The 66,330-nt window shown below is 55.5% G+C and overlaps 5 protein-coding genes across 14 annotated transcripts in view; 1 reads left to right on the top strand and 4 right to left on the bottom strand.

The window, feature by feature from the left end:
• GREP1 (glycine rich extracellular protein 1) overlaps positions 1-4,070 on the bottom strand; it is an 11,068-nt gene extending 6,998 nt beyond the window's left edge. The window contains exons 1-9 of the mRNA XM_061209847.1: positions 4,007-4,070; positions 3,767-3,799; positions 2,881-2,910; positions 2,229-2,264; positions 1,912-1,922; positions 1,744-1,815; positions 1,262-1,315; positions 496-552; positions 236-295 (exon numbers count right to left, since the gene is read on the bottom strand). Coding sequence (XP_061065830.1) covers positions 236-295; positions 496-552; positions 1,262-1,315; positions 1,744-1,815; positions 1,912-1,922; positions 2,229-2,264; positions 2,881-2,910; positions 3,767-3,799; positions 4,007-4,070 — 417 coding nt within the window. The remainder of the gene's footprint in view (positions 1-235; positions 296-495; positions 553-1,261; positions 1,316-1,743; positions 1,816-1,911; positions 1,923-2,228; positions 2,265-2,880; positions 2,911-3,766; positions 3,800-4,006) is intronic.
• A 12,589-nt stretch (positions 4,071-16,659) lies between these two features.
• Positions 16,660-21,006, top strand: PKMYT1 (protein kinase, membrane associated tyrosine/threonine 1). Its single transcript, XM_061208398.1, has 7 exons — positions 16,660-17,019; positions 17,911-18,404; positions 19,116-19,222; positions 19,357-19,529; positions 19,615-19,772; positions 20,672-20,770; positions 20,857-21,006. The coding sequence occupies exons 1-7, from the start codon at positions 16,669-16,671 to the stop codon at positions 20,966-20,968; spliced, it is 1,494 nt and encodes a 497-aa protein (XP_061064381.1). The 5' UTR covers positions 16,660-16,668; the 3' UTR covers positions 20,969-21,006.
• Positions 17,457-24,461, bottom strand: PAQR4 (progestin and adipoQ receptor family member 4). The gene is made up of 3 exons (XM_061208397.1): positions 24,132-24,461; positions 22,513-22,734; positions 17,457-22,328 (listed from the first exon to the last, which is right to left on the bottom strand). The coding sequence occupies exons 1-3, from the start codon at positions 24,295-24,297 to the stop codon at positions 21,895-21,897; spliced, it is 822 nt and encodes a 273-aa protein (XP_061064380.1). The 5' UTR covers positions 24,298-24,461; the 3' UTR covers positions 17,457-21,894.
• Positions 24,462-26,012: 1,551 nt separating this feature from the next.
• Positions 26,013-29,550, bottom strand: KREMEN2 (kringle containing transmembrane protein 2). 4 transcript variants are annotated; one of them, XM_061208981.1, is made up of 9 exons: positions 29,420-29,550; positions 29,006-29,180; positions 28,175-28,266; positions 27,952-28,076; positions 27,596-27,749; positions 26,821-27,153; positions 26,631-26,753; positions 26,469-26,547; positions 26,013-26,223 (listed from the first exon to the last, which is right to left on the bottom strand). In XM_061208981.1, exons 1-9 carry the CDS (start codon positions 29,511-29,513, stop codon positions 26,013-26,015), a joined length of 1,386 nt encoding a protein of 461 aa, XP_061064964.1. In that variant the 5' UTR covers positions 29,514-29,550. The 4 variants fall into 4 exon arrangements, with proteins under 4 accessions (XP_061064964.1, XP_061064965.1, XP_061064966.1 ...); XM_061208982.1 differs by having other exon boundaries at positions 27,596-27,632; XM_061208983.1 differs by lacking the exon at positions 26,469-26,547 and having other exon boundaries at positions 26,026-26,223.
• Positions 29,551-36,294: 6,744 nt separating this feature from the next.
• On the bottom strand, positions 36,295-65,875 carry FLYWCH1 (FLYWCH-type zinc finger 1). Of its 7 annotated transcripts, none has more exons than XR_009703234.1 (12): positions 65,606-65,784; positions 63,352-63,466; positions 53,925-54,026; positions 52,707-53,141; positions 51,982-52,443; positions 50,510-50,953; positions 50,073-50,336; positions 46,181-46,444; positions 44,963-45,235; positions 43,417-43,489; positions 36,921-37,413; positions 36,295-36,678 (listed from the first exon to the last, which is right to left on the bottom strand). XR_009703234.1 is itself a non-coding variant. In XM_061208627.1 (11 exons), the coding sequence occupies exons 4-11, from the start codon at positions 53,038-53,040 to the stop codon at positions 37,374-37,376; spliced, it is 2,154 nt and encodes a 717-aa protein (XP_061064610.1). In that variant the 5' UTR covers positions 53,041-53,141; positions 53,925-54,026; positions 63,352-63,466; positions 65,792-65,875; the 3' UTR covers positions 36,295-37,373. The 7 variants fall into 7 exon arrangements, 5 of the variants coding, with proteins under 5 accessions (XP_061064610.1, XP_061064607.1, XP_061064611.1 ...); XR_009703235.1 differs by having other exon boundaries at positions 36,295-36,673; XM_061208627.1 differs by lacking the exon at positions 65,606-65,784 and adding an exon at positions 65,792-65,875 and having other exon boundaries at positions 36,295-37,413.
• Positions 65,876-66,330: the final 455 nt, after the last annotated feature.

Genomic DNA, 66,330 nt, shown 5'->3' with positions numbered 1-66,330 from the left:
AGTGGATTGGGGGAGGACTTGGAGTGGGATGGGCAGGGACAGAATTAAGATGGTGGGACGGAAGGGCAGGGTCTCTGTCTCACCTGGTTTCTGAGGTTTCACGCCCCCTCCTAAGCCTGGGGAAAGAAGAACTGAGCCACATGCAATGTGGACCCCTCCCAGCCCCTATTCTCCCCCAAGAAATCAAGTTTCTGCCCTCCCCCTCCCTCCTTCCTAGAACCCCAGGTGCCCTCACCTGGCTGGGCTCCAACTCCTGGGAAGGCCTCAGCTCCCAGCCCATTCCCACTGCTGAGTCCTGGGGAGACAGAGCAGGAGTGAGTAAGGGGAGCGGGGGTGGGGGTGGAGGGACGATGGGGGGAAGAGGACAGGGACATAGGGACAGGGTGGGGCTCACCAGGCTTTTGAGGTTTCACGCTCCCTCCAATTCCTGAGAAAGAGACAGAGACTCGGTGAGGGAGCCTAGAGCGCCTGTGAACCCCGAACCCAAGCACGTACCGCCAGCTCCCCCCACCCCTCCCCTACCTGGTCCCTGGCCGTTCTAAGCTGCAGGGCCTGTGGAGAGAAGGAGGGTGGAGGCTGGAGCCCAGCCAGTGCTGGGTGGGCCCACACCTCCTGTGGTGTCCTCACCCCATGACCTTTGTGCCCCCCAACAGTTATTCCCCTGGAGCATGCCCAGAGAGGGGCCTGGAAGTCTGGAAGAGCCTCCCCAAGACCACAGCTCAAGCCAGAGGAGTGGCAGCAGCGGCTAATGAAGGGAGCAGTCCCTGGGAAGGTGGCACAGTGGCAGGGCTGGGGACAGGGTGAGAGGGCTCCCCTGCACCTGGTTTCTGAGGTCTTACGCCCCCTCCCAGCCCTGGGGAGTGACAGAGAGATTGACACTGACCCTTACCAGCCCCTCCCCTAAGAATGTGGGCCCGGACCCTGAACCCCCCTTGCCTGCCCCTCCCTGCAGCCCCCTGGCCCTGGAAAAGCACCAATGCTGAATCCATTTCTGCTCCCAAATCCTGGGGACACAGAGGTGGCGCTGTTGGCTGTGGGCTGGCAGGTTGGGGCAGGCAGAAGGGGCCAGGATAGAAATGGGTGGCGAGAGTGCCAAGATGGGCAGGGCAGGGCTCACCTGACTTTGGAGGTTTCATGCCCCCTCCCAGGCTGAGCCCCTGCCCTCCCCCCAGAACGCAACTCTCTCCCGGTTCCCTGATTCCAGCTCTGTTCACTCCTTCCCCCTCCCTGGACCACAGGGTGGTGCCCCAGGTGCCCTCACCTGCCTGGGCTCCCGGCCCTGGGAAGGCACCAGCTCCCAGCCCATTTCCATATCCTGGGGAGACAGAGCCAGAGGGAAGGATGGGGGGGAGGGGCTGGGGCTTCAAAGGGCAGGTAGAGGGAGAGGTGGGCAGAGGGGCGGTCATGGAGCAGGTCTCACCTGGCTTCTGGGGTTTCACCCCCCTTCCAAAGGCTGGGGAGAGAGATGCAGTAGATGAGGGCACCCCAGGGATCCAGCCTCTTCCTGGGGCTCCATGAGCTGAGGGCTAAGGTGGGGGGCATTTGTGGTCCCAGCTGAGGTAGGGGTGGAGCAGGGGTGCCCTTGTTCTCCATTCCCCAAACCAGGCAACTGGAACCATTTTGGTCCTTCCCTTTGCCTCCAGTGAGTCACCAGTTGTGCCCTGAGGGAGCCTGGGGGAAGACCCAGCGGTACCCTCCCCACCCCTCATATCCAAACCCACCTTTTTCCCGGAACCTCCTCACCTGGCTGGGTGGCAGCACCTGGGAAGGCCCCGACTCCCAGCCCATTCCTGTTCCTAAACCCTGGGGAGACACCTGGGGAGACAGGGCAGGAGGGGGTAAGGGGGAGGGGCAGAGAGATGGGGAGAGACAGGTAGGGCGAGGCTCACCCAACTTCTGTGGTTTCATGACCCCTCCAATGCCTGAGAGGGGGATGGGGGTCAACTGAGGGTCTCAGGAGACCCCACGTCAGGGGTGCCCCTAGAATCCTGGCCCCACCTCCATCTGTTCCCTAGCCATTGGGAGCTGGAGGGCCTGTGGGGAGAGGAAGCCATGATCTGGGTGGGTTTGGGGTGAGGGTGCAGGACCCTTGGACCCCACCAGAAACAGCAAACCTGAAGGCTCTCTGTCTGTCCCTTCACCCCCTGGAATCATTCACCAATCCTGCCCTCTGCTCCGAGGCCTGGGAGGGAGCAGGGGGAGGGGCAATGCCCAACCCCACCACTCACCTGGCTGGGCTCCCAGCCCACACCCAGTGTCGAATCCTGGGAGAAGAGATAGAGGTGAGGGGTGTGAGAGAAGGGTGGGGAGACAGAGAGAGAGCAGGGGCCAGGCAGGGCCCACACGGCTTCTGAGGTTTAACACCCTCTCGGAAGCCTGGGGGAGACCCAGTGAGCCTGTGAGAGACCCAGGACGTCCTCCACCCCATAGCCATTCTGAGCCAGGGCCTGTGGGAACTCAGCTCCAGTCCGTTCTTCCCAAGAAGGGTGGGGGGCGCGGGAGGGGCCCTGGCTCCTGGGAGCCCACTCCCCTTCCTTCCTTCTTTCGGCTCTGAGCTGGCCCAGGGCCTCACAGTGAGCTGGGCTTGCCCGCCCTGGAGCTGGGTTCTGTGGGCAACCGGGGAACAAGCAGGGACAGGAAAGAGTTGTACCCCCGGGGCGTGTACATGGTGAGCCGACAACCGCCTTGATGGATTCCTGGGGCAGGGGAGCGGAGTGTAGGAGGCGTGTAGGAGGGAAAGGACAAGGCCTTCAGGAAGGGTGGTGGGCAGGCTTCTCCAGCCGGGGCTGGGGTGGGGGGGAAAGTGCAGCAGTGTGGTCCCCAAGTGTTTCTGAGATGGCTGCCTCCCCCAGACCCAAATCCCATTTGCCCATGCCTTACCTGCTCCTAGACCACTGGGGGGGCCGTAGCCTGTGGGGGAAACGGGAAGTTGAGCCTGGGGGGCAGGAGGGGCCAGGAGCTGGGAGCTCTGCTCTCATTCCAAGGACACAGAGCTGCCCCGCCCGCCACCCCTCAGCCAGCTTTACCTGATGGATAGCCATTCAAGCCTCCTAAGCCTGTGGGGTCAGGAAGAGAGGGTGACTTAGGAGGCAGAAAAGAGCTGAATCTGGATGCTCCCTGCAAAGCGAGAGAGCACACCCCCCTCTCTGGGCCTCAGGTACCTTGGGGTCACCGCAGGGTGAGCAGACTGGTGGCAGGGGCAGGAGAAGCGGAAGAGTCCCTGGCATGGAGGGACGCGTCTGGGCCATACCCCTGGGAGCAGATCCCCTTGCACCCTCTTCCAGGGGCAGCAGCACCTCTGGCCTCCATTCTTACTTGAACCCCTCCCTTCCTGGAAATCCCATCCTCGTCCCCCAGCCCCGCAGTCTCTCTCCTGCAGCTTAGGTGTGTCAGGTCTCAGGAGGAAGCCCCTCTCCCACCTGTAGGGCCCCACAGGTCCCTGGAGGGAAGACCCTTCCGGACACCCCGCCCCTGGCCCCGCCCCAACTTGCCTTGTCTCCTCCCTTCCTGTCCCACCTCCACGCCTTTGCCTCATGTCACTGCCAGCGATGTCCTTCCCCTTTCCTGTCGCAATCTGCCCCCCCACCTCCCGCAAAACCAACTCCAGGCCTTCCTCCAGCCCTGATGACCCTGTGTTCTCCTGGGCCCCAGATCTGGATCCCAGAGCAGGGAACATCTGCGGTGCTCCCCCAGAGAGCTCCCAGACCCCTGCGAGGGGAAGACCAGGCCCTCTTCCTTGACCCCAGAGCCTGGAGGATCCACTTACCTTTCCCCAGGCCAGGAGACAATGGAGGTAGCCCTAGGGGAGGAAGGGGGGTCCTGACTCAGGGCAGGGACCCCAGGCATCTATCCCCCAGTCTCCCAAAGCCCTGCCCAGCCCAGATTCACAGACCCTCCCCTCCTTCTCTCTGGAGCCCCAGCATCTGGCCCAATGCTCTACCTACACCCCAAGCCCCAACTTCAGCTGCCCAGACCCGCCAGCAGCCCTGCTGCCTGCTCTCACCGCCTTGCACGCTTTCAGAAGTCAAGCAGAGCAGGAAAAGGGTGGAGGGGAAGGCCCAGGTGCTCATGATGCGGGCAGAGTGGGAGGGCACCCACCCTTTGGGCCTTTAAACACCCCTGCTATGTGGAGGCCCACACCCAGTTCCCCCCACTGTGAGTAGCAGAGGCTCCGCTGGGCTGGCAGACCCCAGGGGGCAGCCACCCCGCCCCCAACGGCCTCTTCCCTGCTCACCCCTCATCCATCATGGGTGCTGACCGCCGGGACAGGCCCCCACCTAGCCCCCCAGGCTCCTCCACCCCTGTCAGGGACTGGGGCCCTGGCGCCAGGCCTGGAGGGCTCAGCTGCTCCCCCCAGCAGCTGGCGAGGGCAGGCAGGCACCCCAGGCCCAGCCTAAACACAGCTGGGGGTGGGGGTGGTGGGGAGCCAGGCCCAGAAATGTGGGCGTGGCTGGCAGGGGAGGCTCTGAATGAGTTACTATGTTACAGGAAGGAGACAGAGTATTACAGAGGCAAGTGGCCAGGGAACAGTGTAGCAGACTGTATCAGGACTGTATCACTGCATCCCACAGGCAGGTGTGTCCAGGAGAGGAGCCGGGCTATTAACCCATCTAACCCTGGAGACCGCAGTGACCACACCAGGAGACGGCCCTTTGCCCCCAGCTGAGTCTGGGCTTGCAAGAGTGGGCCTGAGCCTCCTTTCCATGAAGGATGGTGACACACAGGGATGGGTCACCCCATGCTCAGCCTGTCCAAGAGTCCCTGCTGTTTCTCGAAGGCTCAGCCAAGGCCCACCTGCTGCACAAGTCCCTCCCAGCTTCACCTCCATCTCCTGCTCTGCTCCATCTGCACTGACTCTAACTTTAGGGACAGAATCTGGGGGAGGGGGAGCTGCTCAGGGTGCGGTGGGGGCAGGAGTGCAAAAAGGGTACCTGGGGGTTAGTAAGCACTCTCCATTCCTCAGGTGGGCGGATGAGCCTGGAGCTGGGGCCTAGGCGCATGGGGCTTGGTGGGGAGCCGAGTACGGGAGACCCAGAGAGGTAGGCCTGGGAAATGCCAGGAGTTGGGGCCTGGACCCCAGCCCAGGTAGAGGGCTGAGGGGGTGGCTTGAGGGGCCTTTAGCACAGCTGCATGTTCAGAAGATGTCTGACCCGCGGGCGCCTGGCCTCCTCTTCAACTGGCCTCCCCCAAATTCCCACCCTGGCAGGTGGTGCTGTTGTGAGCAGCTGGCAGGGAGCCTACTGACACGGGCTGTGCCATTTTAGGCGATGCACTCCTTGGGCCTCCAACTTGCACTTCCGACACCCCAGCTGTCACCTTGCGCTGAGCTCCCAGCTCTGGCCCCTCAAAGTTGCTCCTCTTGGGAGGCTGGGCCATGTCCCCTCACACCTAGGGGCAAAAGGTAGCCCAGGGCCTAGCTCCATCAGGGGCTCTCTCAGCCCCCTCTAAGTGGTCCATGTGCTCTCAGGCTGTCCTGCCAGGGCGGGGCTGGGGGTGAGCTGAGGGGACTGGCCTTGCTGGGGGCTGGGGTGGTGGCATTGCAGGGGCCGGGGGTGCCCAACTGGGCCAGGCCCTGGTCCTGAGCGGAGTCAGCTGGCCCAAAGCCCCAGACTGGTTGGCATTTTCCACAGGCCCATGCCAGCACCCAGGCAGCCTGGCAGTGGTGGCGGGCACTGGCTTTCCCTCTGGCAGTGACCAAGCAGGCGCCCAGCCTGTACCTCCTGCGAGGCCTCTAATGGTCTCCCCGCCTGCCTCCTCCTGGGCCAAGCTGCCCTGTCGCCCTGCAGGATGGGCCATATGTCTGTGTGTCTGGGTCTGTGCAGGGGGCCCTCAGCTATCCCAGGTCTGAAGCAGACACCTTGGGCCTAGACTGGCGCGAGGTGGGCAGACAGCGAAGTGGCATCTGAGGTAACAGGGGCTGCTGCTGCCCAGAAGTGTGTGGATGAGCAGAGGGTGGAGGCCTGTGGACTGCCCGGCCTCAAACCCCAGCCCCGCTGCTTAGCTGTAAAATCTGGGCAAAGTCCCTTCTCTCTGCCTCTGTTTCCCCATCTGTAAAATGGGGTAAGAAGTAGCTCCCCCATTTTAGAGGAGAGTGAACAGACTCAGGAAAGTGGGATTTCCGCTCAAGCTCCCCAACCAGATGGAGCTGGTATGTGAACCTGATCTGCATCTGAACCCAGCGCCCAGTCTGCTAATCATAGGCCACTTGGTCACCGTCCATGAGTGGGCCAGGGAGCCGGTGCCTGTGGCCATGGGGCAGAGCAGGTGGCCTGGCAGGAAAGCCCTCCCCAGGGAGCCTGAGTGGACCATCCCAGCTGCCCCTGGCTCTCAGGAGTGGTTGAGGCCAGGGACCACCCCTGAGCCTTTCCCAGCAGCCAGTAAAGGTCCAGCCTCCAGGACTCCAGGTCTTGGCTACCTGCCGGGTGGGGCAGGAGGTGGGCCTGTGGGGTGCTGTGCCAGGGCGCCTGGCTGAGGGGACCCAGCTCGAACAGAGGGTTCTTGTTCACAGGTGGGTCTGTGGGGGGGAGGTGGGTGCCCCAGGCATAGTCACATCACATGTGCTCTCATGTGAGTGTGCTCCCGGGGTGCAGGCCCTCCTGTGGGGAGCGAGCAGCAATGGTGCAGCCCAGGGTGTGTGTGTGGGGGGGGGCAGAGGGGGAGGTGCTGGTGGCTTCAGCCCAGATCCCTGCATCGGCCACCTCTGGGACACCTCTGTCACCCCCAAGCACGTGCACTGTGCAAAGCTGACTTCTATTAACTCCCGCTCCTACCTGTCAGATTATTTTTTTAAAAAACCTTATGCCAGGGACTTCCCTGGTGGTCCAGTTGTTAAAACTCAGCGCTTTCACTGCCTGTGGGCCCGGGTTCAATCCCTGGTTGGGGAACTAAGGTCCTACAAGCCGTGCAGCGTGGCCAAAACCAACAAACAAAACTTATGCCATTGCAAAGCGTGCACAAGACAGAAACGTACAATATAATAAATACCTATAAAGCACTTATACAGCCAGCACAGAGGTGAAGAAATAGAACACAGCCAACTCCCCAGAAGCGTCCATCACAATCGCCTCTTTCCTGTTAGGGTAGCCATGTTTGCACGTGTGGTGGTCTTTTCCTTGTCTTTCTTTCTTTTTTGTTAATAAATTTACTTATTTATTTACTTATTTTTGGCTGCATTGCGTCTTCGTTGTTGCTCGCGGGCTTTCTCTAGTTGTGGAGAGCAGGGGCTACTCTTTGTTGTGGTCCGCGGGCTTCTCATTGCGGTGGCTTCTCTTGTTGTGGAGCACGGGCTTTAGGAGCGTGGGCTTCAGTAGTTGTGGCACGTGGGCTCAGTAGTTGTGGCTCGCATGTTCTAGAGCGCAGGCTCAGTAGTTGTGGTGCACGGGCTTAGTTGCTCCGCAGCATGTGGGATCTTCCCGGACCAGGGCTCAAACCTATATCCCCAGCATTGGCAGGAGGATTCTTAACCACTGCGCCACCAGGGAAGTCCCTTGCCTTTCTAAAGTCACATTATTCCAATTTTGTGGCCCCATCCCTGGTGAGTGGTGAATGCGGTCTCTGCGGGCCCGCGGTGCTATTTCCGTGACAGGTCACACGGGGGCGCGCGGTTCAAGCTGGCTATCACCTGGACGTGCGGTGAGGACCCGGGGAGTCCAGAGCCTGGGCAGGGGTTGGGGGGCTTCCTCCTGGACCGAGCCTCTGCCAAGCGCTCTGGTCTCAAACCTTGTGACCCCCCAGGTGGGTGCAGAGGTCCTGGGTCCGAGTCTCCTCCAGGGACCTCCTTTAGGTCCAGGCAGGTGCTTTAAAAACTGCAAAACACTATATGCACGAGGGAGTGTTACTATTATTATTAAACAGTGAGTAAGTTCCTACTGTGTGCTTGACTCTGTCATTTTTTCACATGCACTTTCTCATTTAGTGCTCATACACCCCAAGGAGGTAGGAACTATTATTATTATCCTCATTCTACAAATGTGGAAACAGGCCCAGAGACATAAAGCAACTTGCCCATGATTGCACAGCTTCTGTGTGGCAGAGCTGGGTTGGAGCCTTAAATTCCCTGACTCCATGGCCCATGCTCTTACCTGCTATCTGTACTTAACTTTATATTAAGGCATGTTTGTGAATTAAAAAATTATTATTATTTTTTTAATTTATTTATGTTATTTATTATTTGTTTTTGGCTGCGTTGGGTCTTTGTTGCTGCACACAGGCTTTCTCTAGTTCCGGTGAGCAGGGGCTACTCTTCGTTGCGGTGCACGGGCTTCTCATTGTGGTGGCTTTTCTTGTTGCGGAGCACGGGCTCTAGGCGCGCGGGCTTCAGTAGTTGTGGCACACAGGCTCAGTAGTTGTGGCGCACAGGCTTAGCTGCTCCGCGGCATGTGGGATCTTCCCAGACCAGGGCTCGAACCCATGTCCTCTGCATTGGCAGGCAGATTCTTAACCACTGCGCCACCAGGGACGTCCCTAAAAAATTATTTTTTGGGCTTCCCTGGTGGCGCAGTGGTTGAGAATCTGCCTGCCAATGCAGCGGACACGGGTTCGAGCCCTGGTCTGGGAAGATCCCACATGCCGCGGAGCAACTGGGCCCGTGAGCCACAACTACTGAGCCTGTGCGTCTGGAGCCTGTGCTCCGCAACAAGAGAGGCCGCGATAGTGAGAGGCCCACGCACCGCGATGAAGAGTGGCCCCCGCTTGCCGCAACTAGAGAAAGCCCTCGCACAGAAACGAAGACCCAACACAACCAAAAATTAAAATAAATAAATAAATAAATAAAAAATTAAAAAAAAAATTTTTTTTAAAGTCATTGTGAATTAGACGTTTGGACCTGAGCCCAGGACTCCCGGAGATGGGGCTGGCAGAGGGGCTGGCAGCTGGAGAGGGGCCTGCATGCTCCCGGGGTCTCCTGGGAACAAGCCTGGGGTCTTTAACAAGGATTCAGCCTGAGTGACAGGGGCTGGCCCATGGCTGCCAGATATGCTAATGCAAAGAAGGGCACATGGAGGTGGTGCTGCAGCCCCCAGAGAAGCTCTGGGTCTTGGGCCTAACCCAGGATTCCAGGCCCTCCAGCGCTGGTCCATGCAGTGGAGAGTGTTCCCTGAAGGTATAAGCACCACAGTGAACTGGGAGCCCTGCAGTCCATGACCTTTCAGAGACTTGGGGAGACAGGTGATCAACAAATAAACTGATAGAGGATAGAATTTCAGATAGAGATAAATGCTATATGAAAATAAGGTGGGGGACTGTCCTGTTGACGCAGCGGTTAAGAATCCGCCTGCCAATGTAGGGAACACGGGTTCCAGCCCTGGTCCGGGAAGATCCCCCATGCTGTGGAGCAACTAAGCCCATGCGCCACAACTACTGAGCCTGCGTGCCACAACTACTGAAGCCCACGCACCTAGAGCCTGTGCTGCTCCGCAACAAGAGAAGCCATGGCAGTGAGAAGCCCGAGCAAGGAAGAGTAGTCCCCGTTCGCTGCAACTAGAGAAAGCTCACGCACAGCAACAAAGGCCCAGTGCAGCCAAAAATACATAAATAAATAAATTTATTTTAAAAAAAGAAGAAGAAAAGAAGGTGGGAAAGGAGATCTGATGAGATGGGGAGCCTTCTAGGGAGGGTGGCCTGGAAGAGTGACTCCCCTTGATCCTGTTAAACAGATAAAAAGTCCCCTCCGATGGAGGAAGAAGCAACTCCCCTGCTAAGAACTTTAAGGGGATCATCCTATTTGAACCTCCAGCTCGGTGAAGGAAGCGTAATCAGCTCCATTTTTACAGGAGAGGAGACTAGTCCCAAGCCCAGAAAGGCCCAGGGCCTTCCCAAGGTCGTTCAGCCAGGAAGGGGCTGAGGGAAGTTTGAGCTGTGCTTAAGTCTCAAATCCAAAGAATGGGAATGGCTGCCTCGGAGGTGGCCGAGGCCTGGAGGCAGGGAGGCTTCCTGGAAGAGGCAGAATTTTCTGGTTCATGAAGCCGCACTTTCCGCAGGTGGAGGGTGTGTGTATGGGTGTGTGTGTGTGTGTGTGTGTAGCCTCACGTTCCGCAGGTGGAGGGTGTGTGTATGGGGGTGTGTGTGTGTGTGTGTGTTTGATCCCCATCGCATCGGTGCACGGCAGGCATGAGGAGGGAGCACTGAGCCCAGGGCACTCCACCTCGCCGAGACCCCGGAGGCGGCAGCGACTTCCTGTGCAGCCCCAAGTGACCGCCTCTTGGGGCTAGACCTCCGGGGCGAAACGCAGTGACCATTCCCTTTATAGATGCGAAAACTAAGGCAGCCCAGCGAGGGCCGTGGGTGCCGGCACCGGGGTCTGGAGGTTGGTCGGCGTCCGGAGGTCGGTCGGGGTCCTGGGAACCAGGCGGGAGTACCCAAGAGCAGGCTCAGACCCCGCGTGGCGCCTCAGCCTCCAGGCGGCACCGCGTAGCCACCCTCGCCCGGGGCCAGCACAGAGAAGGTTTCGCGCCTGCGCAGTGAGAGTGCTTGGCCGCGGAGCCGGCGGGGCGGGGTCGGAGACGCGCACGCAGGGGCGTTGGGGCGGAGCCACAGCAGGCTGTGCACCTCTGATACGCTGCATCGGGGGTAAGAGGCGTTCCTGGGCGGGGCCTCGAGGCCGGTTTGGAATTTTTGGCGCGAGCCGTGTCCGCGCGCGTTCACGGGCCGTTCCCTCTCCGGAGAGTCCTCCCGCCCTGGCTTGGGGAGCGGTGGGCCGAAGACCCCGGACCGCTCCGAGGGCTCCTGTGCCCTCCGCCGACCCGGAATCTGGGACCTTGCTGACCTGCGCCCCGCCCACCCGCCCCAGGTGAGCCCATACCCGGCCCTGAGGGTTCTCGGGCGGGATCGCCCTCTCCTCCCTTCTACCTCCCTCGCTAGCAACTGCTTGCCCCCTGACAGTCCTTCCCCGGATCTGCCTCACCCCCAACCCCCTCCCGCCTCCTTCCTCACCTCTCCGACAGCCCCACCCCTCCCTGGGCCAGCCCTGCCGCGGGCGGCTCCGCCCACTTCCCCTCTAGCGGCTCCTGCCCCTAGACGGTCCTTGCCCTCCTTCCCCGGCCTCCCAATCCCTCTTCTTCTGGGAGGCCCCTTCCACAGCGACTGCTCCCCCTTTACTCCTCCCTCCCCAGGAAAAGCCCCACCGACCTTCCATCTACAGCCCCTCCCCCGTGACAGCTGGTCTGCTCAACTCTATTCGCCAGGGTTTCCCCACGCCCACGGAGGTGAATCAGCTGTGGCCCTGACCAGGAGGAACTCACAGTCTAGTGCGATAGACCGTGGTCAGCAGATGTGTCCTGCCCAGTGAGAGGGTGAGGCCCCTGAAAGCTGCAGAGCTCATCCTGGCCTGGCTTCTGCTCGGGGCCACCCTGGATTCACCGGGAACCCCTGCTTCTCCTCCCTCCCCATCCCACCCCCAAAGCTGTTTGGCCATGCCAGTGGTGCTAGAACGTAAGTGACATTGGGATGATCTGAGAATTGGTTTCAGATGCAGGTGCCCAATGTCCTTGAATGTGATATGGCTGGGCCCAGAGGCTGTACTTCTAACCAGCACCCTAGGGGTTCCTGACACCCTGGTCCCTCACTTTGAGAAACTCTGGGATGGGATTCCTGAGATGCATAGAGGCAGAGGGAGGGTACCCACAGGCTGTAGGGTGAGTCTCCCATGCAGGCCCCTGTGAGGTCCCTCCCCTCATGCCTCACTCTCCTAGGCACTAGAGAGTACCCTTCAGATGACTGCTCCCTCCAGTTTCAGTCACTGACTCACCCCCTGCTGAGTATGGAATCTTTTGATACACTGTGGCTCCTCTCAAAATTGGACTTCTCTCCTTTTTCCCTTTTGTTATTCTTTCAATTATAACATTATAGCAACACAGTAGCCCTCTTTGCTCCAATACAAAAGTCACTTACACCCGTGGGACCACTGTATTTTGTGTGTTCTTTCAATTACTACTCAGAGCATTATTTATTATATATTATTTATTATATAACAGTGACTGAGGGATCTGCATGCCAGACACTAGACTAAGGCTTCCATGAAGTTAGCATTACAGGTCCACAAACCCCCGAGGCCAGGTGTGTTTCAGAATTCAAAATGTCTCCCATTTTAGAAAGCTAACAGGGTGCGTGTAACATTTATATGTAACACCATCCATTCATGGGTCTGGGACATCATTTCATAATCAAACACATTAATATTTCTGTCAAGAAATATATGATTATTTTACATTTAGAGGGAAGAATAGGCCAGGTCAGATTTTTCTGCTAAATGAGGTTTGCTTGTAGATATCCAGTTGTCCCAGCACCATTTGTTGAGAAGACTGTTTTATTTCTGCTGAAATGTTTTGGCACCCTTGTCAAAATCAATTGACTATAAATGTGAGGGTTTATTTCTGAACTCTCAATTCTATTCCATTGATCTTCATGTCTATCCTTATGTGAGTACCACACTGTTTTGATTACTGTAGCTTTGTAGTAAGTTTTTTTTAATTAATTTATTTATTTTTGGCTGCGTTGGGTCTTCATTGCTGTGTGCGGGCTTTCTCTAGTTGCGACATGGGGGCTACTCTTCATTGTGCACAGGCTTCTCACTGCAGTGGATTCTCTTGTTGCGGAGCATGGGCTCTAGGTGCACGGGCTTCAGTAGTTGTGGCATGCGGGCTCCAGAGCAGAGGCTCAGTAGTTGTGGTGCACGGGCTTAGTTGCTCCGCAGCATGTGGGATCTTCCCGGACCAGGGCTTGAACCCGTGTCCCCTGCATTGGTAGGCAGATTCTTAACCACTGTGGCACCAGGGGAGTCCCGCTTTGTAGTAAGTTTTAAAATGGGGAAGTGTGAGTCCTCCAACTTTGTTTTGATTGTTTTGACTCTTTTGGGTCCTGTGAATTTCCATATGATTTTTAGGATCAGTTTGCCAATTTCTGTAAAGAAGCTACCTGGGATTCTGATAGTGATTGTGCTGAGTCTGTAGATCAATTTGGAGAGTATTACCATTTTATTTATATTAAGTCTTTGGATCTATGAACATATAATGCCTTTCCATTTATTTAGGTCATCTTTAATTTCTTAAAGAAGTTGGGGGAAGAAAGAAAAGCAAGTGTATGTGTATAATTTTTTTACATTGACCTTCTTTTTTACCATTTCTGGTTCTCTTCATTTGTTCCTGTGGGTTTGAGTTACCATCTAGTGTCATTTTCTAGTCCAATATAATTTTGTTCCCACACACTTAAATCTTTGTGCTGTTATTTGCAAGTATATTACATTTCTATATATTATATGCCCAACAATACAGTTGCATACATAGTTTTATACAGCTGCTTTTTAAATCAGTTAAAAGAAGAAAGGAGAAAAATATGCGTTTACACTGTCTTTTATATTACATAATTACCTTTACTGGTGCTCTTTCTTTTTTTCATGTACGTTTGAATTACTTTTGGGATCACATGCTTTCAGCTTGAAGAACTTCCTTTAGTTTTCCTTGTAAAGCAGGTCTGCTAGCAATGCATTCTTTCTGTTTTTGTTTATCTGGGAATACCTCTTTTTTGCCTTTATTTTTGAAAGATAGTTTCATTGGATATAGGTTTCTTGGTTGACAAATTTTCCCCCTAGTGCTTGAATATGTCATCCCACTTCCTTCTGGCCTCCATTGTTTCTTTTGAGAAGTTAACAGTTATTCTTATGGGGGGGGCGGTTGTCAGTGATGAGTCATTTTCTCTTGCTCCTCTCAAGATTTTCCCCTTGTTTTTGGTTTTCAGCAGTTTTAATATGGTGTGTCTGTGTGTGGATCTCTGCATTTATCCTACTTGAAGTTCATTGAGCTTCTTGGCTATGTTAATATTTTTAAAATCACATTTGGGAAGTTTTAATCCATACTTTTCCAGCTCCTTCTCTTCTCTCCTCTGGTGTATGCATATGTTGCATATGTTGATTCACTTAATGCTGTCATTATGCATCATGACATCATGCATATGTTGATTCACTTAATGCTGTCCTAACATTTCTCTGAGGTTTGGTTCCCTTTTCTTTGTCTGTTTTTCAGATTGCATAATTTCTATCAAACTATCTTCAAGTTCACTGATTTCTTCTGCCAGTTCAAATCTATTGTTGAACCCCTCCAGTGAATTTTTTCATTTCAGTGACATTGTACTTTTCAACTATGCATTTGGTTCTTTTATAATTTCTATCTCATTATTGATATTCTCTACTTAATGAGATGTTGTCATTGTGTTTCCTTTACTTCTTCAAGTGTGGTTTCCTTTAGTTCTTTGTACATATTTGTAGTGGCTACTGTGAAGTCTGTCTGTTAAATATGACATTTGGTCTCTCTTACAGGGAGTTTTTGCTGTATGTTTTTTTTTCCTGTGTATGGGTCACACTCTCCTGTGTCTTTGCATATCTTGTAATTTTTCTTTGACATTTTAGATAATATGTTGTAGCAACTGTGAATATTGGTTCCTCACCCTGCCCCTGGGGGCTTGGGATTGTTTTTCCTTGTTTAGTGACTGGCTGGACCACTGTAGTGATGTCTCTTTCCTAAGCAATGTGAAGCCTTTGACTTTGCTCCTCAGAGGGCCCAGCCTTGGGCATGTGCACAGTCCCTCTGGGACACTAGTGGTTTTAGGGGGGCTCTGTTTGTCTTTTCCCTGATCATACCCAGCTGTCAGGCCCCACCAATTGCTGGATGATTGCTCTGTTGTTTTTGACAATGCCCTGGAACTGCTCCATAGACTGATCCAGTCAAATTTGGGCTTTAAAGGGGTAGCTTTTTTTTTTTTTTTTTTTTTTTTGGCTGCGTTGGGTCTTCGTTGCTGCGTGTGGGCTTTCTCTAGCTGCAGTGAGCGGGGGCTACACTTCGTTGCGGTGCTTGGGCTTCTCATTGCCGTGGCTTCTCTCATTGTGGAGCACAGGCTCTAGGTGCATGGGCTTCAGTAGTTGTGGTGCATGTGGGATCTTCCCGGACTAGGGCTCGAACCCATGTCCCCTGTATTGGCAGGCAGATTCTTAACCACTGCGTTACCAGGGAAGTCCCTAAAGGGGTAGCTTTGGAGTTCAGTGTTTAAGGTTTGTTCTGACCCCAGGAAGCCTCTTCTTAGCTGTCTCTTTCCCCAGTTCTCTCTGGTAAACTAGTTGTCCTGTGGTTCACTTGTAGTGCTATTGGAGGTACCAGCCTCCTCCTAATTGCTTAGTACCAAAACCTTCACTGATTTTGAGAGGGCCTTTAGGCTTGAACTTCTCACACTCTGCTTCTAATCAAGTCAGTTTTTTGCAGGGAGAGCTGTGGAGCTCTCTGTTTCATGACCTGCCTCTCCCTGGGCAGAATCTCCTGAGCCACAGCTCTGGAGCTGGGGACAGGGACAGTGGTGCCTGTTTCTCTGAGTAGGGGCTGGTGAAAGGAGGAAGCCCCCAGCCTCTCTGCTACACTCAGCTGAAATTTAGCCTCTGCTACATGGAGCTGGAAGTGAAACCCCACTAACTGAGTTTTAGCACCTCAACTACGAAAAAGGAAGCAAGAAAGAAATTTGAAATTCAGACTTTTTTTTTTTAATATATAAATTTATTTATTTATTTATTTATGGCTGCGTTGGGTCTTCGTTGCTGCACGTGGGCTTTCTTTAGGTGTGCCGATCAGGGGCTACTCTTCATTGCAGTGCACGGGCTTCTCATTGAGGTGGCTTCTCTTGTGGAGCACGAGCTCTAGGTGCGCGGGCTTCAGTAGTTGTGGCATGGGGGCTCAGTAGTTGTGGCATGGGGGCTCAGTAGTTGTGGCACATGGGCTTAGTTGCTCGGCAGCATGTGGGATCTTCCCGGACCAGGGATCGAACCCATGTCCCTTGCATTGGCAGGTGGATTTTTAACCAGTGTGCCACCAGGGAAGCCCTAGACTTTCTTTTTTCCTTTGGAATTGGAGATAAGGGATAGCAGACCTGTGTTAATATTTCTACCTTACAGTCTTGGAAGAGGTTGGATTTTTTTTTTTTTTTCTGGTTGCACCAGGTCTTAGTTGTGGCCAGCAGGCTCCTTAGTTGTGGCATGCAAACTCTTAGTTGCGGCATGCACGTGGGATCTAGTTCCCTGACCAGGGATCGAACCCGGGCCCCCTGCATTGGGAGTGCAGAATCTTAACCACTGTGCCACCAGGGAAGTCCCTGGATTTTTTCTTTTTAAGTTTTAATTTTTATTTATTTAGTTTTTTGGCCATATTTTATTTATTTATTTATTTATTGGCCATGCCACCCTGCTTGCGGGATGTTAGTTCCCCAACCAGGGACTGAATCCTGGGTCATGGCAGTGAAAGCGCCGAGTCCTAACCACAGGACCGCCAGGGAATTCCCCGAGGTGGGATATTTTAGGGCCAAACAAGGCAGGGATGTGCACACAGGTGGTCTGGCTCCAGAACATGCCTTGGTTTAACCTCTGCTGGACTGTGGGAACCTCCAGGACACGACCCCGTGGTTTTCAGTCTATGTGTCTCTAACCCCCAAGGTGCAGGTGACCACCTGCAGGCGTGCATACATTTGTATACCTTTTCCCACCAGGTGCGTGTTGTGCCCACCACCTCCATGCCTAAAGCAGAGTGTGTGTGTGTGGCATAGACTCGGCTCTCTTCTGCAGCCTCTTTGGGGCCATAGGACCAGGTGCTGTTTTGAGTGACACACTGTTCTGAACTCTGCCCCAAGGGGGCTCCTGTGCTTGACATGCCTGTGCCCGAAGAGGGCACCCCGCCACCGCTGAGTGGCACCCCCGTCCCGGTTCCAGCCTACTTCCGCCATGCAGAACCTGGCTTCTCCCTCAAGAGGCCTCGGGGGCTCAGTCGGAGCCTCCCGCCCCGGCCCCCTGCCAAGGGCAGCATCCCCATCAGCCGCCTCTTCCCTCCTCGGACCCCAGGCTGGCACCAGCCCCAGCCCCAGCGGGTGTCGTTCCAAGGCCGAGCCTCCGAGCCCCTGCAGAGCCCCGGGTATGACCCGAGCCGGCCGGAGTCCTTCTTCCAGCAGAGTTTCCACAGGCTCGGCCGCCTGGGCCACGGCTCTTATGGAGAGGTCTTCAAGGTGAGTCAGTGACAGCTCCCCAGGCCTGTCTGGGGTAACCCCCCTGCCGCCTTGCCACCCCGGCTGGGATGGGACAGTGTCCTGGGAAGCCTGTTCCCCTCCTTTCCCCTGACGGCCCACCTCTTGGGCTGACAGGCTCCCCTCAGTGCTGGACTTGGCCGCTTTCTCATAACCCCCCACGCAGGCCCTTCTGAGGCCCCCTCAGTACACACTCTCCCCTTGTCCAGAGCCTGGCATGCCTCACGATGGCTCCCGCCTGCCACCTCCTCTTGCCTGGTGCCAGCCGTGTGGGGGTCTTGGCAAGCTCCACAAGGCCCCGGAGCCAGGCCACCCCCCGTCCCCAGTGCAGTGCCCACCCCACCTCCCTCCGGCTGCAAGCACTCAGGCGACACCTCCATGCCACCTTTTGTTTCTTAAAATATATTTTCCAATCATGTATATCTCCTCTAAAATGGTAGTTTTCCTTACACAAGTACTACATGAAGACAATTTTGTTAAAAAGTACAGAGGCCCCTAGGTCAGGGGAAACCACGGTGATTCTCAGGTGGGCATTCTTCCTTCCAGACTTCTCTCTGTACTTCTCTGGAGTTGACCCGATAGAAACAAACCCATCTCATATGCCGCACGGCAGACCACACTGCCCGTGCTGTTCTGTAGGCAGCTTTTTTACTTAACGCATCCTCCTGGGCCTGTACTTAGAGGTCTGCCCTGTCTCTTCTGTCGCTGGGTCTCCAGCAAACCAGCACCTGGGGTGGAGGTTTGTCCAGCTTTGCTCTTGCACACGTGGGGGTCACTCTAAGGTAGCTGCCATGCCATACCTTCTGCACATGTGAAATCTTAACAGAATCTTCTGGGTTGTCCTCCTGAGTGGTTGTGCCCCCTCGCTTCCAGGTGCGCTCCAAGGAAGACGGCCGGCTCTATGCCGTGAAGCGCTGCATGTCGCCTTTCCGGGGCCCCAAGGACCGGGCCCGCAAGCTGGCCGAGGTCGGCGGCCATGAGAAGGTGGGGCATCACCCGTGCTGTGTGCGGCTGGAGCAAGCCTGGGAGGAGGGCGGCATCCTATACCTGCAGACAGAGCTGTGTGGGCCCAGCCTACAGCAGCACTGTGAGGCCTGGGGCGCCAGCCTGCCCGAGGCCCAGGTCTGGGGCTACCTGCGGGACACCCTGCTGGCCCTGGCCCACCTGCACAGCCAAGGCCTGGTCCACCTTGACGTCAAGCCCGCCAATATCTTCCTGGGGCCCCGGGACCGCTGCAAGCTGGGTGACTTTGGGCTGCTGGTGGAGCTGGGTGCATCCGGAGCTAGCGAGGCCCAGGAGGGAGACCCTCGCTACATGGCCCCCGAGCTGCTTCAAGGCTCTTATGGGACAGCGGCAGATGTGTTCAGGTAGGGCTCAACGTGGGAGGCTCTTCCTGGTGGGCGGGGGAGTGGTCAGCAGAGGGTCACCATCCTAGCCCAAAGTCAGGAAGACTTGCTGGGAGACGCTGCCCCAAGGGGATGGGGGTCCCGCCCTCTAGTTGAGAGGGGTCTGGAGAGTTAAGCTGTCTAATCAGAGAACCCTCTGGAGCCACTTTACCTGATTCACTTGTCTCTTCACTCATCTCCTCACCACACTTCCAAGGGAGGGACTATTATTACTCCATTTACAGGGGAATCGGGCACAGCAGGTTAAGGCACTTTTCCCCAAGTCCACAGTGAGCAGGTGGTGAGGCTGGGCCTGGACCAGGCGCTGGGTTCCAAGGTCCATGCTGGTCACCACTGCTCTGCTTCTGTCAGTAGCATCCAGTCACATCAACAGGATGATGAGAACATCACTGTTAACAACAGCGACCAGAGTGCCAGTCCTGTGGGGGCGGGGGGCGGGGGGTAGGTGGTGTGTGGGCTACGCTGGGCCCGGGGTCTGTGCTCCATGATGTCGTCCCCATCATCAGCCCTGCCGAGACCTTCTCAGGGCCCCCAGCCCCTCCTTCCCCGCCTCCCTGGCTCATGGTGGAAGATAGCATCCCTTTCCTACCCCTCTTCTTGGGGGTAGCCTGGGGCTCTGGGTTCTGTGTCTCGAGGTCAACCCTGCCCCTCTTCTGTCCCTGTCCCTCCCAGTCTGGGTCTCACCATCCTGGAGGTGGCGTGCAACATGGAGCTGCCCCATGGTGGGGAGGGCTGGCAGCAGCTGCGCCAGGGCTACCTGCCCGCTGAGTTCACTGCTGGTGAGTGGGGGGAGAGGATTGGAGGGGATGGACTGCCACAGGGAGGGCAGGCTCTCATGGGGGGGTGGCTGGTGGCAAGGGACTGCCAGGCTCAAGGCCCCATCACCCCTGATGTGGCCCTGCCCCGGGGACAGGCCTGTCTTCTGAGCTGCGTTCTGTCCTCACCATGATGCTGGAACCTGACCCCAAGCTGCGGGCCACAGCCGAGGCCCTGCTGGCCCTGCCCATGCTCAGGCAGCCGCGGCCCTGGACCGTCCTGTGGTACATGGCTGCCGAGGCCCTCAGTCGAGGGTGGGCCCTGTGGCAGGTAAGCCAGGGAAGGTGATGGGTGGCCCTGCTCTGTTCCCTGGCCCAGGGTCTACCTAGCCTCCCTCGGCCCCCTGTCCCCACAGGCCCTGCTTTCCCTGCTGTGCTGGCTCTGGCACGGGTTGGCACACCCTGCCAGCTGGCTGCAGCCCCTGGGTCCGCCGGCCACCCCGCCTGGCTCGCCGCCCTGCAGCCTCCTCCTGGACAGCAGCCTCGCCAGCAACTGGGATGACGACAGCATAGGGTGGGTGAGGACTCTGGGCAGGCGGCTGGGGGTGGGGGGAGACGGGCCGTCAGCATGGCCAAACCCCACGCCCGAGGCCCAGGCCCCAGCCCCATGGGAATTAGTAGTGAACCGGCATCTCTCCCACAAACCTGGCCCCCATCAAACCCCGGGAAGGAAACCAAGGCTGGTGTGGGTGCGGCCTGGCCTAGTTTGAATGCAGTTGTTTCTTCTAATCTCAGTGTGTGGACCAGGAGCCGTACGGAGCAGGGCGAACTGGCAACCTCACAGTGAGGGTGCTGCCATGCTGGGGAGCAGCACAGGGGCCACAGCACCTGCTGGGAAAGGCAGGCGGTGCAGCCCCCACCCCCCCAGAGGCTGCCAGTACCCAAGGGCAAGGCGTTATCCTTCCTCTCAGGGCGCAAAACCCCCAGAGCCTGGTGAGCTCCTGCCCTGGGAGGAATTCCTTAGTCCCACGTGCCTGGTGGCCAAGTGAGAGGCTGTAATTAAGAAACTACTGCAAAGGAAACCACAAGCTCAGGGCAGACAGTTCTCAGAAGGAATCACGCCATTAACCCCTTCCTTACGAGAATGTCACCCCATTGCCATGGGGGCGCTTTATAGCAGACAAAGTGCCAGATGAGCTTCAGTTACAAGGTCATTTCAAAGTCAGCTCAGTCAGAGCCCATGTGTTCTGAAAAGGGACAGAGGTGGCCTTTGAGTGTGGTCAGGTAGACTTTAGAAATTGTCAGAGTGCTCTTTCAACGTCCACCAGTGCCCGTTGTCTGAGAATGGCCCCTGCCTGTGCCAGGCAGCAGCCCGGAGCCCACACAGGGTCAGGATCGGTGTTGCTGCTCCCACCCAGCCGTGGCCTCCTCCCTGCCCCTCGACACCCTGCTTGTCTTGCCCACCCCCCGCAGGCCCTCGCTCTCTCCAGAGGCCATCCTGGCCAGGGCTGCCGGGAGCACCTCCACCCCCTGCAGTGGCTCCCCTGCCCCCCGGGGCAGGTACACGCTGAGGTGAGCAGGCCCAGGGTCCCAGGGGGTGGGAGGGGGCAGCTTTCGGATCCTGAGAGTCATTGCTCTCCTTTCTTCTCTCCCCCTAGGGATTCTCTGGACCTAAGTGACATTGACTCAGAGCCCCCACAGGGCACCTTCCCCTCCTTTGAGCCCCGGAACCTCCTCAGCCTGTTTGAGGACTCACTGGGCCCAACCTGAGCCCACGGGCCCGGGCTCAGCACTTTTAACCTCTTAGCCCCTTCCCTCCATCCTCCTGGAGGCTGGGGTCCCTCTGGAAACTCCAGTGGTCCCTTCTGCCTGGCCGTGTCTAATAAAAGGTATTTGAATCTTGGGAGTACCCAAGCTTGCTTGCGCGGCAACACGGCACTTATTGACGTTGCCCAGGGTCTGAGGCCCCTGGGACGGGCCAAGGCTGAGCTCTGCTGCAAGGCCCCAAGCCCCAGGCTGGCAGACTGTAGCTGGGAGCCACCCACTGTGTGAAGCAAAGATTTCCTGAGCAGGCACGTCCCTGCTGGGCAAGTCGAGCTGTCAGAGCACTCAAGGTGGAGGGTGCCCTCAGCCCAGTGGGGCCTGGGTCCAGGGCCATTCAGCTCTTTACATCTCTGTGCCAGTTGCCTGGAAAAAGCAGCAGCCACCACCCTCCTGCCCCTAGGTCCTGGGATAAGAGGCTAGTCCTGTTGTCCAGACCCCTCATTCCACAGTCTCTGGACAGCAGGGAGAACGGGCTGCTGGGAGGGCCGGCATGCAGGGTGGACAGACAGAGGGCAGGAGGCTGGGCTAGGCAGCTGTGAGGTGCCTTATGTGAGGGTCAGGGTGGGTGATGGCTCTGGGCTGGCAGGATCCCAACTGTCCCTTTGGCCCAAACCTCACAGGTCCCAGAGGGTAAAAACAGGCCCAGAGAAGGGAAGGTTTCCTTTCAGCCTATAAGTCCCATGGAAGAAGGCAGGAAGGGGAAGTGGAGCTCCAACGTGTGAGTAAAAGAGGCTAGTCCACAGGGAAGAATGGATGAACAGACGAGGGCTCCCCGCTAGGAGGTCCCATTTGCTGGAAGCATCCAGGGAGCCAGCATGGTGCTGTTGGCCCTAGAAGACTAGGGCAGGCCGGCATGGCGGGCGGGAGGTGGCTCAGTCCGGGGGGCAGATGTGCCGGGCAGCCCAGAGCAGGTCAGGCACGACGCCAGCGTGCAGCTGGAGGATGGAGCCCACGCTGAGCAGGTGCATGATCTGGTGTGAGTTACCCCAGTAGTCGAAGCGGCCTGGTCCCCAGCGCTCCGGCAGGCGGGCCACGTTCACCAGCCCCCCAAGCAGTGCCAGTGCATCCATGCGCAGGTAGCAGCGCAGGGAGCCTGGAGCCCCAGAGCCCAGCCCCACTCCCCGGGCCCCAAACACGAGGAGGCGGGCGCCAGCCTGCCAGCCAAAAGCGCGGAGCCGGGTACTGGTGGAGGGGGCGGTGAGGGCCCGCCAGCCTGCCACACCCGACAACACGGTGTAGGCCACCAGGGCAGCTGGGCGCAGCCAGGGCCTGCAGGCCAGGGTGCAGTGGATGATGGGCAGGGCCCCTGCACAGAGGAGAGAGGCAGGAGAGGGCACATCAGTCTGGGGGTCCACCTGCCCTTGTCCCTTTTTTTTTTCCTTCCAGTTTCCCTGACACCTGCCCTTTCTATCTCAGGCTCATGTGAGTGTACCCGACCCCCAGCTCCCATCCTTCAAGCCCTCCGCCCCCCACCCCATCCCTTGGCTCACCGAGGGTGTTGACGAGGCAGACCCCACACATATCCAGGGCAAGGAGCCGAGTGTACACAAGGCTGCCCCCTTTGTGGCACATGAAGAGGTGATAGAGCACAGAGCCTGCAGGGGGTGCCAGGCAGGCTACACAGTGTGTGCCCCACAGCCAGCCATCCTTGCCCAGCTGACCCCAGGGCAAGGTCATGGGCAGCAGCACCAGGAAGCCCAGCAGGGCCAGCCCTGGGGGAGGGAGACAGTTTTCCATCAGACAGCTTCAGCATTGAGGACAAGTCATGTCCTCAATGAGGCCACAGGCTAGAGGGATGGGAGCAAGACAGGTCCTGACAAGGCTGTTGGCCAACTCTTGGCCGGCCCTGGACAGAGGCAGGCTCTGGGCTTTCAGTAACTTTATTTAGCAGAGCTCACAATAGTTCTGGGAAGGGGAGACCATTATCCCCACTTTATAGGTGAGGAAACCGAGTAACCTGCCCCAGGGGACCCCAGCAAGTAAGCAATGAAGCAGCACAGAGCCCCGGGCAGTCTGACTCCCAAGCTGGTCTCACCCTTGCAGCCACCACACCACTTCCCAGGAAAGCAGGGGGCCCCCACTCCCCAATCTGGCCTAGGTATATCAGCAGAAGCCAGAGGGGGCATGATCTCAAGGTGAGTTCTGAATCCGACATGTAGGCAATGACAACAGATCCCAGGGCCACTTAGCTTGCTCCTCCCAATCCCTATGTCCTCTCTCTCCAGAAGGGACCAGACAGATGGAGGCTGTGGGCCTTTTTGTCCACCAGAGCAGGTGAGGCCAGGCAGGGCAGGGGGCTGAAAGAACCCTGTTCCACCTTCTACCCAGGCACCTTTTCAGGGAGTTCCAGTCCTCCCAGTCCAGGCCTTCAGGACCATTCCTACCACTTCCTGCAGGCACTTTGGCATTGCCCTCACATGGGTCAAAGGTCGGCACTGGCAGGCTGTGGCCGCTGACTGCCCACTCTTGGCAGGGTCTAGCCAGGCCACAGTCCCCCAGGGGGCAGGTACCAAGGCTGGGCCCAGCGCACTCAGGGCCCCTCTCTCCACCCGGGTAGGCCAAGGACGGGCAGGGCTGTGTCAGCACAGCTCCGCGGGGCCGCGGAGGAGGGGCCCGGCTCCTGCGGCGGGGAGGGGGGGAAGGGGGCGGGGGCGGGGGAGGAGACGCCACCAGGCGGAGCCCGGCGGCTGGGCTGCTCCGGGCGGGCGGGGGCGGCAGGGCGGCAGGGCGGCTGGGGCCTAGCTTCTCCTCCTGGGCCCCTCCTCGCCAAAGTCAACACCCATCTCCGGGACGGGTGCTGGCGGTAGAGGGTGCCAGGGCGCAGGGATTACGAAGCGGCCGGACACCAAGTTACTTATTCCCAGGGCTCAGAGGGATTAAGCGGACTCGGTCTCCGACTCTGCTTCCCTCGCCTGCCCCGGGGGCCCCGCCGGGGGAGCAGAAGCGGGCAGCGACGATCGGCACAATGGCAGCTTTGTCACCGCGGCTCCTGGCCGTGCCAGGGCCGGGGCAGCCCAGGACCTGGGCGCTGGGGCTCTCCTCGGCCTTCGGGCCCCCGGCCGGGCGCGGGCAGGGCTGCCGCGGATGGGGGATGCGGGGCGCGGCTCACCGTGCGTGTAGATGTTGCCCAGCTCGTTGTGCATGTAGAAGAGGCTACGCAGGCAGCCTGAGCTGCTGCTGGCCGGCCGGTAGCCGGTGAGCACGAACTTGTTGAACTGCAGGTGCGGCGGCGAGCTGGCCCAGTCCAGCAGGCGCGGCCCGGCCAGGAACGCCATGGCCCGGCCGGGCGAAGTCGGTCCGCGCTCCTCTTGCCTCCGGGTCTCCTCAGCGGGCCAACAGCACCCGGAGCCTCATCCCTGCGCCCGCCCACCTCCCAGTGCTCGGTCCGCGCACGCGCTGGCCCGGGGGGTCCCGGCCCGTGCCCCTCCGGCGCTGCGCACGCGCGGGCCCCGCGACCCCACGCCTGGGCGGAGGCCGGGGGCGCACAGGAATGCGGAGCGCAGTGCGGCTGGCAGGCGCTGTGCAGGGACAGCTCGCGGCGGCTGCTGTGGCGGCGGCTGCTGTGGCGGCGGCTGCTGTGGCGGCGGCTGCTGTGGCGGCGGCTGCTGTGGCGGCGGCTGCTGTGGCGGCGGCTGCTGTGGCGGCGGCAGCGGCCAGTAGTCTCTGGGCTGCCGGTAGGACGGGCGCGGCCGGACGCGGGAGGGGACGCCAGGCTCCGCCCCAGCTGCTCGCCCACGCCATCCCGCCAGGGTTTCGCGCTCTGGGCTCCTGACGTCGCGGCTGCGAGGGCCAATGGGCGCGGCCGGCTGGGAGGTTCCTCCCGGCAGCCGCCCAGGCCTCAGCGTCTTAGCATAATATATGCGGTCCCAGTCTCATTTGCATGGGGTGCCTGTTGGATTGGGACCCGACGTTCTGGGTCCTGGTGGCTCGCGTTCCCTTGCAGTTCGCGCCCGGGCTTTTCGCGCGACCCCCAGGTCGACTCACCCTTGGGCATTCACCCTCCCGGGCACAGCCCCTCCACCCTGCAGCACCCCACAGCCCGGGCTCTGTCCAAGGTGCTGCCGACCCGGGATTTTTGGACGGGTCAGGTCTAGAGCCGGCGCGCCCCTACTCCACGGGTGATATCTCCACTCTCCCGACTTCCCCGGAGCGCAGCAAGGCGTGCCGAGATGCCCAGATCTCTAGGGGTGTGCCTGACGCGCCCGGAGCCCTCCAGTGAGGCCCTGCTCTTCGGGCCAGGCTTCTTCGAGCTTGGGCTGGGCCAAAGTCGCTCACTGTTCAAGCCAAAGGCGTATCTTCGGCCCCGCGCAGGACGGGCAGGAAACGGAGAGGGAGAGAGGGCAGGAGGCCAGGGAAGAAAGTTCAGTCCCCACCAGGGTTCATCCTAAATCAGGTCCACGAAGGCATCCCTTATGCTTAACCCTGCTGACAACCGGCCTCCACCTCCTCCCCTTCTCCAGGACCCCGCCCACTCATCCTTCCGCCTCCGCGGTTCCTCTGCATTCCAGGCTGCTACACGAAACTCTTTGCGATGAACGCCTTTAACTTGCATGCACACACCAGTCTTGGCACTGTACCCTCATAGCTCTTCCCACACGTAAGAAATTCCGGAGCCCTGTACCAAAATAGGTCCTTTATTCAAAGTCTATGATTGGTCTTTTGACCACTTTTGTTGACCTCTCACATTTCACTTTGGGCAGCAGTCCAGAACCACCCCAGGAGGGGCTCAAAGACCCAGGTATCGAGGTCTATGAGAGAAGTCGAATTCCTCTTGCCCTTTGGCCTTGACCATCTGGACCCCGAGGGTCAGGTGAAGTTCCCAATAATAGCACCGGATGCTTCCTGTCCGACGTCTGGCCTCCTTGAGATGACTAGAGGCCGAGCTGCCAAGCTTCAAAGGGGCAGAAGGCCAAGGTAGACAGTGTGTGGCAAAGGGTCTCAGGAGTCTATCCCGCTGCAGGAGGGTCCAGTGGACCCTGGGGGTCCCGAGTCAGAGAGCAGAGATGAGTGAGCGCAGGGAACTCTGGCTGGAGGCGCTCAATGGCCGGTAACTCGCGGTTAGACTCTCAACCTGGGGGTCCCCGGGAGGACAGGGCAGGGCGACCCCTCGAGGCCGGCGGTACCAAACGGCCCAGCTTCTTGCGGGGTCCCGGGAAGGCCCCAACGCTGGGGGCCCTTTACCCGGAGCCAGCAGGCAGCTCCTAGAGAGGGAGCAGACGTCAGCCGAACCCCCAACCAACCTCACCTCCAGCACCTTGCTTCGCTTGTGATCCCACGCGTCCCTCGAACGCGTGATCCTCGTCCCTCGAACCCAGGAGTTCCTTCCAGCCCTGTTCCCGTCGTGGGCCCTAGCTTCCCACCAGGGCCCCCCACGCCCCGGGGCACCGGGGCGGGGCGTCAGGCTCCCGGCAAGGTCCGCCCTCAGGTCCTGCCCCAGAGCGCGCACCGTCCGCGCAGCAGGCGCAGCAGCGACAGCAGCAGCAGCAGCAGCACTGAGACGGCCGTCACCGTCAAGAAGACCTGGGCTGCGGGCACACGAGTGTGGTGAGGACAGGGCTTGGAAGGGGCTGTTCCCCAAACTCTCTCCCGCCTCCCACGCCCGTCTCACCCCCCATCGCGGCCTCTGGAGCCCCAGGCCGGGGGCTGCAGCTCACGTTGGCCCCGTCGGGGGGCCCTGCAGGGGTCTGGGCCGAGCCCTTGGGGGGCGCAGGGTCGTCGGCGTCCTGCAGCCCTGCGGAGAGGGGTGTGAGGCAGGCTGGCGGGGGAGCGGGCTGAGGGGGGACGCGGCGGGGCCTCACCGCGGTAGGTGAGCGCGAAGCCCTGCGCATGGCCGCGAGCGTCGCTGCGGAAGGTGAGCAGCAGTGCGGCGAAGCGCAGGCGCAACGGCCCCGGCGGCGGCGGGTGGGCGCCGTCGAAGGCGCGGAGCAGGCTGCCTGAGGCGGCGTCGCGCAGCTCCAGCTGGTCGCGCGGGTCCGCCAGCTCGAAGAGGCGGAAGGTGAGCTCCAGCGCGGCGCCCGGAGGGCCCAGCGCCCAGCTACAGTTCCGGTCCGGCCCGTACTCGTCCGGGAAGTCCGGGGAGTAGATGACACCTTGAGGTGCGGTCCAGTTCCCCTGGCAGGAGCCCACGGACACTGTGGACGGGGCCGGCGGTCAGAACCCGGAGACCGGCGGGCTCCTCCTTCTACATAGAGCCCCGCCCCTTCCCAGCTAGGCCCCGCCCCAGACAGACAAGCCTCATCTTCGGACCCCGCCTCCACCCCAGGTTCAGCCCAACTCCCTCCTCCGACCCCGTCCAACCCCTTCCATAGGCCCCGCTGTCAAACTATTAATCCCCTCCTCAAGTCTCGCCCTCAAACAATTCCTTTCTCAGGTCCCGTCCTCAGACCCAGACCCCTGGCCCCAGGGTCAGCCCAGCCCCCTCTTCGGGCCCAGTCCTCGACCCAATCCCTTTATTAGGCTCCACCCCCAACCTACTGCCTTCCCTTTCCAGATCCCGCCCCCTGTCACGGCATCGCTGAGTCTCACTCAGACTCTTCCCCTCACCCGAGCCCCTCATCCCTGCCCACTCCTCGCCTTCGTAGATGCCCAGGCGCCCATCGCCGCCGCACAGCTGGCCCGGGTGGCCAAAGCAGATCTGGTCACAGTCGGTGGCCGGAGCCGGGCGTCCCCGGGCCAGGTCGCTTTCAGAGCCACAGAAACAGGCGTAGCCAGCCTCCACGCCCGCCAACTGGGAGCACAGACTGGGTGACCCCCGAGACAGGGGCTGGGGTGGGGGTGGGGTGGTGGGAGCCAGGGGTCGGGGTCGGAAGTGGGAATCGGGCTGGGGGTTCAGAAATCAGTGTCAAGGTTTGGCCTCAGAGTTGGAAGTTGATTTGGGTCCTGAGGTCAAGGTCAGGGGGTCACCACTGGTCTGGGCAGGTGGGCAATACCTGGTAGCCCTTCATGCGGCAGAAGCGAAGGCACACCTGGACCGTGAGCTTTGTTGAGGTGCCGCTGGGGCCGCTGAGGGCCGGGGGTGCCCCAGAGTCCACGAAGCAGCCCAGGTACCCAGGCACTGAGGGGGCAGCAGAGTCAGGCTCAGTGAGGCGCCTCCAAAAGCGAACTCTGCCCAGGCAGCCCGGCCTCCAGCATTGTCCAGCCCGGCCCACTCACTATGACACGTGGGGATATCGCAGTAGCGCCAGTAGATGCCCTCCTCTGTCTCGGCCACGTAGCACCATGGCTGCACATCACCATCTGGGTTACTGTAGGTACAGGAGAAATAGTTGGGATCCTACCGTCCCAAGAACGGCAAATTCCAGCCCTGACCCACGGCTTATTCTCAAAATGGCCACCGTGTGTGTTAGAGCAAATTCTGGTTTGCCCACCAGAATGGATGTCGATTTCCGAGTGGACGGTGTGAAGTCATTAAAGGGCCCTGGGGACTGATTTTAGGTCTTCACCTGTTGCTAGGCTATGAGGACTTTGAGGCCATTTGTAGTATTCGCCCTCCACCCAGCCATGGGCCTCAGCCAAGTCCCTTGTCTTGGAATCCTGCTTTAAAGCAGAAGTGATGAGCCCTAAGCTTTGCGGTTCAGCAGGAAAGTGTCCTCCCGCTCAGCTCGGTCCCTGCCGCTTCAGACCGAAACTGTGGCTCTGAACCCCCAGTCCCTCCGTCACCACCAGTAGATGTGTCTCAAAAGAAGCTGTGAGCCGAGGGCCCGGCCCCTCACTCCAGGGCTTGCCCTCTGACTACGCCACGCCCTTATGGGCGTCTTGAGTGCCCAGGCCTGACCTGAGGCTCTGCAGAAGTTATGCGCCTAAGGGCCCGACCCGGGTCAGAAAAGGTTCTACCCCACCCTTAAGCCCCGCCCCTAGGCCCTCGAGATGGCCCCTGTGCCCGCCCAGCAGAGACCTCCGCTCCGCCCATGCCGAGGCCCAGCCCCAGGCCAACGCCTGTAATACTGCACCCAGCCCCGCCCCAGCAAAGGCCCCGCCCCTCACCGACAGAAGTTGTGCGCGCCCAGCCCCCAGCGGCCGTGGGGGTCGCTGGCGCTGCTGTAGCTGTGCTGCTGCGTCTGGTCCCAGTAGAGGCACGGGCGGCCAGCCCCGCGCGGGCCCGTGCGGTTCTGGTGGCCGCGGTAGTCTGCGCCATTCACCTGGAAGCACTCGGACAGGCCTGCACGGCGACGGCGGGGCCTGGGGAGGTCCTGACCCTTGCCGGGCATCCTCACCCCACACTCCGACGCCAACTCCCGCCCGGCTCCCCAGCCAGCGCCCCCGGCGCCCACGGGGCCCTCGGGCTGCTCAGCTGCTGCCACCACCTGCTCTGCCCCCTCGCCAGTGGGACTCGGGTTCTAGGCGCGGAGGCCGAGGAGGGAATGGTGACCTCGGCCCAGTCGCCGGGCCGCGACTCACCTGGGCTATGCAGGTTCCCAGCTGAGGCCCCGCGTGGCAGCAGCAGCCGGAGCAAGAGAAGGAGGAGGAGGCCCTGCGGGGCCCGTGTCCCCATCGCCCCCAACCAAGAAGAGGTCGCCCTGGCCCGCACAAGGCCCTTGTCGCCCCTGGGGTCGCTCCGGGGTCTCCCAGGCGGCCTGGGGGGCGTTGTCCTCTGACAGTCTGTCCTCGTCCCCGCTCTGCGAGGCGCTCTCTGTCTGGGGCGGGGAGGGGGGGGGCGGTAATATCTCCCAGGGGTATTTGCCTCCTAGGGTTTCTGGCCCTGAAGGCGTCTCTCTGTCCCGGGCCCTACTGGGAGTCTCCCCGGGGGGACGATCTCTGGCCAGGGACGTTCTCCGTCTCTGCCTCTCCGGGCTCGGGGTCCTGCCTCGGCTTCCACACCCGCCCCCTCCCTCTGCCTCTTGCTCTCTGAGTCTCCCTCGCCCAGGTCTCCAACGCACTGGCTCCTGCCCCCCTCGCGTCCCTCCGCGCGTCCCTCCCCCCGGGTCCCTCCCTCCCTCCCCACCCCCCACCGAGGCAGGGAAGCCCCGCCCGAGACTGGAGCGGAGGCAGCAGGTCCAGACGCCTCCCACGCCCGCCCCCCATCTCCGGGACCCTCTGTGTCCCGGAGCGCGCCTCCCCTCCCTTCCTCCTCTCAGGATCTGTGAAGGTTCCTGCGGGACCGTGTGGAGGAGGCCCGGCCAGGCTGGTGGACAGAACGACCCTAATGGGGGAGACACAGGACCCTCTCCCGAGGCCACACGTCCCCAGGGCACCCGGAGTCCCCAGCTCACAGACACCCTTGAATGAAGTGCAGGCACGCTCTCCCACTCAGTCACCCATTCATTGTGAGACGCTCACACGCACCCCATTCATTGTGAGACGCTCACACGCACACCCTCTTTCGGATCTTCACGCCTCTCCCTTCCCAGGTGCCGACGCCTCTGGCCTGAGGAAGCGCCACTCCCTGCCCCCGCACCCGCCCGACGGGCTGGAATGGTGGCCGCTCAGTCTGGGACAGGCAGGGGCAGCTGGTGTCTGGGGAGGAAGGCAGCTGCGCCCCTGGTCCCAGCCTGTCCCCTCCTCTCCTCCTCCTCTCCGTAGGACCCCCAGCCCAGGCTCGCCGGAGCCCTCGCAGCGCGGTGGAATTCCCCCAGCGGTGCCCCCCCACCTGGCGGGGGAGGGGGAGGGGGAGCAGGCCCAGGCAGGCGTGGGGGGAAATTCCCCGCCCCCTCCCCCTGGGCCCGACTCCTCCGAGTCCTCTGATCTCCCAGCAGCGCCCGCCGGCTGCCCTCAGGGCTTGGGGAGAGGCCAGCGCAGGTGCGTGGGAGGGCGGGGGCGGGGGCCGGGAAGGAGATGGGTGGTGGCCTGGGGCCCAGAGCGGCCCGCCTGGCCCCGATGTCTTGCTCCCCAGTCCAGCCTGCCCACTCCTCACCAGTCCCCCACCAGGCTGTCCAGCCTGCAAGGACCTGTCTCCGCTCTGTCAGTACCCGCCGCACTCCTCCCCCGCCCCAGATCGGGGGCTCAGAGAAGATCCTAGGAAAGCCAAAGTGATGGTGGTGGTGGTGACTGGACCCGCGAAGACCTCGCTTCGAATGAGCCTGTGCCTAATACACAGGCTGGGGGGAGGTGTGGGGGGGGCGTTATCCCAACGCAGCTGGCTGGCTGAGACTGGAGGCCAGCGCCCAGGTTGCCTCCTGGGGGGACCCTCTCAGCTGCCACGCTGGCCCGGGCTCACCTCCCAGTTTCCTGGACCCGCTGAGCAATGGACTGGGAGTCTCACCAGCGCAGGCTAGCCCAGCGCAGGGAACCCAGCTAAGGAGGGAGTAGTAAAACCCATGGACCTGGCCCCCTTCTCCCTTCTGCTTGTGAGCTTGGGGGCTGCTGTGGCTCCATGGCGTTGTCCTAGGCTCTGGCCCAGGGAGAGCATCCTGGGGCAGCAGGCCTGGGCGATGGGGGTGCATGGGGAGCCTCGCTCCCAGGAGTCGCCTGAGAAAAGGGCGGGGTGGAGGACAAAGACGACCAGGACCCCTCGTGCAGAAGGAAGGTCAGTGGTGGAGTGGAGGAAGAACTGACCCCTTTTCTGGCAGGAGGGTTGACTAAAAAGGGCTGTCCGTCTGGTCCACTGTACTTTGGGCCCCCACTGCCAGGCTGATCTCCTGCAAAAGGGGTATTGGATGAAAAGAAGGGAGTGCTCAGTTCCAGGACTCAGGCACCAAGATGAGAGGCAGTATCCCCACTGCAAGCTCCAGTCCCAGGTGGCTCACAGAACCTTGACCTGAGGAAGGCCTGGGCTCTCGCCCCCACCACTCCCGGGGAGTTCAGAAAGGCTGCCTGCCGAGGGGCCCACGGTCCCAGTCAGGACCTCCGCCTGGTCTCCCCGCAGCAATGGTACCACTGTCGTGGGAGGGCTGGGTCCCTACTGCCTGGCCCCTACCTGCCCCCTGCCTGTTTACTGACCCTGGCTCCTCCAGCTCCTGCACAAACAGCTGAACTTCATTTCCCTGCTTCCCTTGCATTAGGTATAGCCACAGGAGTGAGTTCTGGCTATGAGGCATGGGCAGGAGTGATGCCTCTCACTCCTCAATTCTCAAAGCAAGGGCCCGGATCAACAGCATTGACATCACCAGGGAGCTTGTTAGAAATGCAGATTCTCATACCCCACTCCATGCCTCCTTCATCAGAGCCTGCATTAACAAGATCCTCAGGTGTTAAAGTTTGAAAAGCACTGATGTAGACCCCTGCCAGGTCTGGTCTACAATAGCCTCAGTTTCTATCTCCTTCATTCACCAACTAGATGGAGGGGATACCTAGGGCCTAGGGGAGGGTGGAAGGAGCCAGATTCCCTAGCGACCTTGTAGAAGGAGCCCGCCAACTAGAAGTATCAGCGTGGGACTCTGCATGAGTGGAGAAATAAATATCTATGTGTTAAGCCACTGAGATCAGGGGCTTGCTTGTTACAGCAGCTGACACAACTTACCTGGACTAATACATTCCCCCCACCCTCATACAGTTCTTGTCTCCAAGGCTGGTTCCTCTGAGAGCTGGGAGGGAGAATGTTCCATGCCTCTCATTTAGCTTCTGGTGCCTTGTTGGCCGTCATTGGCATTCCTTGGCTCGTAGAAGCCACTAATCACCCCAGTCTCTGCCTTCACCTTCGCATGGCATTCTCCCTGTGTGAATGTCTGTGTCCGAATTTCCCCTTTTTATAAGGACACCAGTCATGTTGGATTAGGGGCCCAACCTACTGCAGTAGGATCCCGTCTAAACTAATCACATCTGCAACGACCTATTTCCAAATAAGGTCACATTCTGAGGTACTAGGGGTTAGGATTTCAACATGTGAATTCTGGGGGGACACAATTCAACTCATAACATCTTACTTATTTCTTGTCACTTTTCCATCCTTGCTGCTATTTCCCTAGTCCGAGCCACCACCATCTCCTACTTGGACCAATAGCTCTCTCAACTGAGGTCCAACTCCCCATGGTTACCCTGAATAGCCCTTCCAGCAGCCAGAGTCTTTTTTTGATGGGAGAAGGCTGAGAGGCTGTTCTAGTGCCCTCGGAGCCCTCAGGGGAACAGTAGGGTGGCCAGCCAGGAGAGTCTGGGCTCTGCAGAGCTGTGATGAAGATGCAGCCTGAGGCTGGCAGCCACCTTGCCCTTTGTCTCCAGAGACTCCCTTGGGTACCTGTGGCTTCTGGTCCTTGAACCAGGTAATCATACGTGATATGGACACCTGGGAGAGAACACCTGGGGCAGGTGTTGTATGATGGGGTTGCATTTTAGAAAGCCCTTGGCTATCATGGGGACAGATTGCAGAGAGGGGACACTGGAGGCTCCAGTGGTCACAAAGGTGAAGGGTTGGGGCTCTAGGTGACTCAGGGGCCTAGGGATGGGGATGTTTATTAATACAAGGATTGACTAACAGTCTTCTTTACCATATGTGTGCCTTACTAGTGCTATGGACTGAATGTTTGTGTCCCCCCAAATTCACACGTTGAAACCCTAATCCCAATGTGATAACATGAAGAGGTGGGACCTTTGGGAGGTGTTCCGGTCAGGGTGGAACCCTCATGATGTGTTAGTGCCTTACTACGAAGAGGCCAGAAAGTTAGCTAGGCCTACCCCGCTTCCGCTCCCCACGTGAGGACACAGTAAGAAGGTGGCCAACTGTAAACCAGGAAGAGAGCTCTCACCAAAACTCAACCATGCCCGCACCCTGACCTCACAATTCCAGCCTCCAGAACTGTGAGAAATAAATGTCTGTTGTTTAAGATTCCCCCCTCCCTGCACCCCTCCCCTCTGGGGCCTATGGTATATTATGGCAACCTGAGTGGACTAAGACACCTGGATTCCCCAAATTCTCCCAGCACCAGAGGAAGGAACCCCATCAGCCTTAACACATAGGGAAAGAAACTGCAGAGGCAGTGACTTCTAATGGGTCTGAGGTTTCTTTTCGGGGTGATGAAATGTTCTGGAATTAGATAGAGGTGATGGAGGCCCTACTCTGTGAATGTACTAACAGTCATTGAATCGTACACTTGAGTTGGTGAACTCTATGGTGTGTGGATTGTATCTCAATAAAGCTGTTACTAAAGAAAGAAAGAAAGAAAGAAAGAACTAGGCAGGGTGGCACTGGTGGCACTGATAGCTGACGGGACCTAGGGACAGGCAGGGCGGTGTTGAGGACGGCTCTGGGTTTCTACGTATGTGGTGGAGCCATCAGAGGAGGGGGATGATGGAGACACTCCCCTTCTCCACCTTTGCTGCTGGTGACCACGGAATATCCAGGGCCAAGGTCCTGGGGGCAGCTGGACACACAGGTTTGGTTGCAGAAGGGAGGGCAGAGCTGGGGCTGCAGATTGACAAACCGTGAACCCTGAAAATGGCTGGGCAGAAAAGGGCTGAGGTCCAGTCCCCAGAAAGCCAACCACCTTGCTTATCGGTTGGGTGGGGGCCAAGGAGCCCTCAAAGGAGGTGCAGAGAACCTGGGAGCCACCTTCAGGTCTGCAGGGATCAAGGAGGGGCGGTCAGTGCAGGAGGTGAACTCTGAGATGCACCCGCTGAATTTAGTGACAAGGAAGTCCTTGGTGCCACCCTGCAGGATCCATCTCGACGGAGGACATGGGGACAGGAGGCTGGACTGGGTGGGCAGGGGGAGCTGGGCCAGGAGAAGCGTTTCAGTGACGCTCATCTCACAACCCCAGGGACAGGACTGAGGGCTGGGGCCCCTAGAGCCAGCCGCTGGCCCATTTTTAAAATTTGAGTAACTTTTTGGCAGTCTCGCTGCTCCTTATGAACTTTTTATTTCAGATTTCATAATTGAGATGTTGTTGCGCCATCACCCAAAGGGACACAGAGATATATTAGCGGCGCCACGTGGTGCAGACATAATGAAACAGGGTTTATTGGGGGAGCTAGCAGCGGAGTGGAAATAGGGAAGGAGGAGGGCAGGACCACGCCCAGCTGTCACTGTCCACCAGGAGCCAGCTTCCAAGAGGGACTTGCCCCTGTGCACTTTGCTCTGTGACAGGGATAGGGCAGGGGACATCTCTCTGGCTCTGGAACCGCGGAGGAAGTGGCTGTATGATGGGGAGCCTCTGGGGCTCGGTGGTGGGTGATGAGTGGACATGGGGCTACCCAAGGCGGCAGCAGTATCCAAATTCATGTCCATTGGGGAGTCCTTGGTCCGAGCAACATGGACCATCCACCTACCCTCTAAGGTCAAAGCAGGTACAGAGATGAGGATGAGTGGCTGGGCCCTGGTCAATGTGAGCATGGGGGCAGAGGGACAAGCCTGAGTCCTTCCTCTGACCCTGGGCCTGGAGCCCAGCCAAGGTGACGGGCATGGGACTCGAGATTGGGAGTCGCCCGCCCTGCGCCCCGTGGAAGCCCTACTGTGGAGGGTGGGAAACCAGTGACCCTGCAGGCGTTCGGGTGACATTGGCTGCTCGGACTCGGTGCTTCTCGCCGGGCACTTCAGGCCTGTGTGAGGTTCCTCTTTGTGTGGGACTGAGCAGAGACCCAGCTGGTGCTGGCCCAGACTTGACTGTCCTTTTAAGTTCAGGTGCCTTTCTATAAGTGTGGTCGCCTCCCGTGGATGTGTACATCTGTGGGTCTGGGATTGGGGTGCATCTGTTCCCACAGGGCTGTCTTTGGCTCTGGCCACGGGCAGTTCACTCTGTCCGGGCAGCGTGCTCCATGGCCAAGAGCACTGCCCGAAACATAGCCCCTGTGTTGCGTGTCCACTGCCGGCGGCCAGCAGCACGATGGGTCTCTTGGCAGGTGCCTGCCTCCTACCTGGGAGGTGGGCTATCACGTTGCTGGACCATCTTCATGACTGCTGGCCAGGCTGGTGGGTGAGGGCCCCATGGAGCCGGCAGTCGGGTCAAGAGATGGGACAGTTACCTGCCTGGGAAGGTAGCCAGGGTCTTGGGGGTCAAGGTTGCCCTGGCTTGGGGGTGCCAGTTCCACTTCAAGCTTGCCCCAGCTTATGAAAACAAGTCAGGGAGGACTTGGGATGAATCAGCAGAGGATCAAGGCCTCTCTTTCAGCTCCACGGGGGCCGGGGAATGGCCAGCAGAAGCTGCACTGTCCCCCCATGGGCTGGGAGCAGACCCCTCAGCAACCTTTCCGAGGACTCCCACCCACTCCTAGTCCAGCGGTCACCTGGGCCAGGTGACCAGACGCTGCCCCAGGTGTGGAGGCTTCCCTCTGCCCAGCCAAACTCCATCACTTCCCACCACGTGGCACTGAGACATGTGGAGTGTATGCCTTTCTGGTGGCCATCTGTTGCTGCAAAGGGCATGTGGACACACAGCAGCTCTACACAGTAAGATATAAAATCAGGTTTATTGCGGGAAATGTATAGGCAGAGGGACAGTGGGGGGGTGTCTGAGCTGTCACTGTCCCATGGCTGGACGGCAGGCTGCGTGGCCAGCTTGGCGGGAGGGAGCCTGCACCGTGCGCTCCCCCTGCAATTCAAGGAGCCCGCTGGGGAGGATGCGGCCCTGTTAGCAAGCAGCAGCCTCTGGAGTTCGTGTGGGACATGGGCCCACTGCTCCCTGCAGGCCGGCTCCCTGCCGTGCCATCAGACGGGAGAAGGGGTTGCGCCCGCTGTCATCGGGGTCTGCCTCTCCTCCTGCATCAGGCGAACGTGGGCGACCCCGGTGGAGTTTGCCCAGCGCTGGCTTCCTGCAGCCGTCAGGCTGGCTTCCAGGGCCCGAACAACACCTGCCCTGGGGATCGTGGACACTGGGTTTAATTTAAGTTGGAAAACAGCAAAGGGAACTCTAACAGAGGGTGTAGCAAGGCCTCTGGTTTCGGCCTGCTCTGTTAATGGGACAGCCACACCCCGGCAGCAGATGGCCAAGGAGCACGAAGGCCCACCTGGCACCTGCCCGGAAAACACCTGGGGCTGCTGGAACCGCACGGGGCAGCTCAGCCTGAAGAAGGAGGAACTTCCCCAAACGTGCCCCACCTTCGTCTTGAAGTGGCCTCCACGATGATTTTCCACTTTGTGGAGCCGAAGCAGGACCACACCCAACAGGAAAGCCCTTGGCAAAGCCGTGGGCTCTGAAAACGGATGGGAATTTGCACCAGGGCAGGGGCAGGTGTCTTTGTGAATGATGCTTCCTTCCTCAGAGCTTTTGGTGGCCGTGGCCCTCCCCACGTCACTCCACGTCATACACAGCTGCGGGCCACCAGCTCCTGGGGCTCTTCTTTGTCGGCAGGGAGACACCATCGAAGCGTTCCTCCTGGGAGGCCTCTTGAGGAAATGTGAAGGCCGTGGATGCTTTGGAAGAGTGAAAGAGAGGTTTTGTCGAGCAAAATCTAACCGGGTGGGAAATGCCGGGGTTCTGTGTGGACCTGGAGCATCCTTGACGCAGGCGACACGTGAGGTTCCTCTGCTGAGTCCGGGAGGAGGCTGGCCTCATTGGGACTCGCTGTCCAGATGTGTACCTTCCACCTTCCTGATGACAAAGAAACACACATTCATGATATCCATGAAATCCAAACGTGGTGGAAAGAGATAATCAAGAAAGTTAAGGATTCCTGTAATCCCTTTCCCCTAGAGATCACCATCAACCAGATCATTTTTATACACACTCATATACATGCATCACAGCAGTTCCTTTAAAACGTGAGATTGGGAATTCCCTGGTGGTCCAGTGGTTAGGACTCCGAGCTTTCACTGCCAAGGGCGCAGGTGCAATCCCTGGTCGAGGAACTAAGATCCTACAGGCCATGCGGTGTGGCCAAAAAAAACACATAAATAAATAACTTCATACCCTTTAGCTACACCCCCCAACATTCCTCACCCTAGGCAACCACTAATTTGATTTTTAAAAAAAAATATTTAGTTATTTATTTATTTTTGGCTGTGTCAGGTCTTAGTTGAGGCACGTGGGAGCTTTCGTTGTGGAGTGTGGGAGCTTTCGTTGTGGAGTGTGGGCTCTTCGTTGCAGCACGTGGGCTTCTCTCTAGTTGTGGCACGCAGACTCCAGAGTGCGTGGGCTCTGCAGTTGCAGAGCGCGGGCTTAGTTGCACCTCCGTATGTGGGATCTTAGCTCCCTGACAAGGGATCAATCCTGCGTCCCCAGCATTGGAAGGCAGATTCTTAACCACTGGACCGCCAGGGAAGTCCCTAATCTACTTTTTATCTCCATAGATTTGCCTATTCTGGACATTTCATAGAAATGGAATCATACAAGTTGTGGTCTTTTGTGTCTGGCTTCTTTCACTTATCATCACATTTTTGAGGTTCATCGTGTTGTAGTGTGTGTCAGTTCTTCATTCCTTTTTATGGCCAAATAATATTTCATTGTATGAATGAACCATGTTTTATTTATTCATTCAACCGTTGATGGATATTTTGGGTTTTCACTTTTTGGCTATTATGTTTAATGTTGATACGAACATTGGTGTACAGTTTTTTATGGACACGTTTTCAATTCTCTTGGGTGTACAACTAGAAGTGGAATTACTGGGTGAACAAACACTCTATGTTTAACTTTTTTTTTTTTGGCTGCATCACGCAGCATGCAGTTTCCCCGACCAGGGATTGAACCCTCACCTCCTGCACTGGAAGTGCGGAGTCCCAACCACTGGACTGCCATGGAAATCCCTATGTTTAACATTTTGAGGAACTGCCAGGCTGTTTTCCAAAGTAGGTGTGCCATTTTACGTTCCCACCAAGAGAGTATGAAGGTTCCAATTTCTCCACATCCTTGTAAACACTTGTTATTGTCTGTCTTTTTGATTTAGCCATCCTAGTGGGTGTGAAGTGCTAGCTCGTTGTAGTTTTTTGGTTTTTTGTTTTTTGTTTTTTTGGCTGCATTGGGTCTTCATTGTTGTGCACGGGCTTTCTCTAGTTGCGGTGAGCAGGGGCTACTCTTCGTTGCGGTGCGTGGGCTTCTCATTGCGGTGGCTTCTCTTGTTGAGGAGCATGGGCTTTAGGAGCATGGGCTTCAGTAGTTGTGGCGCACGGGCTTAGTTGCTCCGAGGCATGTGGGATCCTCCCAGACCAGGGCTCGAATCCGTGTCCCCTGCATTGGCAGGCGGATTCTTTTTTTATTTTTTTTTTTTATTTTTTATTTTTTTAAATTTATTTATTTATTTATTTATTTATTTTTGGCTGTGTTGGGTCTTCGTTGCTGCATGCGGGCTTTCTCTAGTTGCGGCGAGCGGGGACTACTCTTCCTTGCGGTGCGCGGGCTTCTCATTGCAGTGGCTTCTCTTGTTGTGGAACACGGGCTCTAGGCACGTGGGCTTCAGTAGTTGTGGCATGCGGGCTCAGTAGTTGTGGCTCGTGGGCTCTAGAGTGCAGGCTCAGTAGTTGTGGCACATGGGCTTAATTGCTCCACGGCATGTGGGATCTTCCCGGGCCAGGGCTCGAACCTGTGTCTCCTGCATTGGCTGGCGGATTCTTAACCACTGTGCCACCAGGGAAGCCCCTCATTGTAGTTTTGATTTGCATTTCCTAAGGCTAATGACGTTGAACATCTTTAATTGTGCTTATTGGCCATTAGTATATCTTGAACTTCATAAAAGAAATAAAATCTTTGAAATAAAAACTGTCTATTCACATCCTTTGCCCACGTGTTAATTGGGTTATTTGTCTTTTTATTGTTGCGGTTTGCGAGATCTTAGTTCCCCGACCTGGGATTGAACCGGGCCCTGGCAGTGAAAGCTCTGAGTCCTAACTGCTGGACCCCCAGGGAATTCCCTAAGAATTCTTTCTATATTCTGGATACAAGTCCTCTATCAGATATGATTTGCAAATATTTTCTCTCATTCTGTGTATTGTCTTTTCACTTTCTTGATGGTATTATTTGAAGCACTAAAGTTTGTTTTTTTTTAAATTTTTTTATTTTTGGCTGCGTTGGGTCCTCGTTGTTGCGCGCGGGCTTTCTCTAGTTGCGGCAAGTGGGGGCTTCTCTTCATTGTGGTACACAGGCTTGTCCTTGCAGTGGCTTCTCTTGTTGCGGAGCACGGGCTCTAGGAGCGTGGGCTTCAGTAGTTGTGGCACGCGGGCTTCAGTAGTTGTAGCTCACAGGCTCTGGAGAGCAGGCTCAGTAGTTGTGGCGCACGGGCTTAGCTGCTCCGCGGCATGTGGGATCTTCCCAGACCAGGGGTCGAACCCATGTCCCCTACATTAGCAGGCGGATTCTTAACCACCGCGCCACCAGGGAAGTCCTGAAGCACTAAAGTTTTTTAACTTTGATGAAATCCAATTTATCTATTCTTTGGTTGTTGTGACATGTGGAAGTGTTGTCTACCAGGGAAGCTTGCCTGAGACTAGGGATCCAGGGTTTTTATTGGGCGTCAGTCCTGTAGGCAGAGGGTACCTTGGTGAAGAGCTACAGTCACTGAAATTCCAAAATCTCAAAGAAAAGCAAGTGTTCAGCAAAAAAATAGCTTTTTTTGTACAAACAGGTAAGAGTGAGCAATTGTTATCACTTAGGGACAGTATCGGGGTCAAGTCCTGGAAGCATCCTTGACCTTGACCCTGGAAGCTAAGGGTCAGCCTTGCAAGCAGGTTGTTCTAAGGACAGAAGTTGCAGGCCTGCTGTGTTAAATCTGTTCTGTACACAAGCTGTATGATATTGATTTACAGCTGGGAAAGCAATCTTGCATTCCTGGCATAAGTCCCATTTGGTCATGGTGTATGATCCTTTTTTATGTTGCTGGATTCAGTTTGCTGGCATTTTGTTGAGAATTTTTGCTTCTATGTTCCTAAGAGATATTGCTCTATAGTTTTCTTTTTTTTAATTAATTAACTAATTAATTAATTTATATATTTTGGCTGTGCCAGGTCTCAGTTGCGGCACGTGGGCTCTTCACTGTGGCATGCATGCAGGATCTAGTTCCCCAACCAGGGATCGAACCCAGGGCCCCTGCACTAGAAGCACGGGGTCTTACCCAATGGACTACCAGGGAAGTCCCTAGTTTTCTTGTCTTGTGATGTCTTTGCTTGGTTTTGATAACAGGGTATTGCCGGCCTTACAGGATGAGTTGGGAAGTGTTCCCTCTTTTCTATTTTTGGGAAGAGTATCTGAAGGATCTTCTTTAAATATATGGTAGAACTTGGGACTTCCCTGTTGGTCCAGTGGTTAAGACTCCATGCCTCCAATGCAGGGGGCCCGGGTTCGATCCCTGGTCAGGGAACTAGATCCCACATGCCGTGTGGCCAAAAAAAAAAAAAAGAATATATATATATTATGTATATAAGTATGTAAATATATATTTATATATATTATATCTATAAATATATATTTTATATATATATAACATATATATATGGTAGAACTCATCAATTAAGTCATCTAGGCCTAAGTGGGAATCTTAGTTCCCTGACCAGGGATCGAACTTGTGCACCCTGCAGCGGAAGCACAGAGTCTTAACTTGTGGGGAGTTTTAAAATGACTAATTCAATCTCTGTACTTGGTTTAAGTCTATTCAGATTTTCTATTTCTTCGTGAATCAGGTTTGGTAGCTTTCTAGGAATTTTTTCATTTCACCTAAGTTATCTAATTTGTTGGCATGCCATTGTTCACAGTATTTCCTTATAATTGGTTTTTCTGGTCTAGCTAAAGGTTTGTCAATTTTGTTGATCCTTTCAAAGAAACAACTTTTGGTTTTGTTAGTTTTCTCCATTTTCTTTTTTTTTTAACATTAAAAAAATATTTTATTTATTTATTGTATTCTTGCCTGCGTTGGGTCTTAGTTGCGGCACACAGGATCTTTGTTGTAGCACGTGGGATCTTTTGTTGCCGCGCATGGGCTCTCCGTTGCGGCTCACGGGCATCTCTCTAGTTGTGGTGCACGGGCTCCAGAGTGCATGGGCTCTGTAGTTTGTGGCATGTGGGCTGACTAGTTGAGGCGCGTGGGTTCAGTAGTTGTGGCACGCGGGCTTAGTTGCCCCGCGGCATGTGGGATCTTAGTTCCCTGACCAGGTATCGAACCCGTGTCCCCTGCATTAGAAGGTGGATTCTTTACCACGGGACCACGAGGGAAGTCCCTACTTTTCTATTCTCTATTCCATTAATTTCTATTCTAAGAGCTATTATTTCCTTCCTTCTGCTTGCTGTAGGTTTACATTGTTCTTCTTTTTCTAGCATTCTTTTTCTAACATGTAAGTTTGAGTTATTGACTTGAGATCTTTATTTTTTTATTATTATTTTTTAAAATTTATTTATTTTATTTATTTATTTTTGGCTGTGTTGGGTCTTCGTTGCTGCGTGCAGGCTTTCTCTAGTTGCGGCGAGCGGGGGCTACTCTTCCTTGCGGTGCGCGGGCTTCTCATTGCAGTGGCTTCTCTTGTTGCAGAGCACGGGCTCTAGGTGCGCGGTCTTCAGTAGTTGTGGCTCGCGGGCTCTACAGCGCAGGCTCAGTAGTTGTGGCGCACAGGCTTAGTTGCTCTGTGGCTTGTGGGATCTTCCTGGACCAGGGCTCAAACCCGTGTCCCCTGCATTGGCAGGCAGATTCATAACCACTGTGCCACCAGGGAAGCCCGAGATCTTTATTTTTAATTTTTATTAAAAAAAATTTTTTTGGCTGCGCTACGCAGCATGTGGGATCTTAGTTCCCTGACCAGGGATTGAACCTGTGCCCCCTGCAATGGAAGCGCAGAGTCTTAACCACTGGACCACCAGGGAAGCCCCTCAAAGTATTTTCTAATTTCCCTTGTAATTTCTTTGAGTCACTGGTAATACTTATAAGTATGCTGTTTAACTTTCATGTATTTGTGAGTTTCCCAAATATTTTGTTATTGACTTCTAATTTCTTTCCACTGTGGTCAGACAACATACTTTGTATGATTTCAATCCTTTTAAATTTGTGGGGTCTGGGGACCTCCCTGGTGGTCCAGCAGTTAAGACTCTGCGCTCCCAATGCAGGGGGCCTGGGTTTGGTACACGGTCAGGGAACTAGATCCTGCATGCTGCAACAAAGATCCCCCATGCCGCAACTAAAGACCCAGTGCAGCCAAATAAATAAATAAATAATTTAAAATAAATAAATAAATCTGTGGGGTCTGGTTTTATGGCCTAGATATGATCCATCCTGAGGACTGTCCCACATGTGCTTGAGAAGGACGTGAATTCTGCTTTAGGTGGTGGCCTCCTTCTTGCTCTGCATTCTCCCTTGGATCCCTTGGATCACTTGTTTTGGGGGGAGATAGCTGTCATGTTTGAGGGCACTCAAGCAGCCCTAAGGAAATGTCTACATGGTGAGGAACTGAGGCCTCCAGCCCACAGCCATGTGAGTGAACAGGCCATTTAGAAGCACTTCCTCCAGCCCCACTCAAGCTTTCAGATGGGTGTACCCCCACTGACACCTTTCCTTCAACCCTAGAACCACCCCGCCCAACCACTCCTGAAATCTTGACCCACAGACACTGTGACAGACAGTAAATATTTGTTGTTCTTAGTCACTAAGTTTTGTGTAATTTGTGATTCTGGTAATACAGTTACCCATAGCTCTGTTGGCTTTCAGGAGCACAAGTCTCGAAGCACAGTTGAACTTCAGGCAGAAGTTTTGTCTTTTCTGAGGGAAAAACATTGAAAACATGGATTAATAATTCTTTTCTTGTTGAAGCTGCCAGAGGCAAAGGCACACCTCCTGGAACGATGACCTCAAGGCCTTGAGGATGAAGAAATCCAGGTGGAATGACTCTGCTTGGGGGAGTCATTGGGGGAATTCTGGTTTTCTGATGCCCAAAACTACCTATGCCTGGTAAAATAAGCTGCTGGAGATCCTGAGTCAGTCTTCACCTTGTCACCAAAAAGACTGGGAGGCAACAATCTCAAAGATGACACGCCCTTCACCCCGACAAAGGCAAACCACAGCGCCTCCTCCTTGGTTAAGCTGAACAGTGGCTTTCTCATGGAAAAAAATTTTTTTTAAAAACAGAAATCAAGTTTCTTTTGTTTGATACAACTTGGATTCATTCCCGTATTTTATAAGATGTGGCCTTTAATATTTCCATGAATTAATATGAGACACATAATGCTTTCTAAAGACTGGTTTTACTAGAAAAATGGTACAGATGAACCGGTTTGCAGGGCAGAAATAGAGACACAGAGGTAGAGAACGTATGGACACCAAGGGGGGAAAGTGGCGGGGTGGGGGGTGTGGTGGTGTGATGAATTGGGAGATTGGGATTGACATATACACACTAACATGTATAAAATAGATAACTAATAATAACCTGCTGTATAAAAAATAAATAAAATAAAATTTAAAAAAAGGGCTTCCCTGGTGGCGCAGTGGTTGAGAGTCTGCCTGCTAATGCAGGGGACACGGGTTCGCGCCCTGGTCTGGGAAGATCCCACATGCCGCGGAGCAACTAGGCCCGTGAGCCACAACTGCTGAGCCTGCGCGTCTGGAGCCTGTGCTCCGCAACAGGAGAGGCCACAATAGTGAGAGGCCCGCGCACCGCGATGAAGAGTGGCCCCCGCTTGCCACAACTAGAGAAAGCCCTAGCACAGAAACGAAGACCCAACATAGCAATCAATCAATCAATCAATAAATAAATCTTAAAAAAAAAAAAAAAATTAAAAAAAAAAGACTGGTTTTACACTCTGTTTATCTGAAGGGAACCCATTTTCAGTTTGATACAGTTAATTATTTGCAAAACTACGTGTGTGTGTGCGCGCGCACGGGAGCACTCATGCTTGTGTGTGCACACACATTAGTATATTCTTCTAGGGCGGTCTATATTTTTTCATCAGATTTTCAAAAGATACTACCATCCATAAAAAGTTAAAACCTCTTAGTATAAAAGAGAGGAGAAAAATGGCAGTTAGAAGGGGAGTTGGTTTTAAGGATGGGACCGATTTAGGTGTGTTTCTAGGCTCAGGAGAAGGAGCCGGTAGAGAGGAGGGGTAGAAGACTGGAAAGGCAGGAAGGCCAGGGAACAAAGGTCCCCAGACAGTGCCTGTCCCCTGAGGTGTCTGAACCTCGGGCTGGCAGAGACCAAGATACCCACAGGTCTCTCGTCCCCACTCCTGTCTGTACCTGGGTCCTCCTGCTGGGCTGTGCTGGGGAGCCGCTCCCGCTGCCTCAGGGCCTCCAGGCCCGCCAGGTCAGGCAGGTGGCAGTGGCTGCGCATGACGGTCACCCGCTGGCCCTGGGTGATGGCCCGGCTGCGGCAGCCCATGCGGGCCTGGTCCCGGCACATCCAGTACACCTTCTCCCCGGCCGCCTTCTCCTTCCTGTAGAGGAAGGACTCGTACACCAGGAACCTGCCCCCGAGAGAGGTCCTCAGGAACTCCAGGGGCTGGAGGGTTTCTGGAAGGAACATGACGTGTGAGTGGGGTGCCTGGGCCGGGCCTTGGAAGCAGGGGACAGAGCCTGGGTGCCAGGGACGGAGACTGCTTCCTTTGTCCCACCAGCCAGCTCCAGACAGGAAACTGTAGACCCCCCAACCCCCACAGGTCCCACTTTGGTCCCTGCCCTCCACCCCAGCCTGTGCTGCAGGGCCCTGGGGACTGAAGCTCAGACCACCACGGCCCTGATGCCCTGGAGTGCAGACTGGCTGTCTGATGGCTGTAGTGCTATCGGCGAGGCTGGCCCTGCAGCCGCCCAAACACTGAGCTTTCCTGCAGGCCTCTCCTGACCCTGCTCGGCCTCCATGCTGGCTGGCAAGCAAGCACCCCAGGGCAGGGGCTGGGCTGAACTGGAATACTCTGGAAGGGCCATGGTTGGTCTGGACAGTGCACTAGGGGCCTCCCGGCTCCCTGCCCACCCTCCCCTCGGCCAGCTGGCAACCAATCAAATTCTCCCTTTTGAGACTTTTAAGAATCTGAACTGAAAGCTCCTGACATGTTGGGGTTGGGGTGGCCCGAAGGCACTGGCAGGGGTGGGGAGGGAGAGGGGAGACAGAGGGTCCCCCAGGTCCAGGAGCACTGCCCCACAAATGGGTGCCGAGCACTTCCTGCAGCTGCCAGTAATGCCACTGCAGCCCCTGGCCCCGTTTTCTCCAGCGGTCTGAGTGGGTTTCTCCCACTGACAGCCCATCCCAGATGAGGACCAGTGCCATTAGTGCGGAGTCCAGATGTGGCCCCTGCCCTAAGGGAGCCCACAGCCCGGGAGGACAGACACCACTGGACATGGGCCACAGGAGGAATGTCCCAGCAGGTAGCCTCCAGCCTGTGTTCTGAGCTGTCCCCAGGGGCTGCTGGGCCAGCAAGGAGACCAGGGCCCGGCCTCTGCCCGCCCCCCTCTCACCCACACCTGAGCCTTCCCTCTGGGCTGGGCTGGGGAGCTGCTCCCGCTGCCGCAGGGCCTCCAGGCCCCCCAGGTCGGGCGGGTGGCAGTGTCTGCGCATCACCATGACCCGCTGGCCCTGGGTGATGGCTCGGCTGCGGCAGCCCATGCGGGCCTGGTCCCGGCACGTCCAGTACACCTTCTCCCCGGCCGCCTTCTCCCGCCTGTAGAGGAAGGACTCGTACACCAGGAAGCTGCCCCCCAGAGGGGTCCTCAGGAACTCAGGGCCTCCTGGAGAGAAATGGGAGAGGGGGTAGGGGGAGGGAGAGCCTGGAGCCAGGCCTGGAGCCGAGGAACGAGGGGGGCCGGGGCCCCGTTCTCAGAGCCTAGAGCAGCATGGCTCCTGGCATGAGACCCACGGACCCCACCCCACGCTGCATCTACCTCCTCAAGCCCAGGACACAGGCCCCCCATCCCCCAGACTCAGCCTAGCCTGAGCTCCCAGGGCTCCTTTCCCAAGCCTGGGAGAGAAGGGAGGCGGGAGACTGGTGAGGTGGAGGTCGCTGAAGGCAGAGCCTGTCTCCCCCACCTCGCGTTGCCTGCAGGAAGGCGGCGTCTTATCCGAGGTGCCGGCAATGGGATGGCACAAGGGCCTCTCGCCCCTGCTAAGTTGGAGGAATTAGTGGACAGGCCCTATGGGGGATAGGCAACCAGGAGCGAAATGGGAGTTGTGTGCAGCCCCTTGTGCGTGGTGGGCGGTGGGGCTGTAGAAGGGTCCACTCCCCCAGGGAGCCAGGCTGGGTGGGCTTTGACTTGAGGGCAGGAGGGGAGGCAGGGAGCGGCCTGGGCCACTGTCCTGACGTGTTGAGAGGGGGGACCCGGAAGGTGGCCACGCCCTTCTGCTCCGAGGACTCCCTTCCTGCCGTCCAGGCACCAAGACCACACAGGAGGTGGAGGGGGACTCGGGGGTCCGTCAGCACAGCAGCGGGGACGGCAGCTGTAGTGGGGGGTTGGTGAGAATGCCCTGAAGGGGGGGCCGGGGTGGGGGTGAGTGGCCGGAGGGGAGGTATATGATGTGGGGCATGTTTCTGCTCCCCCCGCACCCGATGAAAATGTCCACTGAGGGATGAAAAAGGCACAGGGCATGAGGCCAGAAATTCAGAGAGGAGAGGAGACGGCAGAGATGCTGACCCAGGTTAGACTCTGGGCAGAGGGGGTCACCTGGTCACAGAGCTGGCAAAGCAAGAGCTCGCCCAGCCTCGGGGGGAGACTCTCAGAACAAGCAGAGTCCAGTGGCCAAGCCTAGGGAGGCCCGAGGTCCCTCCGAAGGAGGGGTCCAGGGCAGGCCCCAAACCGGGGGACTGATGAGGACTGTCTGCGTGAAGAGCAATGAGACGGTGCCCGCCCCGGGGGAGGAAGAGTCTGGGGTGTGGGGGAGGAGGAGGAGGTCTGCACTGACATGAAACTCCCTGTTTCCCTGCCCAAGTCCCTGGAGCCGGCAGCCAGGCTGAAACTGCTGCAGGAGGTTGGTCCTGGGGCGCTGAGGCCTGGGGTCTCGAGGGTCGCCTGGTCGGCACCCACATACAGAGCGTGTGGGTCTCTCCTTAAACCTGGCTAAGGACCACTGGCCACGTGGGTCAAAGATTCTCACGCCATCTTACATGATGAAAAAGTCAAGACTCTTACACCAAGTATCACAAATGAGACCATGCAAAGCAATTTAAAGTGTATACAACAATCATTCCCCCTTTAGTTTTGCTGCTTTATACAACTGTGTGATCAACAGAAAATTGAATGGGCATGTACCTGGCTGGAAAATTTCACCAGTTGACAAAAAAAAAAAAAAAAAAACAGAGAAGCTTCACCCTGAACGGCAGAGACTAAAGAAACTCATAGAGAAAAGGTACTTGGAGAAAACAAGGCCACTGCCAGAGGCTGGACAGCAGGGCCGCTGCACTCCTCGGAGGATGGAATGCAAAGGAGTTCAAATACAAGAGTGAAAGTTAAAAATTAAATAGAAGGACTGGAAAGCAAAATCAAGGAAATGTCAGAAAAACGGGGACTGGAAAGTCATTGAACACGAGGAAATTTTCATGAGTGAAGGACACCGTTTCCAGCCTGAAAAGGCCCCAAGTGCCCCCAGCACAGCCATGTACCACAGGGATGGAGACACGACCCTATACCTTCAAGCAAAGACCCCCCTGCATGCACCTCGGAAAGATGCAGTCATTCGAGCACAGACACCAGACAACCATGGAAAAGGAGCCACAAACAGCCGCACCTCCACCACAGTGTGTTCCCACTCAGCTGTGGACAGATTTATAGAACAAAAGTGCAACAGTGGGGCTTCCCTGATGGCGCAGTGGTTAAGAATCCGCCTGCCAATGCAGGGGACAAGGTTCGAGCTCTGGTCCGGGAAGATCCCACATGCTGCGGAGCAACTAAGCCCGTGTGCCACAAATACTGAGCCTGTGCTCTAGAGCTGCGAGCCACAACTACTGAGCCCACGTTCCACAACTACGGAAGCCCGCGTGTCTAGAGCCCGTGCTCCACAACAAGAGAAGCCACCACAATGAGAAGCCCGCGCACCACCACGAAGAGTAGCCCCCGCTTGCCGCAACTAGAGAAAGCCTGCGCACAGCAACAAAGACCCAAAGCAGCCAAAACAAATAAATAAATAAATTTATTAAAAAAAAAAAAGTGCAACAGCTGTCTCAAGAGGAGGGGGCAGTGGGTAACTGCTGGGTCCTGCTGTCTCTGGTCGGAAGTCAACAGGAGATAAAAAACCAGTTGATAGCAGTGGAAGGAAGCACGCTTTAGGGAAGAGGGCAGCAGATGCCCTAAGGAACAACGGAAAGGGGACTTCCCTGGTGGTCCAGTGGTTAAGACTCCACGCTTCCACTGCAGGGGGCGCAGGTTCAATCCCTGGTCGGGGAACTAAGGTCCTGCATGCCGTTCTGCACAGCCAAAAAATTAAAAAAGGAAGCAAGGAAGGAAGGAGGGAAAAAAGAAAACAAAAAAAGGAACAATGGCTGAGTGGTTATTCGGGGTGGGAGTTGGGGGTAAGGACGGGGCGAGGCCAGATCATCCCTAGGTACATAAAAGTTATAAGGAAATGGGATAAAAAGAGAGCCAGAAAAAAAAAAAAAAAAATCAGAGATCTCGAGTTTGAGAGAATTTTAGGGCCAAAAAGGCTCTAAAGGCGACTCAGATGACTCAGAAAAGTATGGGACTGGGAACCCCCGAGGGAGAGCAGGGAGAGCAGAGAAGGCTGGGCCGAGGCTGCTCTTAGCAAGATGAGTCGGAATATGCACGTTATTGTGGCCACGAGAGTCAAACATAAGCACTGTGGGGCCGACAAAGGTGGGAGGAGGGGGGCTGTGACCCTCATCATAGAGCCCAGAGGGATGATGGTAGATGCTCAGGCAGAACAGCTGGAGGAGAACAGAAGCCAATGACAGGAACGGGCACCTTCAGCCCTTAAGCCACATCTGTAGGACGTGCCTGTTACTGGGCACGGTGTCAGCCACCCACACTGGAATAATGAGAAACCAGCTTGTGCAATTAGCTTTCTCTATAAATCCTATACATTCCTAAGAAAAAAGAAAGGATGAGAAGGAGGAAAGGGAGCCTGGGTTGATCAAGTGCTGCAGAGATTCTGGGCTAGTCTGAGCAGGAGAGTGAGGCCCACTGCCCAAGAGAAAGGGTGACGCCCCAAGTCACCTAATCAACTTGGGGATAAGGTGAGGTGGACCAGGAGGGGGTGTGGGGGTAGGGAGAGGAGACAGGAGGGAGCTGTAACCTTCCAGAGGGTCCCCAGTAAGGACGGGGAGGATGCTTGCTGGAGGTCAAGAGGGAACGGGGCGGGCAGTCTGGGTCTTCTGACTGTCCCCCGAGGCCGCTCCCCGGTCTGGCCTACCAGAGGTCCCTCGCTGGGCCGTGCCAGGGCGTTTCTCTCGCTGCCGCAGGGCCTCCAAGCCCCCCAGGTCGGGCGGGTGGCAGTGGCCTCGCATCACTGTCACCCGCTTGCCTTGGGTGATGGCTCGGCTGCGGCAGCCCATGCGGGCCTGGTCCCGGCACGTCCAGTACACCTTCTCCCCGGCCGCCTTCTCCCGCCTGTAGAGGAAGGACTCGTACACCAGGAAGCTGCCCCCCAGAGGGGTCCTCAGGAACTCAGGGCCTCCTGGAGAGAAATGGGAGAGGGGGTCGGGGGAGGGAGGTTGGAAGCTGGGGTGTGAGCCGGAGCAGGGCCTGGGGCTGGGCCAGGCCTGGCGTCGCCCCCCTCCCACCTCCTGGGACCTCGGGGAGCAAGATTGGAGTGCGGGCAGAGCGCCAGGCCAGCGGGTGTGGACTTACCCAGGTCCTCGTCCTGGTCCTCCTCGCCTTGGGGCTGGGCCAGGAGGTCCTGATCTTTGGCCTTTGACCGCTTTCTGGGCCGGGGCCTAGTGAGAGTCAGGGGGCCCGGCCCCCTGCGGTAGAACAGGCTGTCCACACCTTGGAGCAGCTTGTCCGCTTGGCCCCCGGGGCCGCCCGGCCTGGCCCGCAGTGACTCCACGGCTTTCTCCTGCTGCCGCCGGGCCTCCAGGCCCTCCACGTCAGGCGGGTGGCAGTGGCCACGCATGACAGTCACCCGCTGGCCCTGCGTGATGGCCCGGCTGCGGCAGCCATGCAGTGCGTGGTCCCGGCACGTCCAGTACACCTTGTCCCCCACAGCCTTCTCCCGCTTGTAGAGGAAGGACTCGTGCACCAGGAAGCTGCCCCCGTAGCAGGTCCTCAGGAACTCCAGGGGCGGGGGCCCTCCTGGAGGAGGAAGTGGGGAGGGGGCTGGGCAGGTGCAGGCTGGCGGAGCTCTGCTCCTTTAGTTTACCGTGCAAGGCAGGGCCCTGGGTGCATCCCCACTGATCGCCCACCCAGCGCCCCAAGGAGGCCGTGCGGCTCCTCTCCTGGTGGCTGGTGAGCAGGCCACGGCTCCGGGCGGTCAAGCACCACGTCCCAGGTCACACACTGGGGAGGGCCAAGCTGGCTCTGACGCCACACCCTGCCTGCTCAGTCACTCCCGGCCATACTTTTTCTTAGGGTTTGTTTGAAAATTATATCTAATTTTCGAATAACACATGCACACGCCATAAAATGAAATGGGACCAAAAGATACACAGTGAAAGACAAGTCCTTCTCGCCCAGCCCCCGGCACCCAGCACAGCAGCCGCCTTAAATCCCTAAATCCTTCAATCCTTTCCAGGTCTGGAGGCACCCAGCCTTTGGGACCAAGCTACCTCCCAGTTACTGGTAATAAAAACTGCCGCAAAGAACAAAACAAAACCCAACAAACAAAGAATAAGAACCTCTGCAAAGACTCCATCTACCAGTTACTCAGTGACAACACACGCTGGACCAGGGCTGGCACTTCAGCGCGAGAGCCCCTAACGGCGAGGCTATCACACATCTTAGGAGCGACCTCCTGACCTGCAGAGCTTCAACAAGGCTGCCCAGCTACATGAGGCAGGGCTGGATCTTGAACCTGGGGCACAAATCTCAAGTCTCCCACCAGGCTGACCTTCCCAAACTTCAAAGGTTACCAGAATCACGTGGGGTCCATAAACCTCAGGTTTTTGCATCAGGAAGCTCCAGAAGGACCTGGGCCGCCTGGTTCACGAGCACTAGTTCTACCCCTTGGGCTTAATGATTACTTGGACGCATTCATATTTTAAAAATCGTTTTGACTTTGAGCATATTAAGAAGCCACGTGGGACCCCCATTATCTTTGGGCAGAGGAAAGGGCTGTGGTTCCCACCTGCCTGAGAGTAGAGCTGGGGTTGGGGGGCACTCACCGGTCCCCAGCGTCGGGCGTTTCTTGGGAGGCAAGCTCAGCAGCGACAGGGCTCGGAGCCCCTCATCCTCCTCGGGAGCTGGCTTGCTCAGCACTGGCCCCGGGGCCGTCTCTGGCTCCTCGGGGCACAGCCACGGGCCCACCCCCTCCAGGGGCTCCTCCACTTGGCCGCCGGGGCTCTGGGGATCCCCCAAGCCTTCGGGCAGGGCTGGGCTGGGCAGCTTCTGTCTCTGGCGCCGGGCCTCCAGGCCCTCCTCGTCGGGCGGGTGGCAGTGGCCCCGCATCACTGTGGCCCTTAGGCCACGGGTGATGGCCCGGCCCCTGCAGCCCAGCTCGGTGTGCTCGCGGCACTTCCAGTATGCCTTGTCCCCCACAGCCTTCTCCTGCTTGTACAGGAAGGACTCCAGCACCAGCAGGCGGCCCCCAAATGGGGTCCTCAGGAACTCCAGGGGCTGGGGGGCTGCTGAAGGCAAGGGGAGGGCCAGGTCAGCTGACACAGAGCAAGGCTTGAGCCAGGGGCACGGATGGGAACACAGGGATTGGGGTGCCCTGGGATGACATCCTGCGATCATCACACCAGCCTGGGTCAAGGTCCAGGAGGCCCTGCTCAGAGCAGGGAAGGGATGGCCAAGGTCACCTCACTGGAAAGGGGGGTATGCGAAGCCCAAGTCTGAGCATGCAGGGTCACAAAAGTGGCCAGACAGGGGCAGCTGGCCCGGAACTCACCTGTGTCTGGCTTGCTGTGTTTCAGTTCCTGGGCCTGGGGGCTTGGTTGGACTGCCCCCTGCTGTTCCTCTACTGGCAGGATCTGGGGGGACCCAGCCAGGGTGTCAGGGCCAGACATCTCCAAGGACAGGACACAGTGCACTGCTTTGGGCTGGGAGTCCACTCCATCCCCATTCTCAGTGGAGGCCGTCAGCAGGACCAGTTCGGAGAACTCCGTGGGCTTCGTGGGGGCTGCGGGGACGACATCTGTGCCCGGCTCAGGGGACTCAGGGGAGGGCTCCTGGCCGGCCTTCACACTCTCGCCCTCCTGCTCACTGGGCGCGGGCAGGGGCATTCCGGGAACGATGGCCTGGCCCCCAGGCCACGCTCAGGCCCCAGCAGATGGATTTCTCCTCCACCTCCCTGGAAGGAACCCAGCAGTCCAAGGGCTCCGTCCTAAGGCAGGAGGCAAAATCCCATCAGTGGAGATGCCCTTGGACCTGGGTTCAGGAAGAATCTGGGCTGGAGGTTGGGGCAGATGGGGCTGCCTCGGTGCCCCAGGGGAAGGACCTGAATGGAGCCAGAGAACCCTGGGCTGGTGCTTCTGCTCTCTTGGTAGCCTTGGGTCCGTCACCTCCCCCAGCCAAACCTCACTTTCCCATCTACAAAATGTGCCCAAAACAGGGCTCTCAAGGGGCTACTGGGGTGACCAAGGTGCTGACAGCTGTGAGTTACTAGGAAGCCAGGCCCACAGGTGCTGAGCACGGGGTGAAGTGCTTCCACAGGTTTTTCCATTTAACCTTCAGCCCCACGTTATGAAAGTTGATCTTTCTCATTGACCCAGGTTACAGATGAGGACACTGAGGCATGCAGCCATGAAGGCAGAGCTGGGAGTCCAGTCGAGGTGGGTCCAGAGCCCGCCCCGCACAGCACCTGGGGTACCTCGTCCAGGATAACAGGAACCGGTCTTCCTGAGCACCAGGCGTTGGGGAAAAGCACTTTGGGGACATGAGTTCAGGTCACCAACCCTCCCAGAATGCCTGGTGCCCTTCACCCTGACACTGTGTCACTGGGAGCATGGGCTGGGGCCCTGCTGGCACACTGCAGACCCCAAAGGAGGAGCCTGGCCCTGGGAGGAGGGACTCTCTGGATTCACAACTAGATCCATGCCCCATCCCAGGCGAGAGGCCCCGGGGCACCCAGTGCTAGGGGATGCCAGGGCCCCACGAGGGCAGCGACCTTGTGTCTGAGCTGGTGCTGGCTCTGCCTCAGCTGAGTGGGGACAGGGCTGTGGAGGTGTCCAGAGAATCCGTGGTCACTGAGGGCTCCCTGGCTTCTGGTCTGGAGAAGCAGAAAGGATGGATGACAGGCAGGGCTGGCCTGGAGACCGGAGCCCTGGGGCATCAGTGTGGGGGCATCAGTGGCCATTTTGTCTTCCTGGAGGACTGGGTGGTGGGTGCATGTCAGGGTCTTTCCCATCTATCAGTACTAGCCCAGAAACAGGATGCGGCCTCCCAGCACGTTTCAGCTTCCCCACCTGTGAGCTGTCATCCCCATCCCAAGCTCTACGGTTCTAATACCCGGGTCCCCCATTCCTGCTCCGACATTTCCTGGTCTGGGGCCCACATTCAGCTCCCCAAGTCCTGTCAGCCCAAGCGCGGGGCTCCTGGGTCCCCGTGGAGACGGAGCCAAGGCCGACGGTGCAGGGGGCGCCGTGTCCCCTACAACCTCTCCCAAACCCCCTGCACTGCACGCCTGCACGCCCAGCCCCGGGCAGCAGCAAAGCCCTGTCCGGAGGGGCGAGACTCAAGGAAATCCAGATAACAGGTAACGGGACACAGGACTGGGAGTCCCCGGCCAGGTCTGTCCTCCAGCGTCATCCTCCTCCGGCCCCCGGACAAGCCAACCCCTTCTCCTCCTGTGCAGTCCTTCCCGGCTCTGCCCATCCCGCCGCACAGGGCGATGTAGCGGTACTGGGGACTTGGGGGCACATGGGAACCGGCCGCAGCAAGCCAGAGCCGGCGCCTCCGCGGTCAGAGCCGCTCGGGCGGGAAAGGGTTACGCGGGAAGCCACGCCCCCTGGCCGCCCCCGCCCCCGCTCTCTGATTGGTCTCGGCCCACGTCCCTCCGCCGGCAGCCCGCCTCCGGGGCTTGCGCGCTCCGGGTTGCCGGGCGAGTGAACTTGGTCTCCAGCCGGCGTCCTTTCCTCAACGAGGCGAGAGGGCGCAGAGAAACCGGCCCTCCATTCCACAGGCCTTTCAGACAACTCAGGCCCCCAAAACGTTGCGGTCACTGTCCACCCAGCATGCATGTTCCTACAGGACCAGGCGGTTGGTCCCCGCCGTGCAGAGGGACAGGAGTTGAGGCTGCAGGGACCCCCGACACACCAATGGCCTCAGTCTCAGGCGATCAGACGCCGAAGCCCGGCCTCCTTCAGGCCACTGGGGGTTGGCATGACAGAGAACCCCCACATTCCCGTGAAACTGTACCCAGAGTCATGTGTACCCCGAATCAGTGTAATTCTCAACTAAAATCTCTGTACCTCAAAGGATATGGAACAAGTTCCAGCGCAACAAAAGACCTTGAACTGTGGCTGACTACAGACTGTGGAAAGGCTTGGCTCCTTGCCAGTGGGCTTGAATTTAGATTCGATTGACGGTTCCCATTCTCAGCCATTAAAGGGCCTTAAAGTGTAGACTGTTTAATGACCACAGATCCTCCCATAAAGTATGCAGGCCCCTTTGCCATGTGGTCTTGAATCTGGACTGGTCTCCAGCCCACATTGGTCACTTGCTGTAGCCAATAGAGTGTGGCAGAAGCTCGCTGTGGGGGTTTGGACGCCCTCACCCTCATGGACAGGGGCCCTGAGGCTGCCAGAGAAGGAAGCTGTATGAAGGGCCACATGCAAGGGATGGAGGCACTGCCAGGCGTGGAGGGAGGCCATTTCCAGTGTGCAGTCCAGCAGACCCTCTAGCTGTGTGTAGCCACAAGAAGGAGGCTGGGGAAACAAGCCCAGGCACCCCATGCAACCCTGATCAATAATAAACTACTGTTATTTTAAGCCAGTAAGATCAGGGCTCATTTGTTATGCAGCAGTAACTGATATTCTTGGCAAGTGACTGAACCTAGTCGGTTTTGGCTTTTTGACAGATGAAATAATACTAATAGTTGTGAAATATCCAATATCAAAGTGCTTTTGAACTGTTGAACTCTAGGGGCCATGCTACACAAATTTTAAATCCCTCAGATGATCACATTTAAAGGCTTGGTAACCCAGTGAAAGGAATAAAAATATTAAGTATAAAGGATAGCAAATGAGAATTACTTATTTAAAAAGTCTATAACATGAAATAAGCCAGACATAAAAGGACAAATGCGGTATGATTCCACATATATGTTGTACCTAGAGTAGTCAAATTCATAGAAACAGAAAGTCAAATGGTAGTTGCCAGGGGCTGGGGGGAGGGGAAATGGGGAGTTAATGTTTAATGGGGAGCGTTTCAGTTTGGGAAGATGAAAAAGTTCTGGAGATGGATGGTGGTGATGGTTGCACAACAATGCAAATGTATTTAATGCCACTGAACTGTACACTTAAAAATGATTAAAGTGGGGGGGCGGGATGAATTGGGGGATTGGGATTGACATATATACACTATTGATACTATGTATAAAATAGATAACTAATGAGCACCTACTGTATAGCTCCGGGAACTCTACTCAATGCTCTGTGGTGACCTAAATGGGAAGGAAATCCAAAGAAGAGGGGATATATGTATACGTATAGTTGATTCACTTTGCTGTACAGTAGAAACTAACACAATATTGTAAAGCAACTATACTCAAAAAATTTTTTTAAAAATGATCAAAGTAGTACATTTTTGTTAGGTATATTTTAACACACACGCAAAAAAACAAAAACAAAAACAAAACAAAAAAAAACCCAACTATAACAAACCATACATAGTAATGCTCCACCTACCATACTGGTGAATGAGGTTCTCAATACAACACAGATTTCTGATTAACTAAAGTTATCCCTCCATGATTCTGAATTTTACAATTTCTCTCTCTCTTTCACAATTTATCCACTGAGGATGGATGCTGCCTAAGCTCTAATGACTCATCACTGTCTGGATAAAGACAGCGTACAATTTTTATCCTGATTTGGAAAATGAAGTGTCCCGTCCAGTTCCCTTGGCACTCCAACCCCTGGGGGCCCTTTCTTCATCATTCATATCCTGCTCTCTCTGGTCTCCAAACCTCTCTGCCTTCTCTGGGTCTTTGCATTTAGAGTTCTCAGGTCCTAATCTTCTTAGGTCTCCTATATCCTAAAACAAAACCTCACAAGACCCTCTCCTTCCCTCAACAGTTAGACTTTGCAGGAACAGTCCATACCCCTTCCTTCTCACCCAGGCCGCCTGGCAGCTGCCCCCCAACTCTGCAGACACCACTCTCCTGTTGGGCGACCGTGCAGGATCAGCACCTGCTGGGTCAATCCATAATCCATGTTTCCCTCTGAAATACCTGCTCTGGCCTGTATGTGGTCTATCCATGCAGTGGAATTTATTCAGCCATAAAAATGAATGAAGTTCTGATACATGTTACCATGTGGATGAACCTTGAAGACAGTATGGCTCGGTGAAAGGTGCCAGACACTAAAGTCAGCATGTCGTATAATTCCATTTATGTGAGATGTCCAGTAGAGGCAAATCCATAGGGACAGAAAGTAGATTAGTGGTTGTCAGGGGCTGGAGGGGAGGGAGGGGGAGATTAGGGAGTGATGCTAAGCGGTGTGGGGTTTCTTCCTGGGGTAATGAAAATGTTATAAAATTGGCTGTGAATACAATAAAACATTGAATTATACACTTTAGTTGGGGGAACTGTATGCTATGTGAATCATATCTTAATAAGGTTGTTTAAAAAAAACCTTATAGGGAATCCCCCGGTGGTCCAGTGGTTAAGACTTGGTGCTTTCACTGCCAGGGCCCGGGCTCAATCCCTGGTCAGGGAACTAAGATCTCAAACAAACAAACAAACAAAAAATCCTTATAGGTATGACTCATGTCCCCAGGGTCACCTGGATAAAAAACAGTTTTCTCCATCAGAAACAGGCTTCTCACTCCTGGGCCTGGTTTCCTCACCGAAGGAGAGGGGTGGCGTGGACTATATACTGAGATATTTTGTAAGTTGCTAAGATCATATTGTAAAAACTACATAGAAAACATTTTAAAATGTTGAGAACTGATACTCATAAATCACCCACGAGCCTGACACTCAAATGCACAGCTGTTTCCATTCTTGTATTAGTGCCTTTAATATACACGTAATTTTCTGTTGCACACACATGTGTTCAACATGTTTGCTATTTTATTCTTCTTTAGAGTGGGAAGCCCGCACCTGCAGACCAGATGGAGCCCTTGTGAAGGACCAAAGCATTATGTAACGCAGGCCCCTAACATGAACACAAATCTAAATCCTCAGCAGCAATACCAAAAGATGACCACAAGATGGCAATGTTGCTCCTTGAAATGCACGTATAGCATCCTTGGTAGAATTAAATGTATCACAACGTTTAAAAACTAGAATTTGGGAGTTTTTCCATATCAGACAAATAATTCAGGAAGACTTCTGAAAACGTTTCTATTTACAAAATATATTAGGTAGAAAGCAAAATCCAGTTAACAAATCGGCAAAGACTATGTTTTCTAAGCTAAGGTTTAAAAAAAAAAAAAAATAAGACCAAAATATTCCTTGGACCATGACACTGCCTCTAGACCTCAATCCACTTCATTTCTTCTGTCTCATCTCAAGTCTCAAGTCTGGTCACATTTGTTATTTATTGACTAATTTTATTGTATGTATTTGTGACTTTAAAAAAACCTTAAGAGTTAGAGTCTGTCATACAGAGTGAAATAAGTCAGAAAGAGAAAAACAAATACAGTATGCTAACACATATATATGGAATCTAAGAAAAAAAAAAAAAAAGGTCATGAAGAACCTAGTGGCAAGACGGGAATAAAGGCACAGACCTACTAGAGAATGGACTTGAGGATATGGGGAGGGGGAAGGGTAAGCTGTGACAAAGTGAGAGAGTGGCATGGACATATATACACTACCAAACGTAAAATAGATGGCTAGTGGGAAGCAACCGCATAGCACAGGGAGATCAGCTCGGTGCTTTGTGACCACCTAGAGGGGTGGGATAGGGAGGGTGGGAGGGAGAGAGATGCAAGAGGGAAGAGATATGGGAACATATGTATATGTATAACTGATTCACTTTGTTATAAAGCAGAAACTAACACACCATTGTAAAGCAATTATACTCCAATAAAGATGTTAAAAAAAAAAAAAACCTTAAATAACTGGGAGGAAATATCTCAAAATGTTAAAACTAGTAAGGAAAGCAATTTATTTTTTCCCTTAAATTTCTTTTGTTTTCTCAAAATTGTTTACAATGTGCATGAACTCTTTACAGTGGGAAAATAGTAAACACTTTAAAGATAAGCTGCATCTCCTTGCTTGGTAATTTTTTTCTTTAACTCCATAACTCTTAGGAAAAGTAGGGATTCCATTCCTATGCAAGATGTGTCATACAGGAAAATAAAGAGTAATATAGACAGGGGACTTCCCTGGTGGTCCAGTGGTTAAGACTCCACACTTCCAATGCAGGGGGGCATGGGTTTGATCCCTGGTTAGGGAACTCAGATCCCACATGCTGCACGGTGCAGCCAAAAAATAAAATAAAATAAAATCCAAAGAAATTTTTAAAAAAAAGAGTAATATAGACAACGGGACAGAAAAACAAGTGAAAATCAAGTACCTAGCAGTCTGTGTTGTGGGCCTTGCATGGCCTCAAAGACATTTCCCCCAAGATATTTATTAACCACAAAGGGAAAGATAATGACTTGACAGGGGAGAAATCTCACATACACAGCCTTAAGTGCTCAAGGTCAACTTCACCAGTAATAAGACACATCAACACCATGACCTCCTTGATGAGATGCACCAAGGAGGACACAGCATCACCTCTGTGATATTCCTGCCCAGAAAGCACACCCCCATGTGGCACCCCCAAGCCACATGGAGGGACGTTCTACAAAACAACTGACCAGGACACTTCGAAAGTGTCAAGATCATCTTGGACGAGGAAAGGCTGAGGGCCTGTCACAGACTGGAGGAGACTAAGGAGACACAAGGACAAAATGCAACATGGGATTTCGGAACAGAAAAAGGACATTAGGGGAAAAGCTGGTGAAATTTGCATACAGTCAATAGTTTAGGTTAATGGTTTTGTACCAACGTAGATTTCCCAGATTTGCTCACTGCACAATGTTAGGTAAGATGCTGACATTCAGGGAGACTGGGTGATGAGTATAGAAAATTCTTTGTACTTTTTTTTGCAATTTTTAAAAAAGTCTAAAATTAACTCAAAATAAAAGGATTTTGAAAACCCAAGTTTCAAACTTACAGACACAATGGAAGTTGACAGAGAAAATAAATGACCCATAGGCCTCCTGGGTAGAAGGGTGGGGGAGGAGAGGAGGGGACACAAAAGGGATACTCTCTGACCCAGAGCCATGTGGTTGGTCCTTGAGCTGGCACCTGAGCCAGGAACAAAAATCCTATAACATCACGTGTACCTCAAGTATGGGGACCCAACAATCTCCCTTCACCATCATCCCCGCTCTGCTTCTGGGGAAACTGAGGCTCGGGCCTAAAGCGAGTGGCCCAGGACCACACGGGTAGTGAGAGTCAGGCCTTCAGAGTTGCATTGATCAGCCCTACAAACCAGCTATGTTATGGCTTAGCACTGTGGCTTCCAGCTGATCTGGCCAACCGGAGGCACCATGGGAAACTGGAGGGTGTCCCCGAAGCGACCTGCCTGGGGTGGCTGCTCCAGCTCTGCTGGGTCCCGCCTGCCACCCTGGCTGCTCTGCCGGGCCTCGCTGTGGGGGCGGCATCCCACCACTGCTAATCCCTGGGCCGCTCACCATTTCCCATGTGGCTTCTCAGCTCTTCCACCACCAGGGAGAGCAATGAAATTCCCAGTGAAACCTTACGGTAGTTTCTGTTTTCCCAGATGGTTTCCGATCACACATGCTTCAAGAGTCCAAAGGACTGTGATCACACATTTCATGTTCACCAAATACCAACGAGGTGCCTGGCACTAGGCGAGGGCTTTGCATGCTTTATTCCATTTTATCTCCCAAATACCCTCATCCATTAGGCCTGCTGTTGTTTCATTCACAGAGGAGGAAACTAACGCTCACTCTTAGATTCCTGTGACCGAGAGCCAGGCCGCTAAAGGACAGAGTCAGCATTCAAACCTCCTGTGTTTGTTTTCAGGGCCTAAACTCTTAATATAAGTTAAAATGGTTCTTTTCAATTTGAGGATTCCAACCCATAGGAATCAACGCAGTAGGTTAAGACTGGTGGTTCTCAGTCACGGTGATCTGCCCACCAGGCGACATCCGGCCAGGTCAGGAGACATTTTTGGTTGTCATAACTAGGGGGTGGGGCAGGCTACTGGCATCTGGTAGGTGGGAGCCAAGAATGCTGCTCAACATCCCACAGTGCCCGGGGCAGCCCCCATCACCCTGCCCAGGAAGGATCTGGTCTAAAACAGCATCAGGGTCAAGGTTGAGAAACCTGCTTAAAAGCAGCACTTGAAAAATAAAACAGAACAGAAAGAGTGCACCCATATACTGAGGTTAAGTACAGTTTTCATGAAGCTTTTATTTCAATTATTTGTATATGTAATTCTGTTCTCCATAAGAATTACTCGGGGCACTTGATAAAAATGCAGATGCTTAGAGCACAGGATTCCTGGAGCCCCTCCCTGTTACCTCCCCACCAACCAACCAGAAGAAAATCACATACCCTGCAGCCCTCACCCCAAATTTTGCCTATAAAAACTTTTCCCTAAAAATCATCGGGAGTTTGGGGTTTTTGAGCACAAGCCACCATTCTCCTTGCTTGGCCCTGCAATAAACCTTTCTCTGATATTAAAAAAAAAAAAAAAAAAATCAGATGCCTGGATTTCCCATCCAAAATTCTGATGGTGAGTCTGGAGCAAAATTCAAGAATCTGGATTTTTAACAAGTACCCCCTGAGACTCTGATTCTGGTGGATCACGGACTTGGCTTTGAGAAACACTGGAATAGATGCCCTTGAGGTTAGGTGGCGAGAGGCTAAGTGACCAACTTAATAAGGATTTGAGGTTTTCTTTATGCAGGGCAACACATGAAGTGTTTCACATACATTACCTCATTTAATCTGTCACACTGTACAGGTTCCCTCATTAATGCATTAAACAGAATCATTAACATTTGTTTATTTTATATCGGTGGGAGAGTCATGACTGCATCCTTTTAAAGGATCCTTTAATACCAAGTTAACAAGTTTCAGACACCTTAAGATATTTTGGGGACCTCAAGAAGAGTGGAATTTGTCCAAATTTTAAGTAGTACAGGTGAAATCTGGGGGAGAAAGCTCGTTGGGCACGGCTTTAGTACCTTGGGATAACAAATATCAGACATTTAAAAATCCAGTCTGAGGTTCCTCACAGAGACTTCCAGCAAAACAAACTCAAGAAGGCCTACGAGGTGAATTAGCATGCCTGCTGCACCTATGTAAATAATCAGGCCCAATCTTACTGGACCAGCCTTATTTCATGCAAAAAATATCTTTCATTGAGATTATGAGGCCGTAGGGAAAATTTGTGCTTCAATGGAGAACTGGGTTTTGTCTAGAACACAGCCTTTCAGGTTATACGATTCTAGCCTGTTGTTGACTTTGTGAGCTACTTCTGCAACTCTGCACAGATAACGGAACAAGATAAAATAATTCTATTCTGTAGACACGTTCTCTCTTTCTTGCCATGTAAATAAATACAGATAAATAAGTAATTTCTCCGGTTTTGCCTACATTTGCACATTCATGTCAATATTCCTAATCTACAGTCTTCCAGAATCTTTTTTGGATTCTCCTGCAAACTGGTTGTAAGATCTTACCAGTTCCTCGATTGATGAGTTAAGTAAAAGCTTGCACACGTGTTCATTTAGTATCTGTATGAAAGAGTTTTATTTTCTTTGTTTTGGTCTAAGCCTCTGCTTTTCAAATCTCCCTGGTCATTGGTCTTATAATCTTTGGGTTCCAGGCAACAATTTTAAAAATTACATAGGAAATAACCAATATGCATTGTGTGTAACAGAAGTGAGCATTATTTTACGAAACTTCTATTTGCAATACATTTATATATTTGTTCTAGGTGGATTTAAATGTATTTTTAAATTTATGGATGATCATTGTTTTGAGGTAAATACTTGGGCCCTAATGTGTTTTTTCATAATATTCCATTTTTACTCAGTAAAGATTTATTGAGTTGGCTAGAATATTTTTAAGTCAGGCATATGTAAATGGAAAGTAGGAGAGCCTCACAGTTTACAGTTGGTCACTCTCTTATGCTGTTTCCCCTCCCCCCAAAATTGAGGTACTGAGCAATCTGAGTGCAATACTCAGACTGCCTGCTCTAATAAACCCAACACCCAAGACACACACAATATTACAAACTGTTAGGTGCCTCTCAAACACCAGTAGGTCCAAGCCCTAAGATCCTGAAAGGCAGAGCCTCGCTCAGCAGCTGATGGCGGATCAACAGAATTACCTTCGTACACAAGAGTGAGAACCACCATCACTGTCCGCCAACACCCGTCGTTAGCGCTGACTTGCTGGGTGGGAGACCTGGGGCAAATCCCATCACTTCTCTGGGCTGATTTCATCTGTGAAACAGGAAAAGTGGCAAATGAGACACTGTATGTGAAATTCTTCCATAAACTGTGAATCATCATGTAAGAACAAGGAATACGTTGTCCAGGCCCAGCAGAGGTTCTGAATAGTGGAAGGGGGAGAAGCGAATATCCTGATGTTTGATAAAGCTCCTGGATGATTCCAAAAGCTGCCCCGCCCCTCACCCCCAGCAAGCTATGAAAATTAGAGGTGCACACTGATTGGCTCATGGACCCTCCTACCATTATGTGCAAAGTCTCTGAGTGTGCATACAGGCATTAGTCCTGGGAGAGGTGAAGGTGGCAGTGATCTCCCTAAAGATTAAGAAGTCTATTCCAGGGACTTTCCTGGTGGCGCAGTGGTTAGGAATCCGCCTGCCAGTGCAGGGGACAGGGTTTGAGCTCTGGTCCAGGAAGATCCCACATGCCGCAGAGCAACTAAGCCCACGCGCCACAACTACTGAACCCGTGCGCCTAGAGCCGGTGCTCCACAACAAGAGAAGCCACTGCAATGAGAAGCCCGAGCACCGCAACAAAGAGTAGCCCCTGCTCACCGCAACTAGAGAAAGCCCGCCCGCAGCAATGAAGACCCAAGGCAGCCAAAAATAAATAAATAAAATAAAATAAATAAAATAAAATAAAATAATAATTCTATTCCAAAGCAGGGCTTCTCAACCTCGGCACCACTGACATTTTGCACCAGATAATTCTTTGTTGTGGGGGGTTGTCCCGTGAAATGAAGGATGTTTAGCAGCATCCCTGGCCTCTGCCTGCGAAATGCCAGTAGCAGCCACCAAATCCTGACAACCAACATTGCTGCATGTCCCTTGAGAACCACTGCTCCAAAGCAACTTAGAGGCAGAGGACACAGAAAGGGAGATTCCAGCTAATAGTACTCCCAGCCTCAGATACCCCAACCCCCCTAGAGCACAATCGTGGCTATTTCCACGCCTCCCATATCAGGCCTAATTCGTCCTCACATCTCTGGGCACCTGGTCACACCATCTTCCACGCCTTCCCACCCCACATTACCTCAGGGCTTCGATACCCACCACCTCCTAAATGGTTTTTCTGCCCGGCAGCCGGCTGTTCCGATTCTCCCTACGCAGTGCTGAGTTCCTAGAGCTGAAACATTTCCCTCTCCAATAAAAGTAGTGTCCGTCTCCGTTATAAACGCTCTATAATCTAGCCTCCACATACAAACTCTTCCCCAAGTCCGACTAGGAGCTTTTGGGAAGAGGAACAAGGTAAACCTGCCTGAATCGCACCAAGTCCTGGAGATGATTTTGGCCCCGAAAAGCATTAATGTCAAAATAATAAAAATATACCCTTTCTTTGGAATTGAAGTTTACACGTGATTATCTGTTATTGGACCTCTGCATCCTCCAAAGGCAAGGGGTAACGGAAGTGAAAGACTGGTCGTTAAAGCAAGGGCTTCAAACTGTGGTCAGACTCATTAGGTCCTGAAATCAGTTTAATGGGTTAGCAACAGACTTTTGGAATGGAAAGAACAGAATAGAATAGAATAGGACAGGACAGGACAGCATAGGATAGGTTGCAATTAGAACCCACGTAGAGTAGATCCGGCTGCGTCATGTGAGGTTGGGCTAAAAATCTCCCTTTAAACTTATCGCTCAGTAATCTGCATCTACAGCCGTGTAAAATATATTTCTCACTGTGGGTTGAGTCAAAAAAGTTTGAAAGTCCCAACAGGTAATCTACATATTCAGCAGTGGAAGCAGGTGTAACAACAGCAAAAAGTGCAAGGTCACTGGGACCTCCAGAGGCACAAAGACTGGATGGGGCTGGGGCGGATGCCAGGGCGGGGGCAGTACCGGGTGGAGCGGACACGGTCAAGGAAAGGCAAACCCATGTGGGGCTCTCTGACTTGGGGTGTCAGGGCTCAGTCCCGGGGTCGGGTGGGTGGAGGGGGGTGAGGAGGAGCGAGGAAAAAGGAGGCTGCGAATCGCAGGTGAAGGACAAGGAGGCGGCCTGAGCGCCGGGACGCAGAGTCCGGGGACACCCCCCTCCTCAGCATCAGCAGTCCTGGGGACCCCCGGGAGAGCCCGGCTGGGGGCGCGGCCACGCCGAGTGACCCGAGACCCTCCCTGACCCGCTGGGGCCCGTCCTCACCGGGCACCGGCCGGGCGGCGACGGCAGCGGGGCCCTCCCTCTCCGGAGACCGAGCCGCGGCGGGTCCTCTGGCCTCGGGCCGCCGCAGCCACAGGCGCCGACCTCGCGGCCCAGGCCCCTCCGGCTACCGCAACCCGGGTGCCCACTCTCCGCCCCCACCTGCCCTCTCGGGAGCGAGCCTCGTACCGCGCGCGCCGCCCCGCTGGCCGTAGGGAGCGCGCACCGCCCCGCGGGGTAGCCGGCCTCTAGGAGCGCACTAGAGGGTTCCTAGCAAGCATGCGCAGCGGGGCCGCGGGGAGCCCATTTTTGGGGCAAACTCCACTTCTCCGGGTCTTCCGTGCGCGGTGCCTAGCTGGCGGCCGGACCAATCGGCGCTGGGAGGCGGGGCCAGGGCTGGCGAAAGAGGCGGGGCAAGCCCAGGATTGGGCGGCGGCAGCCGGGGACCGAGCTTTGATCTGACCTGAGGCTTGGACGGCGGGTGGGGCCCTCCGGGACGGTGGACCCTCAGAGAAGAGAGTTGGGGGGCTTGAGACCCCCAGATCTGATCCAGGATTTGACTCTGAGCTCACTGAGCGGAAGCGGTCATTTTTTAAAAAATTTTATTTTATTTATTTTTTATACAGCAGGTTCTTATTAGTTATCTGTTTTATACATATTAGTGTATATATGTCAATCCCAATCTCCCAATTCATCCCACCACCACCACCCCCCCACCCCTCTGCCAC

Source organism: Eubalaena glacialis, chromosome 13, assembly GCF_028564815.1.
Source record: "Eubalaena glacialis isolate mEubGla1 chromosome 13, mEubGla1.1.hap2.+ XY, whole genome shotgun sequence".
Lineage (NCBI taxonomy): Eukaryota > Metazoa > Chordata > Mammalia > Artiodactyla > Balaenidae > Eubalaena > Eubalaena glacialis.
The sequence above is the reverse complement of the archived record's forward strand: the minus strand, read 5'-3'. Positions and strand labels throughout refer to the sequence as shown.

Excerpts from the sequence above, each read along its gene's own strand:
- PKMYT1 (XM_061208398.1), top strand. The coding sequence starts at position 16,669 with ATGCCTGTGCCCGAAGAGGGCACCCCGCCACCGCTGAGTGGCACCCCC. Across the intron at positions 18,405-19,115 it reads ACAGCGGCAGATGTGTTCAG|TCTGGGTCTCACCATCCTGG; the intron begins GTAGGGCTCAAC and ends TGTCCCTCCCAG. Across the intron at positions 19,530-19,614 it reads GAGGGTGGGCCCTGTGGCAG|GCCCTGCTTTCCCTGCTGTG; the intron begins GTAAGCCAGGGA and ends CTGTCCCCACAG.
- PAQR4 (XM_061208397.1), bottom strand. The coding sequence starts at position 24,297 with ATGGCGTTCCTGGCCGGGCCGCGCCTGCTGGACTGGGCCAGCTCGCCG. Across the intron at positions 22,735-24,131 it reads GGGCAACATCTACACGCACG|GGCTGGCCCTGCTGGGCTTC; the intron begins GTGAGCCGCGCC and ends TCCCTCCCCCAG. Across the intron at positions 22,329-22,512 it reads CTGCCTCGTCAACACCCTCG|GGGCCCTGCCCATCATCCAC; the intron begins GTGAGCCAAGGG and ends TCCTCTGTGCAG.
- KREMEN2 (XM_061208981.1), bottom strand. The coding sequence starts at position 29,513 with ATGGGGACACGGGCCCCGCAGGGCCTCCTCCTCCTTCTCTTGCTCCGG. Across the intron at positions 27,750-27,951 it reads GCCGCATGAAGGGCTACCAG|TTGGCGGGCGTGGAGGCTGG; the intron begins GTATTGCCCACC and ends CTGTGCTCCCAG. Across the intron at positions 26,548-26,630 it reads TCCAGAGGCCGCGATGGGGG|CCCAGGTCTTCTTGACGGTG; the intron begins GTGAGACGGGCG and ends GTGTGCCCGCAG.
- FLYWCH1 (XM_061208627.1), bottom strand. The coding sequence starts at position 53,040 with ATGCCCCTGCCCGCGCCCAGTGAGCAGGAGGGCGAGAGTGTGAAGGCC. Across the intron at positions 50,954-51,981 it reads ACGCCCGACGCTGGGGACCG|GAGGGCCCCCGCCCCTGGAG; the intron begins GTGAGTGCCCCC and ends TTCCTCCTCCAG. Across the intron at positions 45,236-46,180 it reads AGCCCAGAGGGAAGGCTCAG|AAACCCTCCAGCCCCTGGAG; the intron begins GTGTGGGTGAGA and ends TGTTCCTTCCAG.